At 35.1% G+C, this 72,089-nt stretch overlaps 1 protein-coding gene and 2 pseudogenes across 2 annotated transcripts; 2 read left to right on the plus strand and 1 right to left on the minus strand.

Annotated features, from left to right (window-relative positions):
• Positions 1–10,257: 10,257 nt before the first annotated feature.
• On the minus strand, positions 10,258–25,166 carry LOC114169796 (disease resistance-like protein DSC1; annotated as a pseudogene). The gene is made up of 8 exons (XR_014986584.1): positions 24,058–25,166; positions 21,910–22,185; positions 20,506–21,624; positions 19,843–20,422; positions 18,988–19,043; positions 18,802–18,870; positions 13,325–13,415; positions 10,258–10,498 (listed from the first exon to the last, which is right to left on the minus strand). The product of XR_014986584.1 is annotated as a disease resistance-like protein DSC1 (transcript).
• A 31,755-nt stretch (positions 25,167–56,921) lies between these two features.
• LOC114170262 (disease resistance protein RUN1-like) lies at positions 56,922–58,083 on the plus strand (annotated as a pseudogene).
• Positions 58,084–64,470: 6,387 nt separating this feature from the next.
• LOC146881703 (uncharacterized) lies at positions 64,471–65,818 on the plus strand. Its single transcript, XM_085669315.1, has 2 exons — positions 64,471–65,544; positions 65,810–65,818. Exons 1-2 carry the CDS (start codon positions 64,471–64,473, stop codon positions 65,816–65,818), a joined length of 1,083 nt encoding a protein of 360 aa, XP_085525441.1.
• The last annotated feature ends 6,271 nt before the right edge of the window (positions 65,819–72,089 follow it).

A 72,089-nucleotide genomic window follows, 5' to 3' on the forward strand; every position in this document is an offset into this window, starting at 1 on the left:
TATGAAAACGTGCGTAGTATTTGAAGTGGAGACCATATATTAATGATATTATTATGGCTTTTGTGGTTTGATAAGTACTATATGTGAAACATATGTTAATTTTTTATAAAATGTTTGTATAATTTATTTTCTTTTATTTTTTATCTTGCTTTGAACAATGTTTTATAGTAATGAATGTTGAGAATCATAGAATAAGCATTATAAGACCCGAGAAAATTTAAATAATTAAATAAATAATTATTTAATCAACGTGGGTAGTAGAAGCCTTTATGGCATTTAATATTAATTGTTGTGATGTGGAAAAGTATTAGTTCAAATGGTTGAGAGTACTTAACTGTGTGAGAGGACTTGGGTTTGAGTCCTATGTATGTCAATTGTATGATGTTTTATTTTATGCATTGTTTTAAGGTTATGATTGAAGGTGAGTAGTGATAATGTAATCCTAAAATTATAGGAATTATCACAAAATATGATTGGTTGAATTGGTTGTTCAATTGCTTATGATTGAATGGTTGTGGGTTCAAACCTTGTTAAGAACGAATTTAACTCTTTTTTTGATAATTTTATTTTTTAGTGTCAATATGAAAGGGTAGAGAAAACCCTAGCTGCAAATAGTGGCAGCCATAAGGACTAGACAATAGCCGCAATGAACTTGAATAGCAATTAACTACATGAGTAATATTAAATTTTCGTTTTTGGCCATTAACCATAATTAAGGGCCATAATAAAAAGGCAAAAGAAAACAAGTAGAGGGGTTTGGCAAAAGAAAGCAAATAGAGGGGTTTTGGAGACTAAAAACCTAGAGGTTAAACCTTTTGGAAAAAGCAAAAGAGTGTCCTGGCTATGGTTAGAAGACTGATTGGAGCAAGGATTTCCAGGTTAGGGGAGTTCTTTTTGTATGTATTTACATGATTGTAATAAATTCATGTACTCTGTATTATGCATGAATAAACATATCTTCACCATAAAATTTTTGTGCTCTATGTGATTGGATTGAGCTTTGATTGTTTTGATGTGGTATAAGTAAACCCTTATGGGATTGTATGAAAGTAATGAGGATTTCTACACTGTATGTGGGTTATGATTCAATTTCACATTTGAGGCCAATTTAGCGTCTAAGTCATGTTCATAATACTGGTGCTACGTGATGAATTGCTTTGGTAATGTTGAATGTGGAATTTGGGCATTTGTGTTGGTGTCTGCTATTCTCGCTCAATCGAGTAAGGCTCGCCTAGGCGAAAATAGCAGAAACTCGAGTCTGGTGGTATTCGAGTATCTCGCTCAGGCGAGCGTGTCTCGCTTAGGCGAGAACTTGTGAATACTTTGTGGTTTTGCTTGAGCACCTCCCTCAGGCGGAAAACCCTATTTTGGGCGACGGAGCAACTCGCTAAGGTGAGTGGTTCGCGCTTATGCAAGAAATCGTAGAAGGTTTTATGTTCTACTTAACTCGCCGCCTAGGCGAGCGTTTTGGTCTTTGACGAAGGGCGATCTCGCCTTAGCGAGAAAAGCGAGAAAAGGCTCGCTTAAGCGAGACTTCGTTGTGAGCCACTATAGCACGCTCGCTCGGGCGAGAAGGTTTAGTTTAAGCGAGACAGGCCTAGTCGCTTGAGCTAAGGCTTCTAGCCTCAGCGAGATTACTGCAGTTTGTGTGTGTTGTTTGTACGCATTGATGCGAACTTGGATCAGGGGATGTTGTGCCATAAGCGGGTAGGTTCATGGATGGTGGTGAACACGTGATGATATGAGCGAGGAGGTTCATATCCAGTTACTCTCGTGTGGGGATACGAGCGAGGTAGGTTTCTATGTTCCGTGCTCACACTTGAGAGATGTTGCGTGCATGGAGGTATGTAGCTGGTGGATCACGTGTGTTGGACTACCGGCGGATAGATCCGTAGAGTAGGACTACGAGCGGGGAGGTTTGTAGAAGTAGGACCATGAACGGGCAGGTTCGTGTGAGCATCACAAATCTGGAGTCCAAGGCTAACTATGTTATGTGATTGGAAGGTTGAGAAGCCTTGGGGAATTAGGGACTTGGCCAAGAACTAACTTGAAGGGATATGCTTGATTTTATTTTGTTAAGTTATATGTTTTTTTATTTTTCATAAGCTCACCTTTTCTATTTGTGTTTGGCGATGATCGTGTATTTCCTTACGATAGCAGTTGATGCTACAGGTGATGCTGCTGATGCATGATCGGAGAGAGGGGCTAGCTTGGGATTTGAGCTAGGAATTTTATTATGGTTTTATGCATTTTGTTGGATTTCGAAAACTTTTATTTTAATTTATTGTTTAGCTTGTGATAAGTTTTGGGTGCTGAACAATCACTAGTGCAGTTTCATGTTTAGACAGCGCCCTATATGCCTCGGTTCTTCCACAAACGAGGTAGATAAGGACGCGGTGGCATTTTTGTGATTTCGAACAACTTTTATGCCTCGGTTAACCAAACAACCGAGGCCTATGAATGTTTATGCCTCGGTTATAAATTCAACCGAGGCAGTAACGCTGCCAGAAACTCACACTTTCCCGTTTTTTTTTTAAAATTCGAAAATAATTGGACAGTTTTATGCCTCGGGTCCCACTAAACCGAGGCAAATAATGGTTTACTGCAGCGGGTTGTTTCACCCGAGGCCTATCAATGCTAGAATTTTTCCACGTGGCTGATTTTTTTTTGCGTGAGTATATGCCTCGGTTTTGAATCAACCGAGGCAGTAAGCCCAATTAGGTTTTAAAAACCCAAATCCGCTACACTGTAGATGCATCTTCTACCTTCGAAAATTTGTGCCTCCACGCCGTTCCGCCACCACTGCAGATGCATCTTCACTGTTCAGTCCCGCGACCCACCATCCCAGATCCACCGCCATGCCGACCTTCTCCACTTGCTGCCGGCATTGCGCCTCCTCCGACGAGAACAACAGCTTACCTTCGTCCGCACATTGGGGTATTTTTTGCGTTTTCATTTTGCGATTTGAATCCATTTTCTTGGGTGTTTTTCCTATAGGGTTGGGGCTCGTCTTGCTGTGTTTCCTCACGTTTTGGTGCAGGTGAACTTCACATAATGGTTGATGTAATGGTTGTTGGCACGAGATTTTGGACGTGCAAGGTGTTGAGGTTTTGCGAACTGGCAAAGTTGTATTTTTGCTTGTTTTTGTTCTTGCAGGTTTCAGCCATTTCGAATTTTATTTTTTTAATTTTTAACGTATTTTATGCCTCGGTTGGTATCAGAACCGAGGCAGTAATGATGAGATATGCCTCGGGTAAGAACCGAGGCAAAAAGGTGGACTTTTTTACCTCTGCTAGATATGCCTCGGGTCTTAAACCGAGGCCAAATGACCAAAATAACCGCGGCAAAAACACTTTTCTGCACTGGTGAATGTTTTAAATTTTTCCCACATTTGGGAATTAATAAAATTTCGTCGTATTGTTTTCAATTATTATTTATCTAGTTATTTAATTAAGTAATTTCCATTAGTGATGTTACAATAATTTCACAAAACCTAAGGATTGCCCTTGAGATTTGTTTATAGTCATGACATAAGATAACATAACTTGAAATTGGCTTCTTATTAGCTTTAATGGCCATGGAGACTAGGATGGTGACATAGACATTCGTGGTATGTATACCTTATTTCCATTTTTGTTTCCTGTAATAACCCTTGCAGCAATGACATGATTTTCCATTCTTGTGATAATTAATTTGGTTCCCTTGCATAAACCCCTTGATAGATCTAAGTTTCTCAAAAGTATTATAGGTGCTCCAATCTTCAGTTTTTATATTATGACTGGGCACTCCTGAGGTAGCTAATGAATTTAGAAATTCTGAAATAATGAAATCTATATTATCACTTGCTGATTTTTCAGATTCATCTATTAAGTCTGCACTAAGATAGTTTTTACTTCCCCTGTATAATAATATTTATAATAGTTAGGATTGATATGACATATATATATATATATATATATATATATATATATATATATATATATATATATATATATATTTTGATAGAAGTAGGTAAAATATGAACTTATATATCAAGAATAAAGGATAATACATATTCATTGATTTCATCCAATGTCTCGATCGTGCTGGCTCATATTACTTTTCTCTTTAAATAATATTCATTTGTGTAGTTTTGAAGTAGCTATGGGAATGTGGATGACATTGTTGCTTCAATGAGATCATTGGATTCTAAAATCAAGATACTACAAAAAAAATTGAAATTACCGACGAAATTTTACCGACAAAACTTTATCGATGGACATTTTCGTCGGTAAATTTGAATTGTCGACAGATTTTACCGACGAATTCTCAAATTTTAATTACCGACGAAAAAATCATAAATTTCACTTATCGATAGAAAAATTCGTCAGTAATTCAATTTTTTTTTATGGACAAATTTACCGACGAATTTCTCCGTCAGTAAAAGAAGCGGGAAATTTCCCGCCTAAATACGAAAAAAGTCAACGTAAATTCGTCGGTAATTCAATTTTTTTTACCGACAAATTTACCAACGTAAAAATACGTCGGTAAAAGAAGCAAAAAATTTCCCGCCCAATTTTGAGTTACCGACGGATTTTTTTGTCGGTAAATTTGTCGGGTACTTACATAACTTAAAATCCATCAGTAAAATCCATCGATAAGAGCGGGGATTTTTTTGTCGGTAAATTTGTCGGTACTTACATAACTTAAAATCCATCGGTAAAATCCATCGATAAGAGCGGGAATTTTTCCGCCCAAACCTCACCTTATAAGAAGAAGAAGAAGAAGAAGAAGAAGAAGAAGAAGAAGAAGAAGAAGAAGAAGAAGAAGAAGAAGAAGAAGAAGAAGAAGAAGAAGAAGAAGAAGAAGAAGAAGAAGAAGAAGAAGAAGAAGAAGAAGAAGAAGAAGAAGAAGAAGAAGAAGAAGAAGAAGAAGAAGAAGAAGAAGAAGAAGAAGAAGAAGAAGAAGAAGAAGAAGAAGAAGAAGAAGAAGAAGAAGAAGAAGAAGAAGAAGAAGAAGAAGAAGAAGAAGAAGAAGAAGAAGAAGAAGAAGAAGAAGAAGAAGAAGAAGAAGAAGAAGAAGAAGAAGAAGAAGAAGAAGAAGAAGAAGAAGAAGAAGAAGAAGAAGAAGAAGAAGAAGAAGAAGAAGAAGAAGAAGAAGAAGAAGAAGAAGAAGAAGAAGAAGAAGAAGAAGAAGAAGAAGAAGAAGAAGAAGAAGAAGAAGAAGAAGAAGAAGAAGAAGAAGAAGAAGAAGAAGGAGGAGAAGGAGTAAAAGAAGGAGAAGGAGTAAAAGAAGGAGAAGAAGAAAAAGAAGAAGGAGAAGAAGAAGGAGAAGGTGGAGAAGAAGAAGAAGAGAAAGAAGGAGAAGAATAAAATGAAGAAGGAGAAGATGAAGGAGAAGAAGAAGAAGAAAAAGGAAGAAGAAGAAGACGATGACGATGACGGTGGTGGCAGCGGCGACCAAGAAGAAAAAAATGGAAAAAAAAATTGAAAGTGGGAGGAAGAAGAAGATGAACAGTGCAACAAATTTACCGACGAATTTTTTGGTAATTACTGACAGATTTTTCAGTAGGTAATTACCGATAGATTTTTTCGGTCGGTAATTACCTACAGATTTTACCGACAACATGATTTCTGTCGGTAAAATATTACCGACAAACATTTTACTGACGAATTTTTGACCATCAATAATCCGTCAGTAATGGTTATTTAGCGATGGATTTTGACCATTATCGACAGATTTTGACCGTCGGTAATATCAATTTTTGTTGTAGTGAGAATTCTAGTGGAATTTCAATATTAACAACTCCATCATTTGGTTCGCATAACTTTTCTGATGGAATTTCAATATCAACAACTCCATCATTTGGTTCACATAACTTTTCATCTACAAATTTAACTATCCAATCTAAGAAATTTTGAATTTCTGATGTTGTAGATGTTTGTAATGCTGATTGTAATAATCGCATATTCTTTGTTAATGTTAAAACCTAACAATGGTCCCAGAGTTATGATGCATTAATGGTTGCATGGACAATGTCTGATCGAGTTCCTCTATGAATGATTGGTAGAATTTGTCTAAAGTCACTACTAAAGAATATAACTTTTCCTCCAAAAATTGGATTACATTTTGTCTGGTCTTTCATTATGTCATTCAGAGTTCTGTCTAAAGCTTCAAAACAAAATTTGTGTCCCATTGGGGATTCATCCCATATTATAAGATGAGCTTGTTTTAATAGTTGTGGAGCATCAGAACCCTATTTGATGTCGCAAATTGAATTTTGTAGTCTAGGAATTGGAATTATAAATTTAGATTGTGTTATTCTTCCTTCAGGTAATAAAAGATATATTATGCCGCTTGATGCAATTGTTAGTACAATTTTCCCGTGTGATCGTAATGTTGAAGATAATGTTTTTCCACATGAATGTTTTGCTTGTTCCCCATAGCCGTACAAAAAGAACATTCCTCATATGTTGTTCATCAATACCTTGTTGATCTTTTCAAATATCTTCTTCTGTTCACCTGTACAATTATAGTGGTTAGTTAGTAATACTATGATCAAAATCATGTGGATAAGAACGATTTACTTGTCATGTAATTGAAGTTCCTTTGGAATAGATTATATTCTTCTCTAACATTATAATCAATTTCAAAGTATATCAATCTATTGCCATAATGCGTTGTAACGAATCAATCGGGATAAGGCATAGATTTAAACTGTTTCAAGGTTCTTCTATTACTTTGTAGAAGCTATTTGATTTCCCACAAAGTTAAATTTTTCATGATCCCATTGCTTAGTTGTAGTTCTGCATTAATGATATTTGAATTTATCAACACACAATTTCACAATAAATAAATGATTTACTATGAAAGTTAGTTTGTACCTGGATTGCCATCTATTATTCTTTCTCTGTATAGTATTCCATCAGACAACCAATCCCAACTTTTTCCCATACTTGATGTGGACTATTTAGACTGTTACAAAAAAACATGGTTACAAATAGTTTCCTTAGAAACTGTCCAGATCCCCAATCTTTTGCTTCTTTAATTGTTTCTATATATTCATTATCATCTACTAAGAATCCATGTGCCTTACAGGCATCTCTAAAAGTTGGGTAGACTTTATTTTTGACTATCCTAATATCTTCGTAACACAATGGGCCTTCACTACTGTTAGCATTCACTCGTATTAGTCTTCAAATTGTGTTTCCCATTTTCCTTGGTTTCCGTGATCTATCTTTTTTGACATATACAAACTTGGAAACAATTTGTGGATAAGCTAAACTTTTGTCCTCTACATGTATTTTGTTGCATTCCACCCAACTTGTGAACATGGATTCGACAATAGGTGTTTTCCCTATTATATCCTCAATATGATCATCATCCTTGAAGTAGACAAACTGCTCTCCAAGAAGATAAAAAATAGTCTTTCTACAGTTGGATTCCTTCCATGAATGGGAAATGAAAATATTCTCGAACATGCTTCACTTGGAGATATATCTCTACAATCGAGATATTGTTTGATTTCATCTACATGGTCATGTAATATAGAAGATTCATTATCATTATTGACTATGGTTGTTGTAATCCTGTCATAATCTTTCTTGATATATTTGAATAAGTACTTGATAGAAGTACTTCTATTACACCATTAAACATTTATATGAGCTTGATATTTAAGTAACAACTTGGGGTTGTATGGAACAACAAAACAGTTGTCTAAATAAATATCATTCTTTATAACAATTATGGAATTACCTCTCCTATGGTACTGAGGAAAACCATCTTCAAAAATAGTAGTTCTAACTTGAAATTTTTCAGGATAAAACCGTGAGCATTTACCATTTTTCATGCATGGTAGTGAATTGTTTGCTATTCCACATGGGCCATGAATCATATGTTCTTTCACGTATTGGTGTAACTTTGGGTTCTCTATAGGACATGGTATTTCAATTGATATTTTCCTATCAATGTCATCTACTGTTGGATATTTGCTATTAGGGTGTAGAAACAATAGTAGATTTGCATGTGGTAGACCATGTTTTTGGAATTCAATTGTATGCATATATGAAAGTAAAAAACAATTAAGTTATACATATACAAAATAATTAACTCATAATAATAGAATGTGGATATATACTTACATGCAATAACCCTGCCAATCAAGTGATTCTTGGTTAGGTATGAAAGTAATTGATCAAATTTAATTCTTAAGAGCCTTGAGATTATGTCTGGCCTATCAGATGCCTATCAGATGCTGTCGAATTCAGATTAGATAGTACCCTTCTTATTTCAGACCACTTGGGATTGCATGTAAAAGTTACAAATAGATATGAAAAAACAACATTACTGCAAATAGTCATTCCATCAAAATATAGTTGATTCAATCTAGTGCTTCCAACAAAAGTCGAGGGTAACACAACTTTTCTCCCCTTGTTTGATCATTCTTGCTTTGTAGTGGAATTTGGTTGACGAAGATTGTTGTACTTAAAATGACAACTCTTAGCTTTGATTGGTTGTTCCTAAGAAATGATAATCTTTCAGACTCTATCATAGTATAACCGTGTACCACAAATTGTTGAAACAAACTCTTAGATCTTAGTAATGTTTGTGCTTTGTTTTGTCTTGTTTGAATTCTAAAACAGAACCATTATCTAATTGTCAAGTGATTTCTATGTCTTGTTTTAACATCAGAAAGTGGGGTGAACATTCTTCTTTTAACTTGGTTGCTGATTATACTCAAGCATTGTTCTAGATTTTTGTTGTTCATAATCCTCTATTTTAACAACATATTTCTTTTTTATCTTGCATTTGCAGAAGAAACGTTGGAGGACATGTTCAATCATATCTTTGATAATTAATATCTAGTAAATGTAACTATAATAAAATAATGAAATACATGAGAGAATTAGGTAACACAACTCAATAAAGTCAACAATGAAGTAAAATATACTATTTAACAATTTACTATTAATTAATATCAACAAAAAAAGAACTTGCAAAAATAATTTTTTTTTCTAGTTATATATGGATGAAATAACTTCATTTTCTATAAACAATGTAATGGCGCGAAAGTAAATTTGTTTTAATATTTTTATCCTACAAATATTTGGTATGTTGTCTTATCAAATTAATGAAAGCTTGTGAATGTAATGAGTATGCTATGGTTTATAGTAGAAAAGTATGACTAATATTTTAAAGTATCAGAAATTAAGTCATTTCTTCCACATACATTGAAGTTATCTCAAAAAAGTATTTTAAGACGTCATTTTATAATAATTAGCGGGCTAAGAATACTGCCAGGCAATTTCTAGGCTGAAACGCGAAAACCCAGAAAATTTTGAGTGGAATTAGGCACCCCGAGCTCATGTACACATGTAAAACATATAATTCATTTAATAAACATATAAATGTAACTCCCCTTACTTCCATCTTGCTTAGTTAGTGATCTCCTTTTGCCTCTACCTCAATGCTTTAGGTCAGGTTTAGAGCTCTCAAAATTTCACCACCCAGACCCAATTACCAAGCATATGCATAACCAACAAACCAATCCCTATTTCATGATAATTAATGCACATTTACGATTAAATTATCACACTCCACGGTCACGCACAGATGCAAGACAATTAAATAATTAAATTAACACACTAATGGCATACACAGGACTTGAACCCAAGTCCTCTTAACACCACCACACACGCTTAACAACTTAAGATATCATTGCTCCTTTTTAAGACTTCGCAATATAATTCTCTAAGAGGTACCTCCAATCCACAATTATTATTAATTAAATATTTATTATTTATTTAACTTTCCTGGGTCTACATGCAACACCATTCTTCCTTCTCTTCCAAACCCAAGAGAGATGAACAAAAACACAAGTACGAAAGGGATAGTTGCATTAAATAGAAAGAGGGCATCTCTAAGACTAGGGATGAAATCATTAAAGATGGAGAAAAATTCTCATCAACTCAAGTCAAGCTCCATCAACAAGGACTTCAAGAATTTGATGTCAAATTCTCTCCAAAGAGGGGATGATGATGAATGATTGATCCCTACCAAGGATGATTGCCCATGACACATACTTAGAAGAAAGGGAGTTCCTTGATCCCTTCCTTTGGTTTAATTTTCCTTAATTTGAATTCCATTAAGTTGGCTTTGTTGACTATTTTTAAGTTGACTTGTTGACCTTGACTTTGGGTTGACTTATTGATCAAAAGATTAACATAACCTAAAGCCAACCTAAAGTCAGGATATTATAGATTTAAGTAAATAAAATAGATAAAATAATAGATACATCGCATTTAATAATAATACCTCATTTCTCAAAAGTGTGAGAAATTTAAACTTATAAATTTCAATGATAAAACCAAAATCCATAATTACAAAAGTGGAATAATCCAAAAACATCTCATAAGAGTTTACAACTTATTTCCAAAACATAAAATATATAAAAAGCTCCCCATGCTATCTCCGCTCCGTGGCTATGTCTCACCAGCACCACCTGCATCAACATCATCTGCTCACGTGTACAGCGCACACGATCATCGCAAAACACAAGCAGATAGGGTGAACTTAATAGATAAAGCATATAAAAATTGTATACATATATACAACACATCAATATAATAACACATCCTTTTAATTCATACCACCTGGCGACCACCAGGTGATTCGTGTTCTACATCTTCTAGTGATTACTTCAAGATGACTTACTGCCATACCTATTGGCCACAACCGATAAAGCACGTGAAGGAAACCATGTTACGGATCATACATCATAACACCAGGTGGAGTTTCCAAATATGAATCTAGTTCGGAACGTCCCAAGACTACCAAACTCGTCAGTCAACTACTGAGGAGGGTAATCTATCTGGACCCATCCGTACTGGCCACAACCAGCACACTCACACCGGCAACACTCGTCAACCCGAGCCACAACCCAAGAGTTCCTCATGTTCATCCGCCATCTCGAGCCACAACTCAAGAGATGTTATTCTGAGCCACCACTCAAGGAATACCACATGCTTTAACCCCTATCCCGAGCCACAACTCCTGGGATACGTTCTGATCCACAACTCAAGGAACACCAGCAATCCCACCTTGCAAGCATGACTAAAAGCCTTGTAGATCACGCCTACAGAACTAACAACCCAAGGTTGCAGTAGCAAAATCGTCTGGTGGGGGACACGTGTCGCCAAGCGCTACCCGCTTCCAAACCACCTGGCAGGGGACGCGTACTGCCAGGCGCCAAGCGCCTCAAAACCACTCAAAGCTGCAGATACCACCTGGCGGACCTCCTCTCACCGCTAAGCGCAACCATACCAGTTACTCTTTGTTTTGGCATCTACCGCTTGGCGAAATTATCCCTGCCGCCAGTGCCACGAATCTCCAGACCTCTCTGTTCTGACACTTTCGCCTGGCGGAGCCTAGCTCACCGCTAGGCGACATACCAGTAATCGCGCACTACTGGTTTTTTCCTCAATTCTGGTTTGGCTTCGTGACAGATTGTACTCTATCCTAATCCAACTAAAAGTGAACTTTCCCAATTAATCATTTTCAGTCACCAACAAGTCACCTAATACCAAGGTTCTCAAGACTAATTAGGTTCTCCCACCTATGTTTGCAACTCAATATACTTATTTAAGTACAGTCTTACTAATCCAAATAGACCACTGTTAGCTTCACGCAACTACCCTATTTTTTATTTATCCCATTATTAGCTAAGCCTATACAAGACTTCCTATGGTCTACCAATCATAGTCTAGCCCTATATATATCACATGCTACCAACTATGGCACATTTCAATTAGTCATACAATCCCACATTATCTCCTATTAATGTAACCGATACCACAACAAATTGCACAACACTTATTTCCCACTCTAACTGCAGCCCTTACTGTACCAAGTGACATTTTCCCCTCATTCAACTCATCGCATTCATACTTCCAATCCCACATATCATCACCAATTCTCATATCCAATTACTGCACCCAACCCTGCCTTTATCAAGAACCTGATTTTCCCTAAAAATCTCAGCACCAGCAAAAGTCCCTCAGCCACTCACAATGGCTATCTCTGCGATGACACCTGGTGGCAAGCCCTATGCTGCTAGGTGGTACCCACAGTTTCTGGTTTTCCCAGAAATGCTTCAACCTACAAAACCTCCCAACCTCTCGAGTTGGTTTTATGCCGAACCATTTATTCCAGACCCCACGAGAATTACCCTTCATTTGGACTAACGCATAGACCCTACTCAATGGTTACCAATCTTTCACTAGAACTCACCACCAATTGAACTCACAACATTTAAGCCTTAAACATGTCAACCCTAAGCCACATATGCACTATTTTATCGAATCGAGTCCATAATCACCCTAAACTCAATGAATTTTCATATCAATTCATCACCAAACAATTGAATCTAGCTCCCTATTCGGTCAGAATCACTCCAGACCTCACAGATTATCAAAATTAAGCTGAACAGATTCGCGCTGCCTGACAGGAATTCATCACCGCCAGGCAGTTCATTTGAGAAACACAAAAATGGGGGACTGATAACCAGGTTGCAATCATAGTGATTTTGCGTTCGTGTGGGTTATAATAACATGTATGAATTTTTGGAACATGAATTTTGTGGCAAATTATATGTTTGGGTGGAGCCTTTTGGGGTTTTGGGATTTCTCACATGTGCGAAATTCTGGATTCTGCCATGGGTCCTAATGCACTGCTTGGCGGTATGAACGCATCGTCGGGCGACGCATGGTGCACAATTGGGGGTTGCGTTTTATTGTGTTTGGCGTGCGATAGATTTTAATGAATGTTTCCTTTTGAATTCGGGATTGTGAGGATATAAATTGAATGCATTGTTCTTATATGGGGAATGGGTATAAAAGTGGTGATACACATAGAAGGGATTTTTAGAAGTGAGTAAGGGAGAAAGGTTTATACGTGGGCTGAGTTATGTAGTAAATGAATTGTATGCATTGTGATTTTCTGTTTTGGAGTACTTTATGGGTATTAGTGATTTGTGATATAAGGAATTCATGTTTTAAAATGAATCATATGTTGAATGCATGTGTAAATATAACTTAGAGGCATGAAATATGAATGTGCGATGGTGTTAAACCTGATTGGGTATGGGGTATTGAAATAAAGTAACTATTGTAGGGGTTATTACATGTAAGTGTATGGCTTGGCCTGATTTTGGGATGCAATGTTAGTTGCCGATTTTGAATTCCTTATGTGCATGGTTGATTTTTGGTGCAATTCAAGTATAAACATGAGATATGTTCTTGCAGAAACAATAATAGAATATTATTAGACTTAAATCTTATCTTACCCCAACCTTGGAATCTCTTGGATGAGTACTCTTCAGCTTTATTCGACTTGTCTTCACATCCTTTTACCGAGTGGAACATTTTAGAGTTTACCTGCAAAAAGGACTCCAACAATCAAGTCAACAAAAACTCTCAATGTCAAATCTCAGTTTTCAGTATTAATGAATTAAATACCTTTAATTGCAGGTGTCCACCTGTATTTATAGAGCATTAATTATGTTTTACTATGCTTATGGGTTGGCTCCTTATTGGGCTCATATGGGCCTGACCCAAGCCTAGGCTTCATGTTTGTTATTTGACTCGAGGTTTCAACTTGTCATATCCTAAGTTTGGGATATGCAGCTTTTACCGATATGTCTTTATTCGCTATGTACACGTTGTTCTTTCATATAATTATATGTCTAAGCTTGTTCATATTAGTAATATAAGTTAGTAGTTAGGTCCAAGTGTTTTGCCTTAGCGGCTAAGGCCGGGTATTGAGTTTGTGCCAGTCTTATCCGCCTTATAGTACAAGATAAATTGGTGAATACATGTGTGTGAAATTACATGGTGTGTGATAGTGCCATCGAATCATATTAAACTTGATATTCTGGATGCATGTTTGGTGTGAATGGGTGCCTTGGACATTGTTTAAGGAACTAAAAAACAGTAAATTCAATTTACTGGTATAGCACGTGGCTGCACGAGGGAGACTGCCAAGCGATGGTTAGGCATAAGGAAGGTCTGTGAGGCATGATACCTGGCGGCATAGTGGAACCACCAAGCGAGAGCGAAGCCAATAACTCAGCTCTTAACGAAACTAGTTGGGCTGCCACGCGATTTGCGTTGCAACTTGTCTTGGCAACGCTTAGGCTGCGCTAGGTGATAGTATAGTGGCATGGTACGTTTGTGGTTGGTTTTGCATGTGTTGTGTCAAGGGTCTTCGTTTAGGATATGCTTGGATGAATTACGAGCGGGGAGGTTCGTAATGGAGTTGGGAATGCATTATTAATACGAATGGGAAGGTTCGTATTGTATGTACTCTTGTGTGGGGATACGATCGGCGAGGTTCGTATGTTCCGTGCTCACACTTGAGGATGTTATGAACGGGAAGGTTCATAACAGGATGTGTTCATGCGTGTCACACGGAAGCATGTGATAATCTAGGTGGTGGTGGTTCGACATCGAGATGAAGTCAGGGGTAGAGCTTGGGGTTTTATAAAAGACATATGATTTATGAACATGTAATTTTTATTTACTAGTTGACTTTGGATTTCGAACTTGTAATAAATTGTTTACAACTTATTTTATATATACCACCATTGTAAATTTATAATTTCTCGCGTTTAGGGAATAATCTTTATGTTTGAATTTATTTTCAATTATAAATTTCTTTTGTTAAGTAATATCCGCCTAGGATATTACATTTGGTATCATAACCACAAACATACAATAGTAAGCTAACCATGTAAAAGATCACATAGAATATATATATATATATATATATATACATATATATATATATATATATATATACATATATATATATATATATATATATATATATATATATATATATATAACTTATCTAGCATTATCACAATCTATTTATGACCTCAACCAAGATAACAACTACCACATGTTCCCACATCACAACATGTAATCATCAACATATTATCACCAAGTAATATCAAACATTCTCCCATAACCAACCGCTCTACCATTCATGCACAACAACACCTCTTGAAACGATCTTTCGCCCGCTTTCCATAGATTTACAAGCAACAACTCTATCTGCTCAACAAAACCTTGGGTAAAAGCACTCTTGTTAAGCTCATGCTAAAGATTTATGAGCGAAAGAAACCCTTTTACCCTAACTCAACAAACCCTTTTGGATCAAAGAACTATCCTTGTTTAGCGATTATCAAAGAATTCATATTGTCCTATCACATATGAATACACATACAAACCACATCTTATCACAAGATCAACATACCTCAACTCATCATGCAATGACATCATATCATGCTACATATAACCACATCACTATATGAGTAACCACACATCATCATCATATCATGTCATACATTCGTCATAGAATATCACGACATCCATAATATACATGTACTATCACCTTAGGACCTTCAATATCATTCAGACCTAGCAAAATAGTAAACCCACCACTCAGTGTCCAAAAACCCTATGCTCAACGTTGAACGTCTTGTAAACCCACCGCTCAGTGTCCAAAACTAGCACTCAATGCTTAATGCCTCGTAAAACAGAACGTTCACCACTAGGGGCCAATGCTTAGCGCTCAACGTTGCGCAAAAAAAAAAAAGAGAAACATCGATTTGACGCATAAGGTACATGTTTCACACAGTCCAACAACCAAAAACATGCATACAAAAATTCTAAACTTTCCATTACCATATACTTATCTCTCGAAATAAAATACACACATCGAAATACTTCTTTTACCAATATCCTCATGCACAAGTAGACACATCTTGCATAAATTCTTACAATCACAAAAATCATATATACACATGCTTACTTCGCCTAAGAATAAACTTACCAAAAATCCTTCATAGCATAAACCCACCTTGCACCAAAATATCCTACACTTACCAATTTGACATATAAATTCACAACATTCAACTCTAACGTCATGTGCACAACATCAAATTTTTAGGTTTAAAACACCCAACAACTACAACAATAAAACAATACCACAACTTATTTACACATGAACATGGACCACAATCAAATAACTTACCTCTTCATAGGAAAAAAATTGTCTATTCAATTTATGCAAGGCATAAGAACAAAACAAACTTCAACCAACAAATACAGAAGAAAGGTGACTTACAAGTAAGAGATTGAGTTTTTCTAAAGAACCACTGCACAAGTTCAAATATTTAGTTAGGAAACCTAATTAATGAGAAGTAAAGTCCTCCTTTTATGGCCCTTATCATATTCTAGAATGAATAGGTCAAGTTGCCTATAAGTTGCTCCTCCCTAAACACAATCGCATCCATCCAGTTTTCCATGTTTCATTACTCAAGCCTGTAGTCACTACAATGTCAGCATCCTAGCCTTTGCCTCCTATGTTGTCTGAAAACTATATCCTGGCAGTAACTCCTGAGAAGTTATTGGACACTCGCATCAATCCTAGTGGTGAATTAGAAGTTCTTCTTAAATGGCATCAACTTCCCAACCTTGAGAGTAGCTGGTAATTTGGTGCTTCTCTCAACAAAGAATTTGCAGAATTTCACCTTGAGGACAAGGTGAATATATCTTCATGGGCGAAGTATTGATAGGTTTGGAATAATGTATAAAAGGAGGAAAAAATAATTGTGTCCGTTATAACCTCTTGAGATGTTTTCATGTGTAGCAGACTATTATAAATAGTCTTCACTTAGTTTGTTGAGGGTTAGCTGGTAGTGTAAAGGAGGAAAGGAATTGTGGAGAGTGAGGTTCTCAAAAGGCCCTCAATTGCTGTAGAGTGTTGGTCATCTTCTACCACATTGTCAGAATATGTCTTGAATGTTTTTGTACCTACTGTTTGCCCTATCAGTTGGTGAGGCAACAATTTCAAGTTATCTTCCGACTGACTCAAATGAGGAGTTATGGGAGGCAAAGAACTTGAGGGAATCTTGGACAGACAATTGTTAAGAAAGACAACAAAGTTGTCACTAAGGTGCTAGTTAAGTGGAAACAACAATTAATAGAAAATGTAACACCCCATTTATTTAATTACCTTAATTAAAATAAATGTCACACATAATAACATAAGAAGCGAAGTCATGGAGTATAAATATCACTCCTTAAAAAAATCCCATATACATAGAGAAAAGTCTAAGGCACACGACGATGCCATTGACTAGACAAAATCAAAGTTGAACAGTACTCAAAATAAATGGCCAAAGAACTTAGCAGTACATGGGCTACAACTCTAAAGGAAACTCAGACAAGTAGGATCTGATCCAAGATGAACTAGGTAGCGAAATCTCCATTACCCTGTTGACCTTGAGGAGTTCTCACATCTGCTCACATTAATAAATTGATGATCATCGCAAAAAGAGAAAACCACACACACAGAACATACAACAAGCAGAAAGGGTAAGTTAGTGTAGAAAATTATTTATCATACCATTACATGCAATTTGATATCCAAAGATTCATACCTCAACCAAACATGTGATGACTCGCAACCAATACACTAAGACTCAAGACACGACTTATATGGATACATATAATTAGTCGGATTCAGCGGATGCTTGCACTTGTGGTGGCCTTTACTACTCTACCGAGCTAATTGTTACCGTGTTTCATCCCCCCACGCACAAGGATAGCCTTAAAGTGTTCCAGGCCTCTGTTACTCTCACCACTTTAGTCAGTACGCTCTACGTGATACTAACTGACTCTTTAGAGTGTTAGGATACAATCCTTACCTTGAATCCTTACTAAATTATATAAATGAGACACCACCATGAACTCCCACTAACAGGGGTCATGGAATTACGTCCTGACCAAATGAGGCACCACCTAGAGATCTCACCTAGAGATTCATGGAATTATGCCCTGACCAATGAGGCACCACCACGAAACTATCGTGGAATTACGTCCTGACCACACCAACATCATGTTCCATCAATCAATATAACATTATTACTCATATCAATTCCATGTCACTTTTATACCAACTATCCCATACTCATTACACGCCAAGATCATGCCAAACTCATCATTCACAATCGATAAACCATTTTACTCATGCATATTCACTCATCTCATGTTTTAACATAGCAATCCAACTTATGCAAACGATTTTGGGATTTTAGAAATAAAACTGCAGCTTGTGTAAAGCTCCAAAAATTTTGTATTTATATTCAAATTAAATATGATTGTATCAAGAACCAAATGAAACAAGAACCAACTTAATTGAATAACTATAAAGAAAGTTATGCACCAAACAAGCAACAAAGGTCAATGTAGTCAATAACCAAACTACAGTTATCTGGCGATAGAAACTGCTCTCACTATAGAGTTCCAATTCAAGATCGTACCGGTCAAAGTCAATAACTTTGTGCTAAGTATCAGCTATAAAAATATCAACTCGATCAAACGGTTAATGAAGTATAAATGTTCATTTTACGAAAAGTGTGCAGTGCTGTCAACAACCAAACTACAGTGACCTTGCGATAAAAATAGCTCTCACTACAGAGGTCCGATTCCAAATCCGACCGGTCAAAGTCAATAACTATGTGTTAAGGATCAGTTGTTAAAATTGCAGCTCGATCCAACGGTTAACGTAGTAGGAACCTTCATTTTACGAAAAGTGTGCAGTGTAGAAAAAGAGTAACGCCACATCAATTAAACGTACTCGCACTCCATACATGTTATTCGACCAACAACCTCATTCAAGCATCACAGCTATACAAACAGAAAAAAAAATCGGCAAAATAACTTTTAAAACATAAACCCTAGCTTCCCTTACCTGGAAAACGCTAGCAAATCCGTGCCAACACTCGAAGAAGAGCACCAAAGAACGTGGTAGCTTGCAAAACTGGAAAAACGACCAAGGAGGACGAAACTGATATTCCCAGCTGAGGTCACAGTGGAAACAGAGTTTCCAAACAGAATAGGAAACGTAAAAGGAACAAGGGTCTAGAGTTCTACTTACCCGGAAGTAGAGTTCGATCATCCAACGGAGGAACTAGCTCAAAACTTAGCAGAGCTCTGTAAAGAGAGAAGAATGTGTGAGGGGAAGGGGCTGTCTTGCGAAAATGGGGCAGAATGAGAGGGTTAGGGCTGGTTTAAGGGTTTTAGACACCCTATGGACCAGTCTTATGCCTAACAGATGGGGCAAGGCCCTTAAACTTTTAGGACAAAAAAATAAGTGGATCTTACAGAAAATGTTTCTTGAGAGTTCGTTTATGATTTGAAGAAGTATCCCTGTTTTAATCCTTGAGGACAAGGATTTTTTGGAGGCAGGGTAATTGACATAGGGAGATAATAAGGAAGTCATAGGAAGCCAATCAAATTTAGTTTTGGTTATCAATCAGAATTAATTCTGATTATCCATCTGTTTAATTATGAAATATGTTATTTTTTTTTTCTTTATGGCAATTATATTTAGTGGGTGCAAGGCATTTCTATAAATAAGCAAACTCTAAAGAAAGCAAACTCTAAACAGAGTAGGACACGTTGAAATTTCAATTACACAATTTTAGTAATCTTTTTTCAAATCAATATATTTCTTTGGATTCTAGTTATGCTTTGGAATCCCTAAAGTTCTACCTTCATCAAAACCTAACGACATGCATACCAACAGAATGATCCTATAGGGTCAGATGAAGAACGTTATTATGGAAAACTAAAGTTGAGGGTTTGGAAGCATCTAAAGCTGAGTGAACGACAAATCATTAAATTGCTCACTGCCCCATTGAAGTTGCTATAGTAAAATTGGCCAATAAGACTATCAAAATTTTAGAAACCAAATAATATGAAAAAGACTTGTTTCAGTAGTCGTCCATACCTTCAACTCTTATTTGTGAACGAACTGCAGTGCAAATGTAGTGTTGCTACTTGTTTTTTTCAATTGCCAAATGCTCGTTCTTCAAGGCCGACAAATTTCCACCATGCATCATTGCTAAGTTTGATAATTCTAGATCCAGATCATATATCAGACGATACCCGCATTTCTTCACATCAATATCAAAATCATTCCCGACTAATGCAACTATTTCATCATACAAAGGTGAGTCCTGATATCGACTGAATTCATATTCATCCAAAAAGACTATCCACATGTAATCTGAATAATTGTCCTTGATGGCTAGATCATCATCAAGAACCATTGGAATCTTACTACCATTATACCTTCCTTTTGCTATTGGATGACACATTGGTGAAACAATCCCCCTTTTACACCGAGCTCTGAATACTACACAAAACACACCAGCCATATAGTCATGCCCAAAGGGAGATGCATGACTGCTTATTGACATGCTACACTCATTCTGGTGGTTGAACAACCGTGGTATTTCACTTCCAGGAATAATACTTGAAAAAAGTGGTTCTATTGGTATGGACAACGGATTTACGCGGCGTTGCGCCTGGTACCAAAGACAAAACTATGTTAGTTCCTTCAATTTATAGACACAAAAAATAGAGAAAGAGATAGAAGGAGCCTACAGACCTGAAGTATTTGTATCATCCATGAAACAGTCATTTCAGTGCAGCGTTCCCTTTCAATCTCCACTAACTTTGGGCAATTCAAAACTTCTATACCTGAGGGTATAAAATTTATAGGTGGTTTTGCTGGTGCGTTTACCCATACTGGAGATTCTGTTGTTGTCCATGGCCGTTTGTAAATTACTGATGACAAGTAAGTTTGTGAAGGGAGCTCAGGCAAATATTTCAATTGCTCGCAATGCCTTAAAACTAAATGATACAGTTTGGAAAGCTCCTTGAGGTGTGGTAGTTTAGAAAAACTATTTCCACTTAAATTTAGCCTTTCTAAGCTGTATAAATTTCCAACAACATCAGGAATTTCAAGTAAAGCGCAGAAACTTAGATCAAGTTCACGCATGCATGAGAAATTGGGAGAAGGCAACAAGTGGCTAACTGAATCTTTATGTGTTCTTGGATGCAACAAGTATAAAGGCCACTTAAACCACCTTTTCATGATGGATGATCTTACAGAAGCTTCACCTACACAAGGCCTCTTCAAATGACCTTCATCCCTTGCTTCTTCTAATATCTGGATATAAGACAGATTTGAACAGGCCGAGACATTCAGATAACTGAGAGAACTGAGGCATAATATGGTGTTGGGCAAGCATACTAGCCTTTTGCAGCCTTCGAAATTCAAAATGGCAAGCTTTTTTAGATGGTGAATGGAGGGATTGATCTGCCTCAGCTTCATACATCCTTGGAGATTTAGTATTTCAAGATTTAGGTCATCTCTAAAATGTGGTAACATGGTAAGACTTTCGCAGTCTTTCAAGTTCAAAAATGTCAGTTTTCTTATAAGACCAATGGATGGATGGATCTTCTCTAGTTTTATACATCTCTCAAGATCTAGTATTTCAAGATTTTGGGTCTCTTCAAAATTTGGCAACTTTATAAGACTTTTGCAGCCTTCCAAATTCACATAAAAAAGTTTTCTTAGAAGACCAATGGATGGATGGATCTCCCTTATTTTTGTACATCTTCTCAGACTTAGCCACTCAAGATTTATGGCCTCCCCTAAATCTGGCGTCTTGATTAGGTCTTCTGAAAAAGAGAGATCCAAACGCTTCAAATTGTGTAAAGGCTGAAAGGCCAATAAAAGGAAACAAAGTCAATAATGACATTTATCTTTCTTTTGTTTCTTTATTTTCTATGTTGACATGCATACTAGTACTGGTTGCATCTATCTATCTGTCTTGTTACAGCTCTCAAAAAGGCATGTAAATATATATCAGTCCATAACTATCTATACATCGTTTTTTCAAAACAATCATAAAAATGACTTCTGATATATTATTCTTCAAACAGAAAAACATAAATACATTGATTGTTCATTTAAAAAACAGAAAAGAATAATATGTAACTGTACCTTTGTATCTTCCCATAATTGTTTGATTTTGCTATAAACCAGGGACAACGAAACAAGCTTGTATGGTAGAAAACGAGGTGGCAAAGACTTAAAAGGATAATAAGGCCAACATAGATATCCTAATTCACTAGGAAGATAGTCCAGGCTTCCGGAAAAGTCGACAAGATTGATCTTGAGCAACTTAAGATGCCTCATGTTTGAAAACCCATCTGCGCTCAAGGCTGTTTTAAAGTATTCCAACTCACTAAGAACTACGGCTTCCAGATTTTCTGCTGGCTACAACATTGAAAAGTTGAACGAAAACGTTAGCACATTTATAAGTAATTGCGTACATTTATAGGCATTTGATGAGAGGATGAGGAACTTGTTATATTTGGGGCTAATTGTTTATTTTCATATTCCTCGTTTTCAAGTGTTGAACTTTGCTTCAAAATAGTTGATGAAATTATTTTCTCCTCCCACCTTTTCTTTCAACCAATTCCAAGACGTCTTTCTCATTAAATATGACATTTTGATTGATTATCACCTCCTTCGTCTTCAAATTGTAAACTCTACATATCCAATTTGACGTCACCCAAGTTCAAGCTTTCTTCAGACTTTTGTTCAGCTTGCATATTGTTGTATTAACATCCTTAAGGGGAAAAAAATTCTTTAGGCGGTTCTTTCTCAAACAACAAGAACTTATGTTTTCTCAAAAGGACATAAGATCACTGTAATTTAACTACCTAAGTCTCGTGTCATGGACAAGAGTCACCGTTTTCTCTAGCCAACAAGTTGAGTTTTCTTTCTCATAATAAAGAGAAGGTGGAAAGCTTATCTTATTTTTCATTTTAACCGTAGGAACAATTTGTCCTCTGAATAAAAAACTCTTCACTCTCGATTCTCAATTCCAAAAGTATACCCGTGTTTCAAAAGTTGTCCAATGTTCAACATATTTTCATCTAGTGTTTGTACACAAAGAGTGTCACGAATTACCTTATCTCCTTGCTATTTTGTAACTCCAATGTTGTCTTTGTCTTCTATTTCCCTTTACTTTCCATTGCCTAATTTAACTTGCGAGGAAAATGAGGATTTCATATTAACGAAAGCTTTTGTATCTCGAGTCATGTGTGTAAGGCCCACTTTATTGCTTTGCTTTTTTGTCCTAAGTTGTAAGGGCTCATCCTAAGTAGATGGGCCTAAGGATAGTCCATAGGGTGCCAAGGCCACTAAAGCAGTCAAACACCCTTATTCTGCACTCACTTCCAAAATCAGTGCTCTTACTCTTTCCTTTTGTCTCCACAGAAGCTCTGATAGGGTTTGGGTCTTACTCGTCTTCGCAATAGCTCAACTCCATTTTTCAGTCCACGTAAGTTGATTCTCCACCGTACTTTCTTTATTTCGAGCTCTGTCATTATAATTCTAACTAGGGTTTCCATGGTAACCCATTTTGAATTTGTTCTGTTGTTTTTCAGCTTACGAATTTGCTTCGGGAGCTGTTGTACTCATTTGCTTAAGTGTCAAAGAACTCTGCTCGCTCTTTCCAGGTAAGGGAAGCTAGGGTTTCATATTTTAAATTCAATTTTGCCTAGATTTGGTTTTGTTTTGCATTTTTGGTGCTTGTGCGGTGTTCACGATGAAATGAGTATGCATTAGTTGCTATTTTGGATGAATATCTGGCTCTGCATGCGTGGAACAGTGAGAGAGAATTGCTATTTTCGCCTGAGCGAGCTTATCTCACCTAGGCGGAAAAACTGAGTTTTTGAGCGAAAGACCATCTCGCTTAGGCGAGATGGCCTCGCCTAAGCGAGCGTTCGCAAAATCTCCTAGGGTGTCTGTTCGCGGTCTCACCTAAGCAAGAGCCTACAGCTTGAGCGAGAGCACTCCTCTCGCCTGAGTGAGGGCTCCTAACTTGAGCCAGACCTGACGCAGACCACACTTTTTATCAATTTGGTACACCAAGAGACTATTTATCATCAAGTTGACCAAACTTGGTGTAATAAACTAAAGGACCAATTTGGTTAAAAAAGAGAAACCTTAAGGAAACAAAAATAAAACTAGTAAAACTTAAAAGGAACACACCGAAACTTGCTGTTAAACAAAATTCAATATTGTATATCCTAGATAAATGTGAACATAACAAAATTTTATAATTAAAAACAATTGTACCTTGTTATTGGACAGTATTTTTTGTAGATCCTTGCAGCTCCACACTCTGCTCCAATTTCTTGGCTCTTTAGGTGATATTTCACGAACAATAGACTGGCCCAAATCGATCAACAAGCGATGCATTTTAATTATCCCGTCCTCAATGATCAAGAGTGATTTATTTGTGAGAACTTGCAAGCCATAGTCGGTATAAAATCCACGAAAATTTAGAATTTCTACTGCATCTTCCACTTTATAATTATGGAGAAAGCAAGAAATGTCTAGAAATATTTCCTTGTTTGTAGAATCCAACGCTTCAAAACTTATTCCCAGCACATCCATAATCTTTTTACTTTTATTTTCTCTTAGCATAGCTAATGCACTTCTCCATTGTGATACAGTTAGACCAAATAATGTTGAACCCAATATTTCAAGTGCTAAAGGATGACCTTGAACATGCCATAGTACCTCATTTGTCATCTTTTCATAATCACTCATAATAATATTATCTTTGAAAGCATGTCTACAAAATAATTGAAGGGCCTCTTCTTTCTGTAGTGGTTGAACTTGGTGAACCTTATCTACTCCATGTATCCTCAATATTTGTTCATCCCTAGAAATTATGATGATTATGCTCCCTCTACCAAGACAATCACGTAACATAGTGTCTTGATTCCCACTAAAAACCTTTAATTGTTCAACTTCATCAACATTATCGAGAACTATGAGTGCCTTTTTACGTTGTAGCCTTTTCCATATCAAATAAGTTCCTCAGAAACATTGCAAATCTCTTCATATTTTTCATTTAGAGAACAAGAAAGCAATTGCTTTTGTACACCTAATGTACTAGAATCTCCATATATCTGGTTCACATCATCAATATAACAAGTAAAATCATATTGATGACAGATTCTTTCATATAAAGCACGAACAAGAGTTGTCTTTCCTACTCCATCCATTCCACTGATTCCAAAAACTCTAACTTCATTACTTGACTCCGAATATAAGAGTTTTTCTAATTCCTCAACACGAAATTCCATCCCAACTAGATCATCATTCGGAAGACTTGAAAATTTATGACCCAATATATCTGTCACCTTTTGAACAATTACTTCAATCACTTCATATTGTGGCCTGCCATTTTAATAAAAATAAGAAATGTGAAGTAATCATCATCCTAGAGAACCAATAGATTATTATGTTACTTCTTCTAGGATATCAATTCAAGAAGCAAAGTGGAAAACAAATAAAAGTACTTAGAAGTGATCGTGGAAAGGAGTATACATCTCGCGAGTTTGACAAATTCTGCGAAGATGAAGGCATAGAGAGACAACTCACAGTCGCATATACTCCACAACAAAACAGTGTGTCAGAAAGAAAAAATCGCACAGTCATGGAGATGGCAAGATCAATGCTAAAAGAGAAAGGTATGCCTAACACTTTTTGGGCTGAAGCAGTCTACACTGCAGTTTACATTTTAAACAGATGTCCAACTAAGGAAGTCAAAGACAAGACTCCTATTGAAGCTTGGAGTGGAAGAAAGCCATCAGCCAAACACCTACGAGTATTTGGATCTATCTGCTACATACATGTTCCTGATCAAAGGAGGCACAAGCTTGAAGACAAGACTATACGAGGAATATTCTTGGGATATAGCACACAATCAAAAGGCTATCGAGTTTACAACCTACAAACAAAAAAGCTCGTCATTAGTCGAGATGTTGAAATTGATGAAAATGCTTCTTGGAATTGGGAAGAAGAAAAAGTTGTTAAAAGCAGCACTTTAGTCCCAGTGCAACAATATCAAGAAGAAATTCAAGAAGAGGTAGAAGCTTCAGGTACGCCTTCTCCACCTCCATTAGAAGATTCTTCACTAGAGTCCACTCCAAGACGAGTAAGATCTTTGGTAGACATATACGAAACTTGCAATATGGCCATGATTGAGCCTAACTTCTATGAGGAAGCATCAAAGCAAGAAGTATAGGTCAAGGCTATGGAAGAAGAGGTTAAAATGATTGAGAAGAATAACACTTGGGAGCTCGTAAACTGTCCTCAAGGAAAAGACATCATTGGAGTGAAATGGGTATATAAAACAAAGTTCAATCCTGATGGAACTATACAAAAGCACAAGGCCAGATTGGTCGCAAAAAGTACTGCACGACAAAAGATCAAATTGCAGATATTTTCACAAAGGCCTTACCAAAGCCAAGGTTTGAACTACTACGCGCTATGCTTGGAGTTACCGAATTTGCATCAAGGAGGAGTATTAAAGTATAATGCAAATTTAGAACAATCTAGAAAAATCTAAGATAGAGTTATTGAAATGTAATGAAACTTTTAGAGTATTGGAGAAAAGCTTAGGATAGAAAGAAAAATCAAGAACATTCTCTATGTAGAAAAATCTAGAACTATTTGCTCAAGTTCTAGCTAGAAGTTTCTAGAATAATCTATGGGTCTATAAATACCCCATGTATCCTACCATTTGCAACATGAAGAACAAATAACATAACATCCAATACAACTACTCTCAACTACAAGATACACTTCTCCAACTACTACTTTCACACTCTACTATCTACACATTTTCTCTATCCCTTCAACTATCCCCTTCACAACCTCAAAATACTAACAAATTTAAACCTAATCCTATTCTTTTTCATTTGGACAATGATGTTGCCTGATAAATTCCATTCATCCACTCTCACAATTGCACAAGAAAGGACCATTCATGCATTTTCGACTATGTAATCATGGACAAGTAGCTGAAACCAAAAGAATGGTCCAAACATTTAAACTCAGTCCCATAAAAAAGCAGAATATCTAACCCATTATGGTTCAGATTTTTTCAGTGTTCCAAGAGACAAGTTTTTTATTTTTCTGAGGTTTTGTCTTGATTTTTTCAGTTTTCTCATTGCAATGTCTTCCTCTGACCTTGTTTCGGTAGGTTCTCTCTTCAAGGCTTTTTTCCTTGCATTTGCTGAAATTATAAAACTAAAAATAATGCTTGAGGTTGTTGAGCTTGTGACTACATTCTATCTCTTTTCATTGTTTCCAAATTCATGATATGGTTGTCATTCTTGTTACTAGCTGAAAAATACTTTTTAGTGACAGTTAAATAGAGTCAGTTATAATGAAACGATGCTATATTTAAAGAAAAAAAAAATTATATGATATTTCTCGTCAGTTTATAGGATATTTCTCCTCGGTTTAAAACCTGATGTATCATCTAATTTGATATTTCATTGTGGATAGTAAACCCGTGGATGAGTAATATCAAAAGGTGGAGCAGATGCGTACAGATTTTTTCGAAAGCCACCTTCACTTCTCCTCTGCACTCCTATTTTCCTTTAAAACATTTTCTTTTATGGTCAGAAGCTATGCATTCTTCACCAGCATCTTATCTTCTCTTTTTCTTCAAAGTTTTTTCTCTTCTCCTCAAAAGCCATCTTCTCTCTCCGGAAGTTATTGATAGTATTTTGAGGTTGTAAAAAGAATAGTTGTTGGGATAGAGAAAATTATGGAGATAGTAGAATGTGAAAGTTGTAGTTGGAAGGAGTATATAGTTGTAGTAGTGAGTGGTGTGTTAGATGTGGTCTTAGTTCTTGTCATATATCAAATGGTAGAGTACATGAGTATTTATAGACCTATAGACTATTCTAGAAAGTGCTAGCTAAAACTTATGTGGAATGTTCTAGTTTTTTCCTATGTAGAATGTTTTTGATATTTTCTTTCTATCTTAGGCTTTTCTACTTTGTTCTAGAACTTTCGTTACATTTCAATATTTTTGTCTTAAGATTTTTTAGATTCTTCTAGAATTTGCATTACACATTAATAGTTATTTTCCTGCGTAAGTCATTTTCTTCAATTTGTAATATGATTTTCTCTTCCGGAAGTTATTTTTCTTTGAAGTCATTTCAAATTCATTTTGTTTTGAAGTTTCAAATACTCATAAACCCTAATTTCAATCACTAATATGAGGTTTTGTATTAGTTCAAATTGGTTTCTTCATTGCATTTTTTCAATGTCAAGTTCCTCACATCAATCCCTGCCTAATGTATATATTGTTTCAAGTTTCTCCATTCTGACATGTAATAGTTTAAAAGGATCAACTATAATGAATTTGTCAAAGAAGAAAAATCATATATGTATGAATCTCCTTTGCCTAATGTATATGTTGTTTGGTTGAAAGTTGGATTGGAAGGGATATTTGATCCTTTTATAAGTTTGTTTCACATGGTTTTGGTTCCAATAATAAAAGAGAGATCGTTGAGTCTTATTTTGTACGTAGGTGGACACGGTGTCCTGTACACAGTATTAACTCCAACTTAACGGAGATAACCAAACTGAACCCTTTTAAATAATTGAGATACAAAATTGAACCAATAAAAAATATGGGCACCAAATTGAACAAAAAAAGAGATTAGGAAATCAAATCAGTACTTATACCTAGTACAAAAGTTAGTGTAAGCATGGTCACGCAAACACTAGTAAAATTTGTCTTCCTAATCAATGAAAAATGTCATAACTTTTACTTGGAGGGTGAGTTTTTGGTCTATGCAATCCAAAAGCTAATGAACTGTTAGTGTCGGTTTTTTTCCTTTGGAGGTCGAAATGAAACATTTTCTATAGTGGCATGCGTTATTAATTAATACCATAAATATTTATATAAATATAATCAAATCTTTTTGATAATATTTTTAATACAACTGTTACCTTAAAGTAAATGTAAAATTGGAAGATTTTTTTCTTAGACTGATAGGAAACTATAAGATCTTGAAGATTACTTTGCATATTTGTAGATTTCCAAGTCAAGAGGGAAAAGAACAAATGTATATTCATCTATTGATGTAGTACAAGTATTAAAAGAAGAAAAAAATTAGATGAAGTTAACCCCCACTAAATCATACCATTATGAAGAAATGGAGATTTGTTTCATCCCATACCAAAGATCAAATTTTGGGAGAAAGAAATGATGACTTCAAACCAATTCCTTTCGAAGCACTGGCAGAGGATATAAGGGGTATAGAGAGCCATTGCCCCAAAAGTTTTTGAATTTTTTTCAAATTATATGTACTTTAAATTTTTTTAACTTATATATACTTTTAAATTCTTTAAACTATATGTATTTTTTTTAAATTAGATAATAGTATATTAAAAATTAATAAAAAATAAATTAGATCTTTTTTTATTTCTTTTATAAAGTATAACATTTAATATTAATAAATAAACAAATATAAAATCAAATATAATAAAGAAACAAAAATTATGAAGATATATTTTATTTTCTCTCTCATTGTATTTTATAAAGCTCATTATTTTGTCCCTCATTTTTTTCATACCTTCTCTTTTATTGTTGAAGAAAAGAAGGTAATTCTCTCTTGTCTTACTTGAAAATGAAATATTAGTTTAATATTTAACACTATTTTTTATCTCATGACCCTTTTGTATATTGTTTTTTAAGAATATAGAAGAAAAACTATTGTATTATATGGTTTTTCATGGTCAACTTTTAATTGTGACTTGTTTATCATTGTTTTCTTTAACAAGTATGTCTTTCAAATTTTTATTAGATTATGATAACTTAATTTTAATCTTATAATAAATTCACTTTTTAAAAGTTATAAAAGAGAAACTAATGGTGAAGATGAAAATAGGACAATATGGTTGCTCATTGCATAACAATGAAACAAAAACTTGTGAATACTTTTTAATCAATTTATGCACATTAAAAAAATGCAAGATGAATATTTTGCAGATAATGTGCTATTTACATCGAAAAAGAAAGCTAGTAAATTTAGTTATGATTCAATTATTAATGAGTTCGGTAATCTAAAAAAAACGATAAGCGATGAACACAATCACAACAATGTCTAGTCCTAACTATCTATATGCACATAAATATTCTCCAAATCAAGGATCAACTTGTTGAATTCATCAAGTTGTTCACTAATTGTTCTTTCCTTACTCGTCTTTTTGAGCACAACAATTGCTTCAAATACAAATGATTCACCAAGGACATCGTCTTGTAGAAACTCTTAACCTAGTCTATAGTCATGTTGTGGTCTTTCTTTCAAGGCTTGTCTTAACCCCCTATCACTAAGGCTAAGAACAGGTTGTGAACATTCTCTAACAATTTGTTTGTCCTTCTTTCCCATGTTTTGATTTTTTTGGATAACTAATGAAGTATCCACTGATTGTTCTTGCATCCAATTTTTTTTCTTGTGAATTGAATATTCTTACTTCTGCCTAACAACCCCAAACATGCATGTTTCTCAAATTGGGTTTCCTACTAGTTCATAACTTAAAAAAATTCATTTGAACAACTTTACTAGGAACCTTGTTGAAAAAATATATGGCATTCTTTAAAGCATACATCCACAATAATACATGTAAATATGAATTACTAAACATATTTTCAACCATATCTATTAAGGTTCAATTATGCCTTTCTAACACACCATTTTGTTATGATGTGACTAACATTGTGTATTACGGACGACAAATAAACATACTCTTTGGGTATTGCCTAGACTCGTCCTTGTTTCAATGGAAATCCTCACGTTGATTGGGTACAGTTATAGGTTGGGGTAATATTCAAGTTTTTCAATTGGGTATGGGGGTGGGGATAAGTATGTACATATCTACCTTGTCTATATCCCCATACCATCCATAAAACCCATCCCTATTGATAAATGCATATTTATGATCTTATTTAAGCTTTAATTTTAGATTTTTAATAAGCAGAAGAACAAAATAGTTACCTGAAACTTTGAAACGAAAAACAACTACAAAACACTATTTCATTCGAATAGGGCTTTTACAACAGTAAAAAAAGAGAAGTAAAACACTATCAATTTAAATGCATTAGTTAAAGTTAATAGCTTTTATTAAATTAAAAGAATTGGAAATGACACTATTGCACTAATTTTTACACGGTATAGAAACCAACTCTAACCTAATGGAAGAAAATTCTCATTTTGAGAGAAAGAGGAGCTGCCACGTGGCAATCCCTCATTAGACAGTCAACGAGTCAAATGGTCAAAGTTTGGTAAAAAATTCAAAGGGTATCTAAGTCTGGTAAAATGGAAAAAGCAAGAGGGGCTAAGATGCAAATATTGATATCTTTGAATACAAATTTGGATTGTGTAATTACAAGGGTAGAATTGGGAAATTAGTGCAAAAATTAGTTTTTGATTATTTATCAGATATTTTTAAATATTTATTTATTTAATTATATCAGTAAATATCAATAAACAATATTTGCCAAATATTTTTAAAACTAGCTAAATGTCTCCAAATCCTTTTTGATATTTATAAGCACAACAAAGATAAATTATATTTATTATTATTTAAAAGATATGTGAAGAAAGTATATTTAATCAATAGAAAAGTCAGACCCAAAACCTAATCAAGTTCTATAGAAGAGACCAGCAAGGGGAAGCAAAAAATTGAAGTTCAGAGCTTAGGAACCTGTTAAGGGACTTAATCACATCTTGCCCTCCATTATTTTATATTTTAATGTTATTTCTACATTCCATGGCGTGTTAAGCTTCTAAGATTTGTTCCACTTGAATTTCATTATGTATTATGATGTTAGATTAAAATAATTTATTTGTTCTCTTTATTATTGTTTTGGTTTCAATTTATCTATGTCTTTTGTTTCTAAATCAAATAAAAAGTAAAGATTTTACATTCTAGCTTTAGTGAAGTGTTTAAATCTATATGCATGCTAGTCATATAAGTTTAAGGGTTTTTAAATTCAATTGAGACTTTACTTTGATTAAAGCTAATAATTTAGAAGCTTTCATGTGATTAAATAAGTTTTTACCAATAACTGAGACTTTACTTTGATTAAAGTTAATCATTTTAACTAGAATTAGTCTAGACTTTACTTTGAGTGATTAAGCCTTTTATTTGGCGAGGACACAAAGGAATAAACATGATTAGGCATAGTAAAATTTAATTGAGACTGTACTTTGGTTGAATTCACTGTGGATAATCTAAAACTTTTTATTGTTAATTGAGACTGTAGTTTGGTTAAAAATATGAATGTTAACAAATTAATTAGGCTTTACATTGATTGATGTGAAAATCTAGGATAATAATCAATTGAGTAATAACCTATAGATATTCTTTGTAATTGTTTTTACATCTTTTATATCTTTTCAATTTTATTTCTTTATTTCTTTTATTAATTTATAATCTAATATCTTATTTATTTTTTTATCTTTACCTTCTTCTATCATTTTTATTTTATTTGACTAACCCTTTTGTATTGCCTTTACAAGGACTAATTTATTAAGAATCAATTTCGTGTTTGTTGGGAAACAACTTTGGTTATCTTAACCCTATCTAATTTGTTAACTACTAACTTAGCAATACTGAAGTTATTATAATTTAGTAGTGTTAATTTTCGTCGTGTCAACAACATCATTATCAAATTTGTTGTAGTTGAAGCAATCAAATCAACACCACTTATCTGTAACACCCATCTCATCCTTATCATCGTTTAAATTATTAAGTAACTTTATATATATATATATATATATATATATATAATTATTTAATCAGTTAATATATGATTGTTAGGTAGCCTTATTATGTAATTATTATTTTAGTATTGCTTTATTGTTTTGGAAATGAAATGTAAAATATCCCTGTAACAACTGATGCAAAATGTCTTTTCGGATGTCAGAATAAAGTTTTTGGGTTATGTAAAAGTTTATTTGTCAGGTTATACATAGTGTGTAAAAGCATTTTTTAGAAGGGGTTTTGAATAGAGTACAAAGTTGTGTGTGTTTTTACCTTCAATCCTTGGTTCTATTTTTTGGGTATAATAAAGAAAAGTTAATCCTTTTCTGGAAAGGAATATGTCTTCTTCTTCGAGTGATAGAAATAGTTTCACGAATCTATTTCAGAATTCAATTTCCTTATTACATCCTGGTGAAGTAACCTAAAATCCTTCTTCATTTTACTTAATGGTGTTGTTTATGTCGTTCATTCGTTTGTTTTGTGATGCGGTTTTGTGCTTGATTTTGATTGCACTTACTATTATGGTATTTTTATACCTTATAAATTTTTGTTTTGGATAATAAATTTTATATCTTTGATTGCATGTAATTTATTTCTAATGATCTTTGTGTGTAAATGTGTTTAGGAATATCTAGCTTTCGAAGAAGGTTTTATGGTTGAATGGGGATCAAAATTGTCATTTGGGATGAACTACTTTACAGATCCAATGGTGAATGTTTTTTATATGGAGTTTGAGGAAGGGTTGATTAGTAACAAATTGTTTTGTATATCGTTTGATTTTGAAGAGTTCTATGATCTAGATGACGTGCATTATATATGTACTCTATTTTGGGGAGATTGATATTTCCGATTAAGGATTTTTAATATGGGTTGGGATGAAATACGATATCCCTGCTTAGCAAGTGTTGTTGTTGTTGAGGAAAATTTGGTATGGTCTTGATTTTTGTCTTCATTGAGGGTGAAGTTATGTCCAACAAAGGTTAGTTTTTGTAATTGATATTTATTGACTTTTTCCTATTACGTGTATTTGTTTGATATGAATATAATTACTTATCAAACTGGATGCATTTTTTTACATATTATGGGAGAAGAAGATTCTAAATGGTAGGGAGATGGAATTGATTGATCCTACTATGAAAAGGTTTAAGTTTCAGTATTTTGTAAACCCTAGTGGTAGACTTCATTTAAGTGGTGTTGTTGAAGATATGATTAAGTACTATAATCTGACGAATGAAGTTTAGTTACATTTGAACTATGTTTCAGAGAATGTGTTCTTGTATAGGATATTTGTAACATCCCACCCAGATATTATGAATTTAATTAATATCATAAAGAAAATATAAATAAATTCATTTAATAAACACCATTTCCCAAAAACGCAGGAAATTTAAATCTTTTATTATATCAAATATATTCCAACAACCATAATTATAATCACTAATATAATATCCAAAAGTTGAGTAATAAAACGATTACAATATATTTCCAAATCATAACATATCAAAACTTCCAAGCTATCCCCGCTCCGTTGCTAAGCCTCACCAGAACCACCTGTAATACCATCTACTCCCGTGTACCGTATACACGATCATCACCAAACACAAGCAGATAGGGTGAACTAATATCAAACAATCATATGTAAATAAAACAATTATATATCCAAATAATTATACCAAGGAAAATTCCCTTCCTGCATTCCACATGGCCATAACCATGTTTTGATATCATAAGCACATCAAAGGAAAAACCACCCTTTGATCTCACATGGCCACAACCATGATTTGATATCCAGAAACATCAAAGGAATCTCATCATTTCCTTCCACATGGCCACAACCATGTTGACTGTGTTCTACATCTTCTTGTGAGTACCTCAAGATGTCTTGCTACCATACCTATCGACCACAACCGATAGAGCACATGCGGGAAACCATGCTACGAATCACACACCGTAACGCCAAGTGGAGTTCCCAATACCAACATAGTATGTAACGTCCCAAGACTACCAAACTCGTCAGCTATTTACTGAGGAGAGCAATCTATCTAGACCCATCCGTACTAGCCACAACCAGCACACTCACACCGGTAACACTCGCCAACCCGAGCCACAACTTAAGAGTTCCTTGTGTTCATCCGGTATCCCGAGCCACAACTCAAGGGACGTCATTCTGAGCCACAACTTAGAGAATGCCACGTGCTTAACCCCTATCCCGAGCCACAACTCAAGGGATACGTTCTGATGTTATCCCAACAAGGCTTATAGCTTGGGCAATACCTAGGCCCAAATCATGCTAAAGGCCCGATCCATGGCCATCATGCACCTTCAAGCCCAAGCCCATCAAGAGGCCCAATAACAAGGGGCATGCTAAAATAGATCAAATTGGGCTTCATTCAAGATGGCCCAAACCTACATAGACTTCTCATACTCTTCACATGAGCCAAAGAAGATGTGAAGATTTGAAGAGGTGTCTCAAAGAACAATAGAATAGCAATAATATTGGCCCATTGTTTAGGCTTTGCTTTCTAGAATAATAAGTCAAACAATGAGTAGTTGAATTGATAAAATTGGGCTTGACTAAGCCCAATAGGAGATTTGGCCATGAGCTATCAAAACAGCCAAGGTGGACTAAGTGGAAGTCAACACTTCTTCCTACACCTCATGGATCCAAAGCATTCAAGGGTTAGAAATGCTTCCTTCTTTTCTAAGGCATCATCCAATGGCCAAGATCAAGCCTTCTTCTCCAAGCTAGCATCAAAGGCCAAGATGCTTTCTCCTTCTCATCCAAGGGTCAAGATTCCTCATGTGTAATGGCTTGAGTATAAAAGCCTTAATTTTTCAGCATTGTACTCACTCTTGATTTTTTATGCAATAGACACTTTGAGTTGAGAACACTCCTCACTATTGCCACTTGAGAGTCATCTTTTAGAGAGCTTACTCTCTTTACCTCTAGCCCCCTTCCTAAGCTAGAGCTACCTCTAAATCACTCACCCTTTCACCTATCCATTACAAGCAAGAGCCTACAAACTTGCCTTCCACTCTTCCATGCTTCCTCCATCATTTCCGCTGCATTTGGAACTTCATGTTTCCACCAAGCTCCATCACGTTTCAAGCCACAACTCAAGGAATACTAGCAAGCTCACCTTTGAGATATCTTAGAAGCCTTATAGACCACGCATAACAATTCAAACACCAACCAATCCAATACAACATAATTGATTGCCTTGAAACACACAATATCTCCATCGCTTAACCTTGAAGCCTTCGCCTAAGCACCCAAGCCTACCTCGCTTAAGCTAGGTTACCTCGCTTGAGCGAGAACCTCGAACAAAACAAACCTCGAACTCTCGCTTAGGCGAGCCTTACTCGCTTGGGCGAGACCACCTTTTTCTCAGAATTCAAATCTATCGCCTAGACGGCGAGTTATACAAAACATCAAATCATTCCTCGAATTCTCGACTAGGCGAGGGACTCTCGCCTAAGCGAGACACTCTTTCGCCCACAACAGGGCTTCGCGCCTAGGCGAGATGCCCAAATAAAAACACCCAACACTCACGAGTTGTTGCTTAGGCGAGGCACACTCGCCTAAGCGAGATGGCCTATCGCCCAAAACCAGAATCCTCCGCCTAAGCGAGATGCTCGAGCAGAGACAATGTTCGAGTCTCTGCTAATCTTGTCTAGGCGAGCTTGACTCGCTTCAGCAAGAATTGCAGACTCTTACATTGGTTACGCACGCAAGCTCCAACAAACGTGCCCAAATCACACTCCAATTCATACCAATCATTTGAAAACAATGCAACAAACATATGAACATAACTTAGACACAATATGGTCCTCAAAAATTCCAAGTTTGCACAATAACAACATATACAGTGCATAAGCCCATCACATTCATACATTTGCGTCAGAATTTCAATAAAACAATACCAAAACACCCAAACCCCTAATTCACCTCATATGCAGCACGAAATTCATGGCATAGAATCATCCAAATCATGCAATATTATCAAAACATACAATTTACGGGTTCAACTCCCCTAACCTGTGCTAGGGTTTTCTCTACCCTTTCATATTCCCGCTACACTAATTTTTTTAGCAAAAATAGAGTTAAATTTGGGTTCACCAAGGTTTGAACCCGTAGTCATGCCAATGCCAATTCAATGCCCAACCATTCAACCAATTTATGTTTCATTACAATTCCTATAAATATAAAGTTACATTATCACTCCACATGATCAATCATATTATTAAAAGTAATAGTAAATCAAACAACACATAATTGGCATACATAGGACTCGAACCCAAGTCCTCTCACACAATCAAAGTACTCCCAACCAATTGAGCTAGTACTTTTCCACATCATACATGTCAGAATTTAATGTCATAAAGGCTCCCACTACCCGCATTTATTGATTAATTACTTACTTAATTAATTAATTTTTCATGGGTCTTACAATATTTTCTTTAGAAGGTATGGAGTTGGATTATGTTGGTGGTACATGATCTTCTTTTGGTGTTGTGAATTATCCTATAAACACCATCGAGAATGATAGTGATGTTTCATTGATTAAATAATTAAGTTCTTATGACGTTGAAGGTTCCTCATTGGTAATTGTCTTTGTCTATTAATTGTATTTTTGGAAATTTGTGTTTGTGTTATATTGTAATGCTTGGTTGATTAACTATTTTTTTTTCAATTTCAGTACCTGAAATCGTGCTTTGTTGCTACTGCATTTTCGAAGTCAAGGAAGAATTACCTACTGTGTGTTGGGAATGCAATGTATTGCCATGCTCAATCAGATGGCCTGGAAGAACTCCAACCGAATGTTATCTCAACTTTGGATGGAAAAGATTCGTGAAGGATAATTTATTAGTTGCGGTGGATTCCATAAAGTTTGAGGTTGGTAAAGAGTATGGAAAGATTATCCATGTTAACAAAGTTTAGAATGTTTGTAATTGTCTGTAGTCAGAAGATTGTGTTGTTTTGCTATGGGAATGTTTGTTTATTTTCCCCTTGCAATTATGAAAATGTGTGTAGTATTTGAAGTGGAGACCATATATTAATGATATTATTATGGCTTTTATGGTTTAATAAGTACTATATGTGAAACATATGTTAATTTTTTATAAAATGTCTGTATAATTTATATTCTTTTATTTTTTATCTTGCTTTGAACAATGTTTTATAGTAATGAATGTTGAGAATCATAGAATAAGCATTATAAGAATGTCAAAAAATGTAAGTTATTATATAAAATTCATTTAAGTATTATAATATTAGGAAAAATATAGTTATTTAAATCAAATGAATACATTAAAGAATTGAATTTGATTACTATGAGTACGTACGTTTCATGTATTATTTATTTTGTTCGTTATTTATAATTGAATTTAATTGTAATTATTTCACACTTATAATGGTTTATGTATTAATGACAAATGTTGTGTATTTTTAATTACTTTTTTTTAATTAAAACATATTGATGGTGTTATTATTTGGTAAGAACAATACATGACATACTTAAAAAAATGATTTTAGTAGTGTCATTAGTTAACATGTAAAAAAAATTGGGTCGATAAAGTTGTTGTGTAGGTTAGGTATCTTGTGTTGATTGGGGTTTGGAGAAATTGCATTATGTTAAAATTGTTTTCTTTATAAAAAAAATGAAAATTGAATATATGTACGTGTCAAAGTTATTGGTGTCTGGATTCAGTTAGACAAAGTTATAATTGAATTATGGAGGTGTAGATAGAAAAACATAATTTATTAGTGGGGTCCAAAAATCATTTATTTACAATTATTGTGTTTGTTGGGGTGTTGGTTGGTCCTATTTTAAATGATAAGGGTGCTTTTTTGGTAAGAATATAATGCATGGTTTGTGAGATTAGAATGGCTTAGTAGGGAAGGTGGGCAAGGGAGAATATCGTTGCTTTGTACGTAAGTTATGAAGAAACCGTAGTTTCTTAATTTGATTTTGGTTGGAATTTTGCAAGTAAGTGTTATTTTTGTTTTTATATTGTGTAATTAATTTTAATTTCCTGGGATTCTTTTTTAAATTGAATGAAATGTTTATATTTATTTTTTGAAATATTCTTTTTAACATTGTTTATATTTATTTTTTTGAGATATTTTATTGTTCGATATGATTTTTCAAGAGGAATTATTATTTAACATTGTTATGCAAAGATAATGTTCATAGGTGAAGCACACATATAGGGTTATTATTTATTGATTATATATAGTTAGAACAAATATAGAAAATTGTATCTAATAAATAATCATGGAATATTGAAATTTTGAAGTTAAGAGAGTTCAAATATGTTATACATTTTGGAACACTTCTTTGAATACAACATTTGTTGTAGAAGTTAGATGTCTTTTTTCATTATCATGGATTAAGATCTTTAATCATGATTTACTTTGAACCCTAGAAACAACAACATACAATTGTCCATGGCTAAAGATTGGAGTTGGTAAGTATAATTGTAAGACCCGAGAAAATTTAAATAATTAAATAAATAATTATTTAATCAATGCGGGTAGTAGAAGCCTTTATGACATTTAATATTAATTGTTGTGAAGTGGAAAAGTACTAGTTTAAGTGGTTGAGAGTACTTAATTGTGTGAGAGGACTTGGGTTCGAGTCCTATTTATGTCAATTGCATGATGTTTTATTTTGTGAATTGTTTTAAGGTTATGATTGAAGGTGAGTAGTGATAATGTAATCCTAAAATTATAGGAATTATCATGAAATATGATTGGTTGAATTGGTTGTTCAATTGCTTGTTATTGAATGGTTGTGGGTTCAAGCCTTGTTAAGAACGAATTTAACTTTCTTTTTGCTAATTTTATTTTTTAGTGTCAATATGACAGGGTAGAGAAAACCCTAGCTGCAAATAGTGGCAGCCATAAGGACTAGACAATAGCCGCAATGAACTTGAATAGCAATTAACTACATGAGTAATATTAAATTTTCGTTTTTGGCCATTAACCATAATTAAGGGCCATAATAAAAAGGCAAAAGAAAACAAATATAGGGATTTTGGAGACCGAAAACCTAGAGGGCTATGAGGAGGACGAAAATCATAGGGGAAATTGAGTTTGGGCTGAGAGGAGAGTTAAACCTTTTGGAAAGAGCAAAATAGGAATGAGGGTTTCTGCACTATATGTGGGTTATGATTCAATTTCGCATTTGGGGCCAATTTAGGGTCTATGTCATGTTCATAATACTGGTGATGTGTGATGAATTGCTTTGGTAATGTTGAATGTGGAATTTGGGCATTTATGTTGGTGTCTGCGTGCAGGTCAGGGAGAATGCCTACTATTCTCGCTCAAGCGAGCAAGGCTCGCCTAGGCGAAAATAGCATAAACTCGAGTCTGGTGGTATTCGAGTATCTTGCTTAGGCGAGCGTGTCTCGCTTAGGTGAGAACTTGTGAATACTTTGTGGTTCTGCTTGAGCACCTCGCTTAGGCGGAGAGCCCTATTTTGGACGACGGAGCAACTCACTCAAGCGAGTGGTTCGCGCTTAAGCGAGAAATCGTAGAAGGTTTTATGTTCTGCTTAAGCGAGAAAAGGCTTGCTTAGCGAGACTTCGTTGTGAGCCATTGTAGCACGCTCACTTAGGCGAGAAGGTTTAGCTTAAGTGAGACATGCCTGGTCACTTGAGCTAAGGCTTATAGCCTAAGCCAGATTACTATAGTTTGTGTGTGTTGTTTGTACGCATTGATGCGAACTTGGATCATGGGATGCTGTGCCATAAAGGTCCATGGATGGTGGTGAACACGTGATGATATGAGCGGGGAGGTTCATATCCAGTTACTCTCGTGTGGGGATACGAGCGAGGTAGGTTCGTATGTTCCATGCTCACACTTGAGAGTTGTTGCGTGCGGGGAGGTATGTAACTGGTGGATCACGTGTTGGACTACTGGTGGGTAGGTCCGTAGAGTAGGACTACGAGCGAGGAGGTTCATAGAAGCAAGACCACGAACGTGAAGGTTCGTGTGAGCATCATAAAGTCCTGAGTCCAAGGCTAACTATGTTATATGATTGGAAGGTTGAGAAGCCTTGGAGAATTAGGGACTTGGCCAAGAACTAACTTGAAGGGATCAGTTAGGTGTATTGATTTTATTTTTTTAAGTTATATGTTTTTTTTTTTTCATAAGCTCACCCTTTCTGTTTGTGCTTGGCGATGATCGTGTATTTCCTTACACGGGAGCAGTTGATGCTACAGGTGATGTTGTTGATGCATGAGACGGAGAGAGGGACTAGCTTGGGATTTGAGCTAGGAATTTTATTATGGTTTTATGCATTTTGTTGGATTTCGGAAACTTGTATTTTACTTTATTGTTTAGCTTGTGTTAAGTTTTGGGCGCTGAACAATGTTTTAAATTTTTCCCGCGTTTGGGCGTTAATAAAATTTCGTCGTATTGTTTTCAATTATTATTTATCTATTTATTTAATTAAGTAATTTCCATTAGTGATGTTACAATAATCTAACAAAACCTAAGGATTGCCCTTGAGATTTGTTTATAGTCATGACATAAGATAACATAACTAGAAATTGGCTTCTTATTAGCTTTAATGGCCATGGAGACTAGGATGGTGACATAGACATTCGTGGTATTATACCTTATTTCCATTTTTGTTTCCTGTAATAACCCTTGCAACAATGACATGATTTTCCATTCTTGTGATAATTAATTTGGTTCCCTTGCATAAATCCTTTGATTGATCTAAGTTTCTCAAAATTATTATAGGTGCTCCAATCTTCAGTTTTATATTATGATTGGGCACTCCTGAGGTAGCCAATGAATTTAAAAATTCTGAAGTAATGAAATTTATATCATCACTTGCTGATTTTTCATATTCATCTATTAAGTCTGCACTAAGATATTTTAGACTTCCCCTGTATAATAATATTTATAATAGTTAGGATTGGTATGACATGTATATATATATATATATACATATATGTATATATATATATATATATATATATATACATATATGTACATATACATATACATATACGTACATATACGTGTATATATATATATATGTATATATATATATACATATATATATATATATATGTATATATATATATATATATATAGAAGTAGGTAAAATATGAACGTATATATCAAGAATCAAGGATAATACATATTCATTGATTTCATCCACTGTTTTAATCGTGCTGGCTAATATTACTTTTGTCTTCAAATAATTTTCATTTGTGTAGTTTTGAAGTAGCTAAAGGTATGTGGATGACACTATTGCTTCAATGGGATCATTGGATTCTGAAATCAAGAATTCTGGTGGAATTTCAATATCAAGAACTCCATCATTTGGTTCGCATAACTTTTCATCTCTAACTTTAACTATCCAATCTAAGAACTCTTGAATTTCTGATGTTGTAGATGTTTGTAATGCTGATTGTAATAATCGTATATTCTTTGTTAATGTTAAAACCTAACAATGGTCCCAGATGTATGATGCATTAATGGTGGCATGGACAATGTCTGATCGAGTTTCTCTAGGAACGATTGGTAGAATTTGTCTAAAGTCACTACTAAAGAATATAACTTTTCCTCCAAAAATTGGATTACATTTTGTTTGGTCTTTCATTATGTCATTCGGAGTTCTATCTAAAACTTCAAAACAAAATTTGTGTCCCATTGGGGCTTCATCCCATATTATAAGATGAGCTTGTTTTAATAGTTGTGCAGCATTAGAACCCTATTTGATGCCACAAATTGAATTTTCTAGTCTAGGAATTGAAATTCTAAAAGAGATGTTATGCCGCTTGATGCAATTGTTAGTACAATTTTCCCGTGTGATCGTATGTTGTTCCACATGAATGTTTTTCTTGTTCCCCCATAGCCGTACAAAAAGAACATTCCTCATATGTTGTTTATCAATTCCTTGTTGATCTTTTCAAATATCTTCTTCTGTTCACCTGTACAATTATAGTGATTAGTTAGTAATACTATGATCAAAATCATGTGGATAAGAACGATTTACTTGTCATGTAATTGAAGTTCCTTTGGAATAAATTATATTCTTCCCTAACATTATAATCAAGTTCAGAGTATATCAATCTATTGCCATAATGCGTTGTAACGAATCCATCAGGATAAGGCATAGATTTAAACTGTTTCAAGGTTCTTCTATTACTTTGTAGAAGCTACTTGATTTCCCACAAAGTTAAATTTTTCATGATCCCATTGCTTAGTTGTAGTTCTGCATTAATGATATTTGAATTTATTAACACACAATTTCATAATAAATAAATGATTTACTATGAAAGTTAGTTTGTACCTGGATTGCCATCTATTATTCTTTCTCTGTATAGTATTCCATCAGACAACCAATCCCAATTTTTTCCCATACTTGATGTGGACTATTTAGACTGTTAGAAAATAACATGGTTACAAATACTTTCCTTAGAAATTGTCCAGATCCCCAATCTTTTGCTTCTTTAATTACTTCTATATATTCATTATCATCTGCTAAGAATCTGGATACCTCACAGGCATCTCTAAAAGTTGGGTAGACTTTATTTTTGACTATCCTAATATCTTCGTTACACAATGGGCCTTTCACTACTGTTAGCATTCACTCGTATTAGTCTTCCAATTGTGTTTCCCATTTTCCTTGGTTTCCGTGATCTATCTTTTTTGACATATACAAACTTGGAAACAATTTGTGGATAAGTTAAACTTTTGTCCTCTTCATGTATTTTGTTGCATTCCACCCAACTTGTGAACATGGATTCGACAATAGGTGTTTTCCCTATTATATCCTCAATATGATCATTATCCTTGAAGTAGACAAACTGCTCTCCAAGAAGATGGAAAAATAGTCTTTCTATAGTTGGATTCCTTCCATGAATGGGAAATGAAAATATTCTCCAACATGCTTCACTTGGAGATATATCTCTACAATCGAGATATTGTTTGATTTCATCTACATGGTCATGTAATGTAGAAGATTCATTATCATTATTGACTATGGTTGTTGTAATCCTATCATAATCTTTGTTGATGAATTTGAATAAGTACTTGATAGAAGTACTTCTATTACACCATTAAACATTTATATGAGCTTGATATTTAAGTAAGAACTTCAGGTTGTATGGAACAACAAAACAGTTGTCTAAAGAAATATCATTCTTTATAACAGTTATGGAATTACCCGTCCTATGGTAGTGAGGAAAACCATCTTCAAAAATAGTAGTTTTGACTTGAAATTTTTTAGGATAAAACCGTGAACATTTACCATTTTTCATGCACGGTAGTGAATTATTTGCTATTCCACATGGGCCATGAATCATATGTTCTTTCACGTATTTGTGTAACTTTGGGTTCTCTATAGGGCATGGTATTTCAGTTGATATTTCCCTATCACTGTCATCTACTGTTGGATATTTGCTATTGGGGTGGAGAAACAATAGTAGATTTGCATGTGGTAAACCATGTTTTTGGAATTCAATTGTATGCATATCTGAAAGTAAAAAACAATTAAGTTATACATATACAAAATAATTAACTCATAATAATAGAATGTGGATATATACTTACATGCAATAACCCTGCCAATCAAGTGATTCTTGGTTAGGTATGAAAATAATTGATCAAATTTAATTCTAAAAAGCCTTGAGATTATGTCTGGCCTATCAGATGCCTATCAGATGCTGTCGAATTCAGATTAGATAGTACCCTTCTTGTTTCAGACCATTTGGGATTGCATGTAAAAGTTACAAATAGATATGAAAAAACAAGATGACTACAAATAGTCATTCCATCAAAATATAGTTGATTCATTAATCTAGTGCTTCTAACAAAAGTCGAGGGTAAGACAACTTTTCTCCCTTTGTTTGATCCTTCTTGCTCTGTAGTGGAAGTTGGTTGACGAAGATTGTTGTACTTATCCACTCTTAGCTTTGATTGGTTGTTCCTAACAAATGATAGTCTTTCAGACTCTATCATAGTTTAACCGTCTACCTCAAATTGTTGAAACAGACACTTGATATGTTTGTGCTTTGTTTTGTCTTGTTTGAATTCTAAAACAAAACCATTATCTAATTGTCAAGCGATTTCTCTTTGTCTTGTTTTAACATCAGAAAGTGGGGTGAACATTCTTCTTTTAGCTTGGTTGCTGATTATACTCGAGCATTGTTCTAGATTTTTGTTGTTCATATTCCTCTGTTTTAACAACATGTTTCTTTTTTATCTTGCATTTGTAGAAGAAACGTAGGACGACATGTTTAATCATATCTTTGATAATTAATATCTAGTAAATGTAACTATAATAAAATAATGAAATACATGAGAGAATTAGGTAACACAACTCAATAAAGTCAATAATGAAGTAAAATATATTATTTAACGATTTACTATTAATTAATATCAACAAAAAATAACTTGCAAGCATAATTTTTTTTTCTAGTTATATATGGATGAAGTAACTTCATTTTCTATAAACAATGTAATGGCGCGAAAGTAAAATTGTTTTATTATTTTTATCCTACAAATATTTGGTATGTTGTCTTGTCAAATTAATGAAAGCTTGTGAATGTAATGAGTATGCTATGGTTTATAGTAGAAAAGTACGACTGAGATTTTAAAGTATCAGAAATTAAGTCATTTCTTCCACATATATTGAAGTTATCTCAAAAAAGTAATTTAAGACATCATTTTTTAATAATTAGCGGGCCAAGAATACTGCCAGGCAGTTTCTGGGTTGAAACGCGAAAACCTAGAAAATTTTGAGTGGAATTTTGCACCCCAAGCTCATGTACGCATGTAAAACATATAATTCATTGAATAAACATATAAGTGTAACTCCCCTTATCTTGCTTAGTTAATGATCTCCTTTTGCCTCTACTTCAATGCTTTAGGTCAGGTTTAGAGCTCTCAAAATTTCACCACCAAGACCCAATTACCAAGCATATGCATAACTAACAAACCAATCCATGTTTCATGATAATTTGTGCACATTTATGATTATATTATCACACTCCACGGTCATGCACACATGCAAAATAATTAAATAATTAAATAGACACACTAATGGCATACACAGGACTTGAACCCAAGTCCTCTTAACACCACCTCACACGCTTAACAACTTAAGATATCATTGATCCTTTTTAAGACTTGGCAATATAATTCTCTAAGAGGTACCTCTAATCCATAATTATTATTAATTAAATATTTATTATTTATTTAATTTTCTTGGGTCTTACATGCAACACCATTCTTTCTTCTCTTCCCAAACCAAGAGAGATTAACAAAAACATAAGCACGAAAGGGATAGTTGCATTAAATAGAAAGAGAGCATCTCCAAGACCTTCAAGGATCGTCACAAGGATTTCATAGCAGTTTATGGGATCATGCCCAAGACCTTCAAAGAGATCTCATATTAGCTTTAAATCGTAGAATATGAACTCTTATAATTTTTGTAATGTTTATGTTTGGGCTTTACTGGACCTTTAGTTATGTTAGGCCTTTTGGTGTTTTGGCCCATAGTATATAAGCCCTTGTGAGAAACATTTGTATTAAGATTTGAGTTTTATGAAAAAGTGAGTTTTCTCTCAAGTCTCGAGGTTCTTCTCAGAACCACCGATCCATATCTTTGAATCTCCGATTCAGAGTGGCGGATCTTCCTCACTTATCTTGGAACCTCCTCATTTCGGATTTTTGTATTCGTTTCAAATTTTCCTATTGTTTTGGTTTTTCTACGGTTGTATTCTCGTTCATCTTTACGTTGTGGGTCATATTCGTAACTCTTCGTCTGGCTTGCTTTTGGATTGGTGATTGGAAGTGCTTGTTTATCCATAGCGGCGCAATTTTGTGGTATTCAAAATTACTTTGTCCTAGCGGCCATTCTGTGGTCTTTGGTGGTTGTGAATTGCCACGAGTAGTTGTTCTTGGTTCAGTTGTGGGTTTCTAAACCTCACAAGTTGGTTGCTAAAACAATTTCATCTTTGATTGGAGGTTTTGGTAGATGCGCCGCAGTAGAGAATTGAACTGTGTTGATTGGAGTTGAGTAAAGCAGAGTTAATAATGCATACAAGGTGTTTACGAAAATGACTCGGTGAAGATTTTTGAAGATTTTTGTCTCGTATTAAATTGGTGAAGCTGCAGATGATTAGCTGATGTGGTTGGATTGGCACTAAATTTGTGAACATGGCCAAGTGTGTTGTGTTGCTTGAAGTGGTGGATACTAGTGTATCTTGAGGGTTGTTGGCCCCATCTTGAAGCAACAGAGTTTGGTGAACTGGTGTTTGAAAGTGGCCAAGCATACATTAGTTTGGTGTATTCGTATGTTCCGTGCTCACACTTGAGGATGTTATGAACGGGAAGGTTCATAACAGGATGTGTTCATGCGTGTCACACGGAAGCAGGTGATAATCTAGGTGGTGGTGGTTCGACATCGAGATGAAATCCGGGGGTAAAGGTTGGGGTTTTATAAAAGACATGATTTATAAACATGTAATTTTTAATTACTAGTTGACTTTGGATTTCGAACTTGTAATAAATTGTTTACAACTTATTTTAAATTTACCACCATTGTGAATTTATAATTTCCCGTGTTTAGGGAATAATAAATATGTTTTGAATTTATTTTTAATTATAAATTTCTTTTGTTAAGTAATATCCGCCTAGGATATTACATTTGGTATCACAACCACAAACATACAATAGTAAGCTAACCATGTAAAAGATCACATAGAATATATATATATATATATATATATATATATATATATATAAAACTCATCTAGCATTATCACAATCTATTCATGACCTCAACTAAATAACAACTACCACATGTTCCCACATCACAACATGTAATCATCAACATATTATCACCAAGTAATATAAAACATTCTCCCATAACCAACCGCTCTACCATTCCTGCACAACAACACCTCTTGAAAGGATCTTTCGCCTGCTTTCCATAGATTTACAAGCAACAACTCTATCTACTCAACAAAAGCTTGGGTAAAAGCACTCTTGTTAAGCTCATGCTAAAGATTTATGAGCGAAAGAAACCCTTTTACCCTAACTCAACAAACCCTTTTAGATAAAAGAATTATCCTTGTTTAACGGTTATCAAAGAATTCATATTGTCCTATCACATATGAATACACATACAAACCACATCTTATCACAAGATCAACATACCTAAACTCATCATGCAATGACATCATATCATGCTACATATAATCACATCACCATATGAGTAACCACACATCTTCATCATATCATGTCATACATTCGTCATAGAATATCACGACATCCATAATATACATGTACTATCACCTTAGCACCTTCAATATCATTAAAACCTAGCAAAATAGTAAACCCACCGCTCAGTGTCTGAAAACCCAATGCTCAACGTCGAATGTCTCGTAAACCCACCGCCCAATGTCCAAAACTAGCACTCAACGCCTAATGCCTCGTAAAACAGAACGTTCAACACTAGGGTCCAATGCTTAGCGCTCAACGTTGTGAAAAAAATTAATGAGAAACATCGATTTGACGCATAAGGTACCTGTTTCACACAGTCCGACAACCATAAACATGCACACAAAAATTCTAAACTTTCCATTACCATCTCGGAATAAAATACACACATCGAAATACTTCTTTTACCAATATCCTCATGCACAAGTAGACACATCTTGCATAAATTCTTACAATCACAAAAACCATATATACACATGCTTACTTCGCCTAAGAATAAACTTACCAAAAATCCTTCATAGCATAAACCCACCTTGCACCAAAATATCCAGCACCTACCAATTTGACATATAAATTCACAACATTCAACTCTAACATCATGTGCACAACATCAAATTTTCAGGCTTAAAACTCCCAACAACTACAACAATAAAACAATACCACAACTTATTTACATATGAACATGGACCATAATCAAATAACTTACCTCTTCATAGGCAAAAATTTGTCTATGCAATTTATGCAAGGCATAAGAACAAAACAAACATCAACCAACAAATACAGAAGAAAGGTGACTTATCAAGTAAGAGATTGAGTTTTTCTAAAGATCCACCGCACAAGTTCAAATCTTTAGTAAGGAAACCTAATTAATGAGAAGTAAAGTCCTCGTTTTATGGCCCTTATCATATTCTAGAACGAATTGGTCAAGTTTCTTATAAGTTGCTCCTCCCTGAATACAATCGCATCCATCCAGTTTTCCATGTGTCATTACTCAAGCATGCAGTCACTGCAATGTCAGCATCCCAGACTTTGCCTCCTATGTTGTCTTAAATGGCATCAACTTCCCGACCTTGAGAATCGCTGGGAATTTGGTGCTTCTCTCAACAAAGAATTTCAAGAATTTCACCTTGAGAACAATGTGAATATATCTTCATGGGAGAAGTATTGATAGGTTTGGAATAGTGTATAAAAGGAGAAAAAAATAATTGTGTCCGTTATAACCTCTTGAGATGTTTTCATGTGTAGCAGACTATTATAAATAGTCTTCGTGTAGTTTGTTGAGGGTTAGCTGGTAGTGTAAAGGAGGAAAGGAATTGGGGAGAGTGAAGTTCTCTCGAAAGGCCCTCAATTGCTATAGAGTGTTGGTCGTCTTCTACCACATTGTCAGAATATGTCTTGAATGTTTTTGTACCTACTGTTTGCCCTATTAGTTGGTGAGGCAAAAATTTCAAGTTATCTTCCGACTAACTTAGATGAGGAGTTATGGGAGGCAAAGAACTTAAGGGAGTTATGGAAAAAACGGTTAATAGAAAATGTAACACCCTATTTATTTAATTACCTTAATTAAAATAAATGTCACACAGAATAACATAAGAAGTGAAGTCATGGAGTATAAATATCACTCCTTACAAAAATTCCATATACATAGAGAAAAGTCTAAGGCACACCATGATGCCATTGACTAGACAAAATAAAAGTTGAACTTTACTCAAAATAAATGGCCAAAGAACTTGGTAGTACATGGGCTACAACTCTAAAGGAGACTCAAACAAGCAGGATCTGATCCAAGATGAACTAGGCAGCAAAATCTCCATTACCTTGTTGACACCGAGGAGTTCTCGTATCTTCTCAATCAATAAATTGATGATCATTGCAAAAAGAGAAAACCACACACACAGAACATACAACAAGCAGAAAGGGTAAGCCAGTGTAGAAAATGATTTATCATACCATTACATGAAATTTGATATCCAAAGATTCATACCTCAACCAAACATGTGATGACTCGTAACCAATACACTAAGACTCAAGACACAATTATGGATACATATAATTAGTCAGATTTGGCGGATGGTTGCACTTGTGGTGGCCTTTACTACTCTACCGGGCTAATTGTTACCGTGTTTCATCCCCCCACGCACAAGGTTAGCCTTAAAGTGTTCTGAGCCTCCTTCTACTCTCACCACTTTAGTCAGTACGCTCTACGTGAGACTAATTGACTCTTTAGAGTCCTAGGATGCAATCCTCACCTTGAATACTTACTAAATTATATAAATGAGGCACCACCATGAGATCTCACCTAGAGATTCATGGAATTACGTCCTGACCAAATGAGCCACCACCAAGAGATCTCACCTAGAGATTCATGGAATTACGTTCTGACCACACCAACATCATGTTCCATCAATCAATATAACATTATTACTCATACCAATTCCATGTCACTTTTATAACCAACCATCCCATACTCATTACACGCCAACATCATGCCAAACTCATCATTCACAATCCATAAACTCATTTACTCATGCATATTCACTCATCACATGCTTTAACATAGCAATCCAACTTAACAACACATTATGCAAACGATTTTCCGATTTTAGAAATAAAACTGCAGCTTGTGTAAAGCTCCAAAAATTTTGTATTTATATTCAAATTAAATATGATTGAATCAAGAACCAAATGAAACAAGAACCAACTTAATTGAATAACTATAACGAAAGTTATGCACCAAACAAGCAACAAAGGTCAATGCAGTCAACAACCAAACTACAGTTATCTTGTGATAGAAACTGCTCTCACTATAGAGCTCCGATTCAAAATCGAACCAGTCAAAGTCAATAACTTTGTGTTAAGGATAAGCTGTTAAAATATCAACTCGATCAAAAGGTTAACGAAATAGAAACCTTCATTTTACGAAAAGTGTGCAATGTTGTCAATAACCAACCTACAGTGACCTTGCGATAAAAACGGCTCTTACTACAGAGTTATGATTCCAACGGTTAACATAGTAGGAGTATTCATTTTACGAAAAGTGTGTAGTGCAGAAAAAGAGTAGCGCCACATCAATAAAAAATACTCACACACCATACATTTTATTCGACCAACAACCTCATTCAAGCATCACAACCATACAAACAGACCAAAAATCGGCAAAATAACTTTAAAAACATAAACCCTAGCTTCCATTACCTGAAAAACGCTAGCAAATTTGTGTTAACACTCGAAGAAGAGCACCACGGAACGTGGTAGCTTGCGGAATTGGAAAAACGACCAAGGAGGATGAAACTGATATTCCCAACTGAGGTCACAACAAAAATAGAGTTTCCAAACTGAATAGGAAACGTAAAAGGAACAAGGGTCTAGAGTTCTACTTACCCGGAAGTAGAGTTCGATCACCCAACGGAGGAACTAGCTCAAACCCTAGCAGAGCTCTGAAAAAAGAGAAGAGTGTGTAAGGGGAAGGGACTGTCTTGCGAAAATAGGGCAGAATGAGAGGGTTAGGGCTGGTTTAGGGGTTTTGGACACGCTATGGCCCAGCCTTAGGCCCAACGGATGGGGCAAGGCCCATAAACTTTTAGGGTAGAAAATAAGTGGGTCTTACACTCTACCCTACAACAAAAATTTTCGACCTCGAAAATTCACCCACAAGGTAGGAAGAAAACTACGTTTTACTCATTTTCTCTAACAACCACCACTTAGACATGACTGATAAAATAACTCTGACACCTATAGTCACTAGAAAATCAGCCTCTGTGCTAAGCGATATGTGTTCAAATGTGTAGGTTGGTTTAGTCACTACTCTCGAAGCAACTCCCAACCTCCAACCATAAAATTGGAATGCTCCTTCATACCTGCCCAACCAACTTGTATCTGATATACTGACTCCCTTACCATATGCTCTCCACTACCCTTGTAAATTTTTACTAACTTCTCAAATGACTTCAAGTCTCAAACTAAAGCATGTTAATTATCTCTTCGCATCACCTTGTTCTTTCCTTTAAGCATCCCTCTGTCGACTAGATCACTCTTGAGGTCTGGCCTACAGCCCCACCCTCAACAATCTCGACCACTTTTATGTATAGAGACACCCATACATCTTTCTTCCTTTGTTGGCTTCAACCAAGGGAACAAAGTTCACTATTGAGTTATTCCATTTCCACTTTAAGACTTTCAACTGTTTCAACCACCATATTCATTCTGGCATCCTAACTTCATTTTGGTCCTTCAAATTGCAACCATCATTCCACGAAAACCTTATAACCATAACTTTCCTTGATTTCAATTTTCTAGTTTGGTTCGTACCAAGCAACTCTACGATACACCTCAAAATAAGATTGCCCAATTCGGCTTTTTCCCAACCCTTTTTGAGAAACTCGCCCGTCCTAGTCGAATGACTAGACCAATGAAATCTCTTCACATCTTCTCCTCCCAACTCAGACACTTACTTCTCCACCAACTCCTTACTCTCACCTCGTCAAACCCAGATCTTGAGTTTCCTTCTTTGGCTAAGCACCTACTCTTACTTTCTTACTTTCAGGTTGGCACCCTAAATTGAAATCATAACTCAAAGCATCTCCTACTTCTCTTGCCAACTTCCTCGGAGTAACTCCACGATTCCAACCTTGAATGATCATTGAACACCCTTAACTAATACTCATAAGAAAGATACCTTCGCTGTTTTTGAAAGGATTGACTACCGTAGTAACCTCTAGGTTGTGAATAAGATAGTTCTTCACAAGCACCTCTTACTATTCATAAGCATCACTTGTCACCATTCTGCTGCACTACTCTGATCCACAAACAAAGTCACTTATTTGTTTACTCAACATGATGCTCCTTTCATGTCTACCATGACGAGGAAGCAATCATCACTAAGAAACCTTCCTCTAAAACATCGATGAAACTTTCAAAACCCTTTAAACTCCCATTTTCTCAACATCGTACCCACCCTATTTAGAACCATATGTCCTACTAGCCACTCCAACCTTAGTCAATACACTTCTTGAACATTTTGAAGACTCTCTTTGCACTTGGGAAACTTGCCGCTAAACCTTGATGATACCGTCAACCTATTTGAAATTTCTTACGTTCATCATATTTCCACTCTTTAAAACCATAGGACCGTAAAGTCAATCTTCCCTTATCCAATATTTTCCTTTGAACAGTCTATCCTACCACTACCTCTCCCCTAAGATTTACCAAACTTGTAGATAATCAGGTTATCCTACTGAGTCCATGTCATTACATCCTTAACAACTCTTTACCTACTCCTTTTACTTCACACTCTAAGCATGAATATCTAATTGGGAAATATATTGCATTGATCTGGTTCAAAAACCAACGCTTTAGTGAACACCATCCCTTCCTTGGTGGAAATTCCAGTACCTGTTTTTAAGCCACATTTAGAAACTTTTCCATAGTTGAGATCCTTTGTGTCTAATCTTCCCTTGCCTTTGTTAAAATCCTCTGATTCGCACGACACTATGTCTCCAGCTTTTAACTCGTCCCTCACTTGATACAAAACTACTAACTTGTCTCCTTGAATCGAAAAACATCACTTCGTTGGGTATCACATCCAATAGGAATGAGATTTGGAAAACAACCAATTCATCCTTGATGTTATATTCCACCCTTACCAAGGGAACAATTCGAATTAACTTGAATTTGAATCCTTTGATCACCATAGGGCAAACCACAGACTTGAGCAGTCTTCACTTGATTATAACTGTTGCGAAACCATTGTTTTAATTCTTACTCCCTTTTGCATATGACCCTGACTTGTTCATAATACTGGCGACACCAAGAGGTATATGACCCCAAGAAAAACTGACCCTTAGTCCAAGCATCACCTTCATAATCTGCATCTTTGAATGAAAGTATTCGTGTTAACCACCTTAGCATTACCCATTGTAGACACCATGTCCACAACTCAAAACTTTTCTTTTCATTTCCCCCGTCATTGCGCTTCGACATCAACTGGGTCGTCCTTCCATACAAGAATCGTTTAAAGATTTTTCTCTCCTTTTGGTACGCGAAACCTTCCACCATATATCCTAGGTCAAATGTTCTACTCATGGGAACTACTTTTCCTTGAAACCTCCTAATACAAATTTGAAAAGATCATTCATCACCCTCTGATTATTGACCCTGGTATGGAACCTTTGTGCCACTTCTTTCCTATCCACAAATTGTTTTTCTCCCTACTTAGGAAACATCATCTTACCTGACTGATCTGTAAACTCTTATCCATCTCAGCCTTCTACTAGAGATTTGTCGTCTTTTTGCACTTCATGACCTTCTCCTTTCTTAGCTTTCTCACTGCTAAGCAATCTCACCACTTTCTACAACCTAGGATTTGCAAACTTCGCTTCTTCCACCAATCTAAGAAAGCACTAGATATGGCCATATGGCTATATCCGATGACACCTCTCCTAACATTGTGTATCCACATAGTTCCGAATCTCAACATTGCCAGAATGTAGAATCAAGTTGGTTTCCTCAAACGATGTTACACTTGCATGCACTGACATCTTCCATTATTTTAACCTTTTGAGCTCGACTCATTCTGAAAAACTTGTAGTATCTGTTTCCAAAAACCTATCTTGGAAGCTCCCTCTGACCAAATGTTGTTTTATGAACCCTAGCATCTCCTCTAGTCTATTAACCCAAAACTTAGCTTTCCTTGCTCGACGATATACATCATACATCAATTTCCTATCCTTGAGGCAAGAATTCGTCTTAGCAACACTTGTAAAGGTGAGCAGGCCAAGTTGAAATTGGATCTGCATTCCCTTATCTCTATAGACACCAGACAAAAAGCACAAAGGCGTAACAAGACAAACTAGAACATACGAAATGACACTTCCTCACCTACAGACAACCAAACCTTTTGTTTGTCCCCCTTCTTTCCCCAAACCATTAGAATTAAGAAAGGAAAACCACCATTAATCTAGTCATGAGTGTGCACCTTCATTACTTCATCAAGACATTTTTTTGTTCTTAAAACTTTTGGTTTCATCGACAAACTCAACTAAAATCGAATATTCAAAACCGAGAGACATGACAAATCCACAACCCTTAGGTTGTCCTAAGGACGAATTGCTCAGATACTATAAATGTAACACCCCATTTAATTAATTACCTTAATTAAAAGAAATGTCACACAGAATAACATAAGAAGCAAAGTAATGGAGTATAAATATCACACCTTACAAAAATCCCAGATACATTGAGAAAAGTCTAAGGCACACCACAATGCCAATGACTAGACAAAATAAAAGTTGAACAATACTCAAAATAAATGGCTAAAGAAGTTAGCAGTACATGGGCTACAACCCTAAAGGAAACTCAAACAAGTAGGATCTGATCCAAGATGAACTAGGCAGCGGAATCTCCATTACCCTGTTGACCCCGAGGAGTTCTCGCATCTGCTCGCATCAATAAATTGATGATCATCGCAAAAAGAGAAAATCACACACACAGAACATACAACAAGCAGAAAGGGTAAGCCAATGTAGAAAATGATTTATCATACCATTACATGCAATTTGATACCTCAACCAAACATGTGATGACTCGTAACCAATACACTAAGACTCAAGACATGACTTATCTGGATACATATAATTAGTCGGATTCAGCGGATGCTTGCACTTGAGTTAGTACGCTTTATGTGAGACTAACTGACTCTTTAGAGTGTCAGGATGCAATCCTTACCTTGAATCGTTACTAAATTATAGAAATGAGGCACCACCATGAACGCCCACTAACAGGGGTCATGGAATTACGTCCTAACCAAATGAGGCACCACCAAGAGATCTCACCTAGAGATTCATGGAATTACGCCCTAACCAATGAGGCACCACCACGAAACTATCGTGGAATTACGTCTTGACCACACCAACATCTTATTCCATCAATCAATATAACATTATTGCTCATACCAATTCCATGTCACTTTTATAACCAACCATCCCATACTCATTACACGCAAAGATCATGCCAAACTCATCATTCACAACCCATAAACCATTTTACTCATGTATATTCACTCATCTCATGCTTTAACATAGCAATCCAACTTAACAACACATGATGCAAACGATTTTGCGATTTTAGAAATAAAATTGCAGCTTGTGTAAAGCTCCAAAAATTTTGTATTTATATTCAAATTAAATATGATTGAATCAAGAACCAAATGAAACAAGACCTAATTTAATTGAATAACTATAAAGAAAGTTATGCACCAAACAAGCAACAAAGGTCAATGTTGTCAACAACTAAACTACAGTGATCTTGCAATAAAAATTGCTCTCACTACAGAGCTCCGATTCAAGATCAGAACAGTCAAAGTCAATAACTATGTGTTAAGGATCACTTGTTAAACTATCAGCTCGATCCAACGGTTATCGAAGTAGAAACCTTCACTTTACGAAAAGTGTGCAGTGTTGTCAACAACCAAACTACAGTGATCTTGCGATTAAAACTGCTCTCGCTACAAAGCTCCGATTCAAAATCCGACCAGGCACAGTCAAGAACTATGTGTTAAGGATCAAATGTTAAAATTTCAGCTCGATCCAACGGTTAAGGTAGTAGGAACCTTCATTTTACAAAAAGTGTGCAGTGCAAACAAAGAGTAGCGCCACATCAATCAAACATACTTGCACACCATACATTTTTATTCGACCAACAACCTCATTCAAGCATCACAACCATACAAATAGACCAAAAATTGGAAAAATAACTTTAAAAACATAAACCCTAGCTTCCCTTACCTGGAAAATGCTAGCAAATCCGTGCCAACACTAGAAGAAGAGCACCACGGAACGTGGCAACTTGCGGAACTGGAAAAACGACCAAGGAGGACGAAGCTGATATTCCTTGCTGAGGTCACAACGGAAACAGAGTTTCCAAACAGAATAAGAAATGTAAAAGGAACAAGGGTCTAGAGTTCTACTTACCCGGTAGAGTTCGATCTCCCAGCGGAGGAACTAGCTCAAAACCTAGCAGAGCTCTGAAAAGAGAGAAGAATGTGTGAGGGGAAGGGGCTGTCTTGCGAAAATGGGGCAGAATGAAAGGGATTGAAGTAATTGTTCAAATGGTGACAGATATATTGGGTCATAAATTTTCTAGTCTTCTAAATGATAATCTAGTTGGGATGGAATTTCGTGTTGAAGAATTAGAAAAACTCTTATATTCGGAGTCAAGTAATGAAGTTAGAGTTTTTGGAATCAGTGGAATGGATGGAGTAGGAAAGACAACTCTTGTTCGTGCTTTATATGAAAGAATCTGTCATCAATATGATTTTACTTGTTATATTGATGATGTGAACCAGATATATGGAGATTCTAGTACATTAGGTGTACAAAAGCAATTGCTTTCTTGTTCTCTAAATGAAAAATATGAAGAGATTTGCAATGTTTCTGAGGAACTTATTTGATATGGAAAAGGCTACAACGTAAAAAGGCACTCATAGTTCTCGATAATGTTGATGAAGTTGAACAATTAAAGGTTTTTAGTGGGAATCAAGACACTATGTTACGTGATTGTCTTGGTAGAGGGAGCATAATCATCATAATTTCTAGGGATGAACAAATATTGAGGATACATGGAGTAGATAAGGTTCACCAAGTTCAACCACTACAGAAAGAAGAGGCCCTTCAATTATTTTGTAGACATGCTTTCAAAGATAATATTATTATGAGTGATTATGAAAAGATGACAAATGAGGTACTATGGCATGTTCAAGGTCATCCTTTAGCACTTGAAATATTGGGTTCAACATTATTTGGTCTAACTGTATCACAATGGAGAAGTGCATTAGCTATGCTAAGAGAAAATAAAAGTAAAAAGATTATGGATGTGCTGGGAATAAGTTTTGAAGCGTTGGATTCTACAAACAAGGAAATATTTCTAGACATTTCTTGCTTTCTCCATAATTATAAAGTGGAAGATGCAGTAGAAATTCTAAATTTTCGTGGATTTTATACCGACTATGGCTTGCAAGTTCTCACAAATAAATCACTCTTGATCATTGAGGACGGGATAATTAAAATGCATCGCTTGTTGATCGATTTGGGCCAGTCTATTGTTCGTGAAATATCACCTAAAGAGCCAAGAAATTGGAGCAGAGTGTGGAGCTGCAAGGATCTACAAAAAATACTGTCCAATAACAAGGTACAATTGTTTTTAATTATAAAATTTTGTTATGTTCACATTTATCTAGGATATACAATATTGAATTTTGTTTAACAGCAAGTTTCGGTGTGTTCCTTTTAAGTTTTACTAGTTTTATTTTTGTTTCCTTAAGGTTTCTCTTTTTTAACCAAATTGGTCCTTTAGTTTATTACACCAAAAGTTACACCATGTTTGGTCAACTTTGTGATAGATAGTCTCTTGTGTACCAGATCTGCTGTCAATTTTTATTTAATAGTCGTTGAATGATTTAGAGAATTTTTAAAGAGTATTTAGAGGCATGGATATGAGTCTTTATATTTTCTAACTATTACAACACAAACTCGTCAATCTTTAAATGTTTGTGAATGCACTCGACACCGTAAGAAAAACATAAACTAAAAACCCAAATTATCTTCCTTTTGCTCTAAGTTTTTATATATGCACAATTTTATACCAACAATACCACCAGCAAAGTGGTAGAGTTATTAGATCTTTGCAACAACCAAAAACTAAATGAGGTATCTGTAGTGATAGAAATAATGAAAATAAAGTAACACAGTGAAATGAATAAAAAAAATAACTCTAGAGTATTATTTACTGTATTATTTACTGTTGTAAAGAAAGAAACCAAGGAAAACGTTGCTAATAAAAGCAACATATAATGAAAATAGGAAGAGACAATATTAAATCAAGACCAAATTTAATTAAGTGTTTCTTTAACCACACCCTTAACCTTTCTATTTTCATTTGTTATTAAATCTTATGGATAATTAATAATAATAATAATAGGAGAAATATTAATTATAATAATAATAGTAACATTACTTGTAAAATTCATTTCTTTTTATTTTTTTAAGAACTATTTGTGTTTCAGTAAAATAAAAAGGAGGGTAGTCCACTTGTCCACTTTTTCCCCAACCCTTTCAGCTCCCCTTTTTACCTTTTCTCTCAACTTTCCCCTCAACCCAGAAACAACTCACTCCTCTCTTCTCTTGAAAATAGAGGAGGGTGATAACGCTGTCGTTGACGTGATCAAATTAATACTACTAAACTCTAGAAGTTTTAGTATTACTAAGATAATAGTCAAGAAAATAGAAAGGGTAAACTAATCCTAAGTCGTCTTCCAACAAACACGGAATTGATTTATAACAAATCAGTTCTTATAAAAAACTATACAAAAAAGCTAATCAAATGAAATAAGGAATAAAAAATCTTTAATTAATTATTCAACAACTTAATTTCTATCCAATTTCCAATTATACCCCTCTTATAATATCCTCCAATTATCGTCTAAATAATACAATATCTTCAAGATATATTTGTTCTTTATGGAGATCTAAAAAGATTGAAGAAGATCTTGCCATATTTAAAAAGGTTTGGTAGTTATTATCTTTTGATATTTTATGATATAATTAAATAAGATAATTATTTAAAAATATCAAATAAAATATCTAAAGATATATTTTGCCAAATTATCTTTTATCATAGATATTTATGAATTATCAAAAAGCCCTTCTTCTGGAAAAAGATAGAGAAAATCACAAGTTTCAATTTTTGTTGCTCGTTCCCTCTTCTTGGCTTAGCCAAACTTCTCACTTTTTCAAGCTTTTCTTGTCGTCTTAATGCAATGCTTGATTTGGATTTTTGTGATTTTGATAATTTCCTATTCTTGGATTTATCTTTAAGGTGTCATGAAGGTTTAAGCAATTTATTTCCACACCTCAATGAGTTCAACTTAGTTGTAGCTACACTAACACACTTCAAAACATCCAAAGAACATTTATGCAACTAAAAAGCGATTTTTAACATCTTTTTGTATCTCACGCTCAATAAGCCCAATTATAAGAAATCACAATTAAATAAATCTTTTCAGTACAAAAATTGATTAAAATTCCATTATTAAATATCAAATGAGGGCATAAATATGAACTCATCAGCTGGGCAAGGGCTATTATGGAATCCTCCTCAGAACTGACCAAACGTATTTAATCTCGGTGTAAGTCTAATACTTCAAACCTTCATCCTTTTTCTTTTCCAGTTCTATAGTGTTTGTTCTATTTTGGGGTCTTGTTTAGAGCCTAATTTTCGTCTCCATATGCTCTTGTATTTTAGCTCACTAGGATGTTTCGGGGTTTTGGTGTTCATCTCCACCTAGAGCTTTCTTCCCATCAAGAGTAGTAAAATTTTTGAGGTAAGGGAAGCTAGGATTTAAATAAAAAACTTTTGAAGTGTTTGGCCTATTTTTGTGTGAATCGTATTTTAAAATGCTTATTGATGTGTGTGATTGTGTGGAAATAAACTTTTGTTATTTGGTTTTGAATTTTTGGGTTTGCATGCGTGAGTGGGTGGGAAGTCTGTCATTCTCGCCCAAGCGAGCAGCTCTCGCCTAAGTGAGAATAGCAGAAAACCCATCCTTACCTTTGTTTGAGTAGTAGCTTAGGTGAGGAGCTTCAGTTTTGAGCAAGAGCAATCTTGCTCAGTTGAGAAGTTCTCGCTTAACGAGAACTCGTAGATTTTCACAATGGCCACTGTTTGAGTTATCGCCCATGCGAGAATATCTCCCTTGAGCGAAAGAACACCTTTCACCTGAGCAAGGACTTATATAGCTTGAGCGAGACTGGTTCAAAATTGTTTTAGTTGCTTGATTGTTTCTGTGAAAGACTAATTGTATCCTAAAGGTATGTAGTATGATGTTATCCATATGTTACGTGGTGTTTTAAGTCTGTACTTGAAGTACTTAGTATGTGATGGAAATGATTTTGAGATAGCACGTGGAATGTGGATAATGAAAGAGTTTCAAGGGAAATTCTTGGTAATGGTGTGGTTAGTGTATGTCTTGATATAAGAGATATCTATATCATGAAGGTATTCTGAACTCTAATAATCAGTCACACTCACATACAGTAGAGTGATTACGTGGTGTGGGGGCAGGAGGTCCTAGTCTCAGGAGGTGTTTTAGCCTGAGACACTTTGGGACTAACCTTTTGATTGATTGGGTGATAACCCCTTGCGATTAGACTCTGCAGAGTTTAGAAATCAACATAGGTGCATACTTCCATAGAATTTTATACCAAGTGCATAATCCAGATAATCTAGTCAAGAGTCAGTTGGGTGTTTAAATTGAATATGATTTTATGAGTTGATGTTGTTTTGTCCATGTATGTACTTCTTGGGTGATGTACTTGTGTATTTATAATTATGTATGAATGTTTAAATACGCTAGCTTACCCTTCTATTTCTGTTTTGTGATTGTTTGGCTTTTCTTTTTGCGGTGATCACCATTATTGGCGTGAGCAAATAAGGAAGCACCGCTTGATCATGATTAGGTAGAAGGTGATGTTGTTGTGTAGTTAGGTGTTCAATCTGTCCCATTCTTTGAGAACCTTTTTGGAAGACTTCCTTTATGTCTTGTTTAAACACTGAGTATAAACACTTGCAATGATCAAAAACAAATATTTTTTCTTAACTATAAAGTAAATTTATCTTACCCCAAATGAACAAGTATGTGAAGAACTAAAGATACATTGAGCAGTAAGAAGCTACCATACCTAATGCTAGCATGGTGTTTGTGTTTACTACTTTAGGAGTCTTTGCTTTGTTAACAGAAGTAGGGGTGCCACCAGATGTTTTAGCTGTCAGAAATTCATCACTAATACTTGAAACACTCCCTGACTTTGCACTACTATGTGAAGAAACGGATAAAGGACTTGAAGAGTGGTATGGGTTTACTATGTCTGAGTGCATGAACATTAGGCACTGTCACATTAGAAGCAACTAATATGCTAGCCATCAACATGATTGCTTGAGTCTAAAGAAAAATGGTCAATGAGATATATGCTCCTCTTCATCTAAATTATTTGGTTCATTATGTAGCAAAACATGACAGAAAATACCTTTTCAGAAGTGATATCATCAAACACATTCACAGTGCCAACATAAAAGATGGTAAGCTTAGGAACAAATATAGATGGTTTCATACTGTTATTTCAAAATGATACAAGTTAGAGAATATCAAGTTTATTCATAGATGTATCGCGCTTAAATCATCTCCCTAAACAGGGTTGGTTTAAGGTTTAAGTACGAAACATCTTCACATTATGAGGGCGGTTCATATAATTCACATCATGTAGTGCAGGATAAGGTGTCAAGGAAAAATGAATGCCACTACCTTTTCCATCATGATTGACAGATTTCTAGTTAATAAGAAACTTATAATCAATAAAAAGGAAAAACTTTGTTAATGTGAAAGTGGATGAATCAAATCTATCTAAACCAAAAGACATGAGGTATTGTGTACCGCACCTACGCGGTCCCATTCAACTACACGATGAAACCTGTCTACATGAATTCCCGCAAAACATGCAAATAGATATCAGATGAATCAATCAAGTAGGCGTAAGCGGCCCAAGACGCCTACATCAGAAGATAAAACGAGAACCTGTCAACTATTCTAGACTTAAGGTACTACAAGCAAGACCTCTAGAGCCAACAATTATCAAACCAAAGGGCCTGGCCTACGCCCAGACCCACCTGCAACCCCCAACCCATGACATGGTCAAACATAATTAATGATCTATAAATATGCATGGACCCAGCAATTAAAGATATGCATTCATTAATGCCTTAATCACGAGATTTGACTTGTTAAGTATTTGTTGGCTGACTTCATCGTTGGAGTCTTCTCCGCAGGTAACCCCTCATGGGTCCAAGCTAAAGTACCAGCAGATTGCGGATTGAGGTAAGGTGATATTTGTATCTGACATCTCTTATTTGTTCTCTGCAAGAACAATTGGCGCCCACCGTGGGGCACAAAGTAACACTTTACAAATAAACCCGCACAACTGTTCGGATGCAGCTGAGTAGGAGCGACGTTCAGCAACCGTAACACCCTCATGGTAAACTCATCAAACGGTAGCCTGATATGCAGTGCGAAAAATGACACACACACACACACACACACACACACACACACACACATATATATATATATATATATATATATATATATATATATATATATATATATATATATATATATATATATATATATATATATATATATATAAGGACTCCTCAGCAACTCCCTCTCGGTCGTGACATACACATTCGACAACATTAACCCTCTCCGATGGCACAATGTCCCTTCGGGCGCCCTCTCAAATATGGGAGTACAATTCAGTCACGACTTCAACAGCCGCTACTACCAGGATATAGAGTATTGTGTTCGGACATCCATCGCAAACCATTCATATCCTGCTTTCACCGGCCAGTTGCTTTCCGCCAACTCTTATGGCGGATCTTCCCTAACATGAACCATTATCTCCATTAGGATCCTCCCTACACCTCTCGGTTGCTCCCTATCACTACTAGTTAACTGACTACTTCAATTCCCCCCTGACTGCTCACTACCCAGACTCGACAAGGAAACGCTATCACTGTTGGCAAAAGCAATACAAGTCTAAATGCTGAAGCAAGATTTTGATGATGATAAATGAAGCCTGAAAGCCATCTGGAAGACAATTTGAAGACTACATGTTATAATGTTTAAAGCTATCTTGTAAATTGTAATTAGATTAAGTTAGAAGCAGTATTGTACAAGTAAATTCTAGTATTTCTCGAAATATCAAAATGATAATCGATTATCACCTGGAATAATCGATTATCCTGAGCTGAACAATTTTTTTTTAAGAAAGCACTGGAATAATCGATTATTTCTTCTGATAATCGATTATCTGCTCAAAAATTTGTTTTTCATAAACCACACTGGAATAATCGATTATCACTAGTGATAATCGATTATCCTGGTCTGTTGGGCGCGACTGTTCAGCTTTTTGACCTAATTTCTGGAACCCCTATTTTAAGGAACTTCAGAGTTACTTCTCAATCACCTTTTTGAGAAGCTAGAGTACTAGTGCTGTGACTGCAAGAGAGTTCTCTGAAGTGTTCTCAATTGAAGCTTTGAAAAACCTAGTGTGGGTAGAGCGATAACTTTTCCTGAGAGGTGTTCTAGGAGATTGAGTGCTGCTGCTGTTGCTAGGAAAGCTAAGGTCAAGGTTCTCTGTGTGATTCAGAGAAAGGTGTTCATCTCTTGTGTGATTCAAGAGAGGTGTTTTCTTTCCTTACACTCTAAATATCTGATTGTAAATCTGTTACTTGTTAGTGATTTAGTTAATCTTATTTTTAAGAGATTAACAACTGGACGTAGGGTCTTTTGATCCGAACCAGTATAAATACTTGTGTTCAATCTTCTTCTCTATCTCTTTATTTCATCCATTATTTTGTTATAAAGAAATTATTTATTGATCTACTTGATAAATTTTGAAAAAATTTTAAAGTATTAATTTCATTATTCAAAAACCAATTCACCCCCCTCTTGGTTTTGTTCGCACGCTCAAACATTCCGCTGCGCGATACCAACAATTGGTATCAGAGCTTGCTTTGATAGTTATTCAAAATTTTCGAAAATGGTGGGACAAAATCAAACCTTTGCCGAGGGTGCATCTATCAACAGACCTCCTCTATTTACTAGTGAAAATTATCCTTTCTGGAAAGTTAGGATGCAAATTTTTCTGGAATCTGTTGATAGGGGTATTTGGGATGCTGTTTTAAATGGTCCATTTGTTCCTGTTAATATTGTAGATGATGTGCAGGAACCAAAGCCATTCTCGCAATGGACAGCAGACGAAAATAGAAAAGCCCAATATGATGTAAAAGCTAGAAATATAATTTCATCTGCCTTAACCCTAGATGAGTTTTACAGGATCTCAGTATGCACCAGTGCACAAGAAATGTGGGAAATATTGCGTGTAACCCATGAAGGAACAGACGATGTAAAAAGAGCACGCAAGAACTCCTTGATCCAAGAATACGAAATGTTTCGGATGCAGCAAGGAGAAACTATATACGATGTGCAGAAACGATTCACACATATTGTCAATCATCTCAAAGGTCTAGGTAAAACTTTTGACACTGATGAATTAAATATAAAAATTCTTAAATCCTTGAACAGGACTTGGCAGCCTAAGGTGACAGCCATCACGGAGTCACAAAATCTTGCAACAATGACGATGGCGGCTCTGTTTGGAAAACTAAGAGAACATGAGCTTGAACTAGGCAGATTAAATGATGAAGAAGATATTGGAAGAAAGAAGAACATAGCCTTTAAAACCGAAGTGGTTAAAGGCAAACGACAAAAGGAAGAAGAAGATTCAGATGATGATGAAAATCTGAGTGTCATGATTAAGAAGTTTACAAAATTCATGAAGGCCAAAGATAAAAATCAATTCAAGAGCAACAAGAAGGATAATCAAGGATCATCCTCAAATTTCAAATGCTATGGATGTGGAGAATCTGGACACGTCAAAGCTGACTGCCCAAATTCAAAGAAAAATGAAGAAAAGAAGGGTAGAAAATTCTTCAAAAAGAAAGCATATATAGCTTGGGAAGACAATGCCTCAAGTTCATCAAATTCTAGCGATTCTGAAATTGAAGAAGCAAATCTATGTCTGATGGCCAATCATGATGATTCCGATAGTGAGGTAAATTCTACTTGCCACGAAAATGATTATGATGATTTGTATGACGCCTTTCAACAACTGCTTATTAAATCTAGTAAATTGGATACTGCTCATAAAAAGTTAAAATCTGATTTTAAAGATTTGCAAAGTAAAATTGAAAAATCTCTTGAAGAAGAAGAATTTTTGAAAGATAAAATTTCAAATTTAGAAAATAAAGAAACTGTTGAATGTGCTTCATGCAAAAGTTACATGTTTGATATATGTATTTTGGAAAAACATCTCGAAGATGCTTTAGAACATAAAAATTGTGAAAAGTTTAAAATCAAGAAAAATCCAAATAGGACCAAGCATGCTCATAATCATAGTTTTAAAAATAAGACTAAAAGAACTCGTAGAGTTTGGATAGAAAAAGGAACATATCATTCTAGAAATACATATGCATGTACTACTACATGTTTTTATTGCATGAAAAAGGGTCATACTTCAAACAAATGCAATATCAAACATCTTGGTGTTCCTAATAAGAAATATATTTGGGTTCCTGTTCATAAGTAGATATTTTTTTTCTAACCCCAAGGACCCAAACAAGTTGTTGGGGACCTAAATGAATTGTTTCCTTTTTTTGCAGATGACTTCTAAATCCAGAAGATCAATGTGGTATCTTGACAGTGGGTGTTCAAGACACATGACTGGAGATAAAAAGAAGTTTAAGAACTTTAAAAAGAAGGAACAAGGATTTGTCACTTATGGGGATAACAACAAAGGAAAGATACTTGGAACGGGTGATGTAGGTGGAGGAAATACTTTGGAGATCAAGGATGTACTGTATGTGGAAGGACTAAAACACAATCTTCTCAGTATAAGCCAATTATGTGATAAAGGACTCAAAGTAATATTTGAGAGTGACTACTGCACTATTCATCAAAAGGACTCCAAAGAAGTAGCATTAAAAGGTATGAGACACAATAATATTTACTTGATTGATCTTGATACTGCATCATCTAGTGATATAACTTGTTTGGTTGTTAAAGAAGAAAATCCTTGGTTATGGCATAAACGAGCTGCTCATATTAACATGCAACAATTAAACAAACTAATTTCCAAAGAATTAGTAATTGGATTACCAAAAATAAAGTTTGAAAAAGATAAACTATGTGATGCATGTCAAAAAGGAAAACAAGTAAAATCTTCATTTCATTCAAAAAATGTAATTTCTACATCAAAACCATTAGAACTTTTGCATATGGATTTATTTGGCCCTTCAAGGACAAAAAGCTTTGGAGGAAACTATTATGCTCTTGTTATTGTTGATGATTACTCACGATATACATGGACTTTCTTTCTCACACTAAAAAGTGAGGCATTCAAAGCTTTTAAAAAATTTGCAAAAGCTGTTCAAAATGAAAAAGATTTGAAAATTAAAGTTTTAAGAAGCGACCATGGTGGAGAATTTCAAAATGAATTATTTGAAAACTTTTGTGAAGAAAACGGAATTATGCATAATTTTTCTGCACCTAGAACTCCTCAACAAAATGGAGTTGTAGAAAGGAAAAATAGATCTTTAGAAGAATTAGCTCGCACCATGTTGAACGAATATGATGTGCCTAAATATTTTTGGGCTGATGCTGTAAGCACTGCTTGTTATGTATTAAATAGAATGCTCATTAGACCAATTTTAAAAGTTACCCCCTATGAATTGTTTAAAGGAAGAAAGCCTAATGTAGCACATTTAAAAATATTTGGATGCAAATGCTTTGTTCTGAATAACGGAAAAGAAAATTTGGGTAAATTTGATTCTAAAGCTGATGAAGCTATTTTCTTAGGTTATTCATTAACTAGTAAAGCCTATAGGATCTTTAATAGAAGAACCTTAAATATTGAAGAATCTGTGCATGTTGTTTTTGATGAAATTGTGGACCTTGAGGAGAACCCTCTTGAGTCAAATAAAACAAATGCAGGTGATGAAGAATATTTCAAAGAAGCCCTTGATGAGATATATCTAAATGAAAATCCACTGACTGAACCTGAAGATCTTGCCAAAAGCTGGAAATCTCCTAGAGGATTATCTCTGGAAAATGTCATTGGAGATATATCAAAGGGAGTTGTTACTAGAAATATGTCAAATTTCTGTATGACTGTTGCCTTTGTTTCACAGATAGAACCCAAAAGTGTAGACGAAGCTCTTCAAGATGATAAATGGTGCATTGCAATGCAAGAAGAGCTGAATCAATTTGAAAGAAATGAAGTTTGGGAACTCATTCCAAGGGATGATTCACACCAAGTAATAGGAACAAAATGGGTGTTCAGAAACAAGCTGGATGAGGATGGAAACATCACTAAAAACAAAGCCAGACTTGTAGCAAAGGGATACAGACAAGAAGGTATAGACTATGATGAGACTTATGCTCCAGTTGCCAGGTTAGAAGCTATACGTTTACTTCTTGCCTATGCTTCTCTCATGAAATTCAAACTATATCAGATGGATGTCAAAAGTGCTTTCTTAAATGGATTTATAAAAGAAAATGTGTATGTTGAACAACCACCTGGCTTTGAAGACTATAAGTTTCCTAATCACATTTATAAATTAAAGAAAGCATTGTATGGATTAAAACAAGCACCTAGATCTTGGTATGAACGATTAAGTACATTTTTGTTAGAAAATAATTTTGAAAGAGGTAAAATTGATTTAACTCTGTTTATCAAAAGAGTAAATAAACATATTTTGCTAGTTCAGATTTATGTAGATGACATAATATTTGGGTCTACTGATAGTTCACTATGTAAAGGCTTTGCAAGCATAGTGCAGGGAGAGTTTGAGATGTCAATGATGGGAGAGTTGACATTCTTTTTGGGTCTTCAAATTAAGCAAATGGAAAATGGAACTTTCATTTCTCAATCTAAGTACTGCAAAGAAGTACTTAAGAAATTTGGAATGGATACTGCTAAGGAAGCAAGTACTCCTATGGGAACCTCCTGCTACTTAGATAAAGATGAATCAGGAATAGAGGTAAATCAAACTATGTTTAGAGGCATGATAGGTTCTTTGTTGTATCTTACTGCTAGTAGGCCTGACATTATGCAATCTGTATGTGTGTGTGCTCGTTTTCAAGCCAATCCAAAAGAATCACATCTTACTGCAGTAAAAAGAATTTTAAAATACTTAAAAGGTACTGCATGTTTTGGACTATGGTATCCTTCAGGAGCATCTCCTAATTTGATAGGCTATTCAGATGCTGATTATGGTGGTTGTAAAATAGATAGAAAAAGTACCAGTGGTACTTGTCACCTCTTAGGTAGTTCATTAGTCTCTTGGCACTCAAAGAAACAAGCTTGTGTGGCTTTATCAACTACAGAGGCTGAATACATAGCAGCTGGAAATTGTTGTGCTCAAATTCTTTGGATGAAACAACAACTAGAAGACTATAATACCTTTTTAACTCACATACCTCTGAAATGTGATAATACTAGTGCTATTAATTTAACCAAAAATCCCATAATGCACTCTAGGACAAAACATATTGAAATAAGACATCATTTCCTAAGAGATCACATTAATAAAGGAAATTGTGAAATAGAATATGTAGATACAAAGCATCAATTAGCTGATATCTTTACAAAACCTTTAGCTAAAGATAGATTTTATGAACTAAGAAGAGACTTAGGCATATTAGAGATCTCTTAATGCTAAAAATTCACAATCCTTAAGAAATCCGAAAAATAGCGTAAATAATCGATTACAAGTGTCAATAATCGATTATCAGACTCTCTTCAAAAATCTCAAAACATACTAGAATAATCGATTATTTTGGGTAATAATCGATTATCCTTAAAATCTCTTCCTACAAATTCAAAAACACTTTGTAATAATCGATTATTCAGGGCTATAATCGATTATCCTTAATTCTGAGCCAAAAATCAAAACTCACTGGAATAATCGATTATCACTTAGGATAATCGATTATCAGCTCGTCAGACTTCATATTTTGCCCAGTTTATGAACCAATAATCGATTATCATCTTAGAATAATTGATTATTTCACGTCGTTGGACCAACAAATTTCAAAAACTAGCCGTTGCAACGGCTAGATTTTCATCAAATCGCGTGTATATGGCCGTTGGAGTCTTCTCTCTATAAATATTAGCCATTTTTGTCACCAGAACACTTTTTTCTCTCCATCAACACTCAAGACCCTCTCCTTTTCTCATTTTCTCACAAAACTCTCAAAGGCTTCCCTCTCTTTTACCTAAACCATGGCTGAATCCTCTCGCAGAAAAATTCCTACACGCAGAAGGACTGCATCTCATGCCTCTAATCCCTCAACTGCACTAAGAACAGCCTCCATTGAAGGATGGATTTCGGATGAAGAAAGACGTTCTGAATTCATCACACTATGGAAAGACAAACCCCTCATCACTCCAAAATTCATCCAGTCTCAATGGTTTGTAAATCGCCATTTCATCATTCAAAACTTTCTGGCTGAACAAGGTGTGAAATTCTTCACAGAGATGCAAGGCACTTACTATCCAGATTTGGTTCGAGCCTTTTATTTCAACTACAAATTCAGAGATGGAGTTGGGTTCACAAAAGTGAAAGGTATCGACATCATTTTAGATGATGATATTTGGGAAAATGTTGCACAACTTCCCATTCATGATGGCACATCTCCCATTCTCACAGCTGGCATAGAAGGATTCAACAGAATTCTTGCATATAGATCCTTTATGCGACGCCCGGATCAAGAAATTGGCCGTCAATTACTAGCTGGACCTCTCAAAATCAATGAGCGTCTACTTCACTATCTCATTGTTTGGATTTTATGTCCACGTGGTACAAATCACGCACAGTGCAGTGAAGCCGATCTTATGATAATATATGCCATGCTCAACCACATCCCCATCTATTGGCCAAGCATCATTCTTGACACCATGCTAAAAGCCAAACGATTGCCTCAATATCCTCTTCCGTATTCTTTGCTCATCTCTCGTATTTGTGAGTATAAAGGGGTAAATGTCTCTGATGAACAGTCTCATAAGACAATTGCAGCATACAAAATTGCAGAAAACTCCTTGAAGCAGATGAAATTTATTCCTATTGGGAATACCTACATTCACAAGGACGATATGCCTTCTTCGGACAATGAAGAAGAAGAAAATCCTCCCACTGCTCCTATTCCTCCTGTTGACACACATATTGGATCATCCAGTGGTGTTGGTGGCTCATCCTCTTCCTTGGAGGATCACATTTTAAATCTCAATCAGAGGCTTGAAGAATTCTTTCTTCTCTCCACTCACAGACATGAAGAAGTCACCGGCTTAATTAGAGCATTAGATTCTAGGATCTCTAACTTAGAACATAAATTTGATAAATATGAGGACGATGATGACATGAGTCAAGACTTTTAACAGTCTACATCATGGTCTCATTGTTTGCAATTGTAATATGTTTTCCCGTTTTATTTTTAAAATATAAGTATATTTGTCTTGTTATTCTTTGTTAAAACCTTTTTCATATGATCAAAACAGGGGGAGAAAAAGTTTAAACATTTAAAAACAGTACTACTAACAAATCTCCTTGTAAGATATTTTGATTGCAGATACTTTAAACATATTGTTTTGATCATCATCAAAAAGGGGGAGATTGTTGGCAAAAGCAATACAAGTCTAAATGCTGAAGCAAGATTTTGATGATGATAAATGAAGCCTGAAAGCCATCTGGAAGACAATTTGAAGACTACATGTTATAATGTTTAAAGCTATCTTGTAAATTGTAATTAGATTAAGTTAGAAGCAGTATTGTACAAGTAAATTCTAGTATTTCTCGAAATATCAAAATGATAATCGATTATCACCTGGAATAATCGATTATCCTGAGCTGAACAATTTTTTTTTAAGAAAGCACTGGAATAATCGATTATTTCTTCTGATAATCGATTATCTGCTCAAAAATTTGTTTTTCATAAACCACACTGGAATAATCGATTATCACTAGTGATAATCGATTATCCTGGTCTGTTGGGCGCGACTGTTCAGCTTTTTGACCTAATTTCTGGAACCCCTATTTAAGGAACTTCAGAGTTACTTCTCAATCACCTTTTTAAGAAGCTAGAGTACTAGTGTTGTGACTGCAAGAGAGTTCTCTGAAGTGTTCTCAATTGAAGCTTTGAAAAACCTAGTGTGGGTAGAGCGATAACTTTTCCTGAGAGGTATTCTAGGAGATTGAGTGCTGCTGCTGTTGCTAGGAAAGCTAAGGTCAAGGTTCTCTGTGTGATTCAGAGAAAGGTGTTCATCTCTTGTGTGATTCAAGAGAGGTGTTTTCTTTCCTTACACTCTAAATATCTGATTGTAAATCTGTTACTTGTTAGTGATTTAGTTAATCTTATTTTTAAGAGATTAACAACTGGACGTAGGGTCTTTTGATCCGAACCAGTATAAATACTTGTGTTCAATATTCTTCTCTATCTCTTTATTTCATCCATTATTTTGTTATAAAGAAATTATTTATTGATCTACTTGATAAATTTTGGAAAAATTTTAAAGTATTAATTTCATTATTCAAAAACCAATTC

This window comes from Vigna unguiculata, chromosome 11 (genome assembly GCF_037176805.1).
Source record: "Vigna unguiculata cultivar grain cowpea cultivar isolate G323 ecotype 2 chromosome 11, ASM3717680v1, whole genome shotgun sequence".
Classification (NCBI taxonomy): domain Eukaryota; kingdom Viridiplantae; phylum Streptophyta; class Magnoliopsida; order Fabales; family Fabaceae; genus Vigna; species Vigna unguiculata.

Excerpts from the sequence above, each read along its gene's own strand:
- LOC146881703 (XM_085669315.1), top strand. The coding sequence starts at position 64,471 with ATGGTGGGACAAAATCAAACCTTTGCCGAGGGTGCATCTATCAACAGA.